The sequence below is a fragment of the Heteronotia binoei genome, chromosome 6, assembly GCF_032191835.1.
Source record: "Heteronotia binoei isolate CCM8104 ecotype False Entrance Well chromosome 6, APGP_CSIRO_Hbin_v1, whole genome shotgun sequence".
NCBI lineage: Eukaryota > Metazoa > Chordata > Lepidosauria > Squamata > Gekkonidae > Heteronotia > Heteronotia binoei.
Window position 1 is genome coordinate 88,040,036 of NC_083228.1, and position 72,089 is coordinate 88,112,124.

At 41.3% G+C, this 72,089-nt stretch overlaps 1 protein-coding gene across 4 annotated transcripts; it reads left to right on the forward strand.

Annotated features, from left to right (window-relative positions):
* The first annotated feature begins 8,121 nt into the window (after nucleotides 1–8,121).
* RYK (receptor like tyrosine kinase) lies at nucleotides 8,122–51,937 on the forward strand. Of its 4 annotated transcripts, none has more exons than XM_060242115.1 (15): nucleotides 8,122–8,535; nucleotides 19,823–19,944; nucleotides 23,565–23,664; nucleotides 25,047–25,181; nucleotides 26,671–26,727; nucleotides 30,935–31,079; nucleotides 33,852–33,952; nucleotides 34,977–35,111; nucleotides 35,945–36,031; nucleotides 40,391–40,460; nucleotides 42,565–42,697; nucleotides 44,956–45,065; nucleotides 47,919–48,078; nucleotides 49,450–49,586; nucleotides 50,882–51,937. In XM_060242115.1, exons 1-15 carry the CDS (start codon nucleotides 8,301–8,303, stop codon nucleotides 50,991–50,993), a joined length of 1,839 nt encoding a protein of 612 aa, XP_060098098.1. In that variant the 5' UTR covers nucleotides 8,122–8,300; the 3' UTR covers nucleotides 50,994–51,937. The 4 variants fall into 4 exon arrangements, with proteins under 4 accessions (XP_060098098.1, XP_060098100.1, XP_060098097.1 ...); XM_060242117.1 differs by having other exon boundaries at nucleotides 34,986–35,111; XM_060242114.1 differs by having other exon boundaries at nucleotides 8,167–8,535; nucleotides 33,849–33,952.
* The last annotated feature ends 20,152 nt before the right edge of the window (nucleotides 51,938–72,089 follow it).

Consider the following 72,089-nt stretch of genomic DNA (forward strand, 5'->3'; position numbering starts at 1 on the left):
GTGTTGTATAAAGTTGGCCCAGCAGGCCCCATTTGCCAGTTCAGTTAGTGCAGTCACCACCATGCTGTACTCAATAAAGAGCTTATTATCACTACCACCTAGACTCTTCAATGCCTAATAACCCACTATATTATAGGCCCCTTCTCCACCTTCCTTGTCTTGGGTTATACTCCAGCTGTAGATTGTGTTGTTGCCACAGATGCAGGCATGCTTGGGGGTGGGAGAGCTGGGATAGAGTAGATCTGCTTCATTCTCCTTGCCACACTAAGTGTGCTTCTGGATAAACTTGCTACCTTTCTTCTAGAAGAGCTGCTGTAGCATACAAAAGCTGAAAATATAGCAGATGCAGTTTTTCCATCTCACTCTCTCCATACTTTAAAAAAAAAAGCTGTCCCTGCTTAATTTCTGCATCTTATGCAAATTTCAAAGCCAAAGGAATCCAGCCAAGGTGGTAAAACCATAGCAGCCTTACTGCTGGAAGATGCCTGCCCACAGAGTGATTCATTCATTATAGATAACACAGGTTGGGAAATAGTTTTACATCCTGTGTAATAATCAGACACAAGTCAGTGGTTCTCCTTAACTCTCATACACATAGTGCACACTTTTGATTGGGGCTTCAGTCCCCCCCACCACCCCCGCTTCCATTTCAGGTTAGGAAAAATTGCATGAGATAGAAGACCAAAGTTCTTCTACTCACATTGTGGCTGCAATCCCAACTGAGGAAATGAGAACCTGTACCTACCATCGACAGTGTGGATCCAGTCTGCGTAATCCATAACATAACTAAACAAGGATGAATGAGAGGGAACACAAAGATTATCCTGCATGGAGCAGGGGGTTGGGCTAGACAGTCTGTATGGCCCCTTCCAACTCTATGATTGTATGAGCTGGATACAATTATAGTATATTCACTGTCTCTTTGGTAAGGCATTTTTACCTTAGAAGGTAACAGAGGTAAAGGAAGGAGTGCAACTCTGTTGCAAAAAGGGAGGCAGAATATCACGTGATCCCTCCCCATTCATTTTGCGGAAAGGAAAGGAAGAGAAGTATTATCTGCTCCACAGTATTATGCTGTAGTTTGCTAAACACAAAACAGAATCCTGGGTAATTGGAAATGTAATGCTCAGCTTGCAGCCAGGACAAGAAATGGCTTTGTCATATACTTACCATGACAACTTTCCAGAAATGTAGAATAAATTAATATTCAGCCTACACTGAAGTCTGGCCAAGATTCCAGACTCTTACAGAAACAGGCACACAGGCAATGGCCAACTGTAAAATCCTGGAGAAAAATCATTTCATGCTTAGCACCATTGCCCCATACACCACTCCCCTTATAAGGCAAACAAAAGAATGGTATGTAGGCTCCCAACCACAGGCTGTAATAATGTGCAGATGCTCTGCTCTTTTCCAGCCTCGGCCCACATGTGTCTGCTTATTTCATTCAATCATAGCTACAGTTAATTTCCTAGGCTAATGTTCCTAGAATGCTTTGTCTGTGATCTGTTAGATGTTAACAGTCCAAACTGCATTTCAGCTCTTCTGCCCCACATCTTGGCTACATTTGAGGGAAATAAATTAGCTCACTGAAAATAAAAGCACTTCTGCCCCAAGGGTCTCTGGCTCCTGAGCATTAATGTCTTCTAATGCACAGTCTTATAAACAAAACCTCAGAGTTTTCTTCCAATGAGAAGGATCAAAGTAGAGCTTTAATGCATTACTAAATCACTTACCTGTGGAGAGAAGATGGCATGGTATAGCTGCCAGCCTCCAGGTGGGGCCAGATCTCCCACTTTTACAAATGATCTCCAGCTGGCAGAGATCAGCTCCCCTGGAGAAAATGGCTGCTTTGAAGGGTGGACTCTATGGCATTGCACCATGCTGAGGCCCCTCCCCTCCCCAAGCCCTGCCTTCTCCTGGATCCACCCCCAAAGTCTCCAGTTATTTTCCAACACAGACCTGGCAACTCCAGTATAGCCCAATCTTGTCAGATCTCAGAAGCTAAACTGTGTCTGCACTGGTTAGTTTTTGACTGGAGACCTCCAGGTGAAATGGCAGAGGGAGACAATGGCAAATCATCTCTGTTTCTTACTTGCTTTGAAAGCACCTTGCATGGGGTTGCTATAAGTCGGCTGTAACTTGATGGCACTTTACATACACAAATTACTTTCTACAATAAACTGAGTGTCATGCCTGATTAAGGTATACAAACTGTCCCACGGTAGTTCTTGACATTACAGTGTGCCCTGTGTGTGAGCAACCACTCATTAACACAGGAAACCCCACTGACCCAATACATCAAAGGTTCACCCAAATACATCAGAAGTGTTGGGGGGGGGAGAAGCCAAATGCCCCCATGACGACATCTACAGCTTCTCTCCCTGAATTCAGAGGAGTATGGGGGAGTTGGCACTTTTCCAGTCTGTTACATCCAGCCAGCCAGCCATGTTAAATGGCCAGTCTGTGTCTGAGACTCCAAAAATGCATGAATCGCTAAGGAACAGAGAACTTCGTATTTGGTGACCCTGCTGAATGAAGGAATATGGGAGATCTGTAGTGGTGCAAGAAAGTGGAAGAAGCATGAGCTACTGCAGCAGCCCAGCCTTGACAGCTAGTGTGGTGCAGTGGCAAGAGCAGGTGTATCAAACATGCAGCCTGAGGGCTGGATCAGGCCCATAAGCAACTCACTGTCATATGCTTCCTTCTCTCTCTCTTGCTTCCTTCTGCATCAGGCTTGCTCAATCGCACAGAAGAAGAAGAAAAAGATATTGGATTTATATCCCGCCCTCCACTCCGAAGAGTCTGAGAGCGGCTCACAATCTCCTTTACCTTCCTCCCCCACAACAGACACCCTGTGAGGTGGGTGGGGCTGGAGAGGGCTCTCACAGCAGCTGCCCTTTCAAGGACAACCTCTGCAAGAGCTATGGCTGACCCAAGGCCATGCTAGCAGGTGCAAGTGGAGGAGTAGGGAATCAAACCCAGTTCTGCCAGATAAGAGTCTGCACACTTAACCACTACACCAAATTGGCTCTCCAGGAGCTTCAGAGCAAAGCCTCTGTCTTCTTCATTGGCTGACCAGCACATGAAGCAACTTATGTTCAAAAGCTCACAATTCCCAGCCACGTCATGTTTTCCCCTGGGACTTCGGCTCAAAGCATTGACCATGAGATTTCTGTAATGAATATCAATAAATCAAAAGTAGTTTTGTAATTTACAGACACATACCTGAACAACATCTAAATAGCACACTCAAGATTGCTCTAACACAGATATTGTGTCCAGATTTGGGGAGGAAAGTGGGGTATAAATGAAGTAAATAATTTAAAAAAAAACCTTTCCAGATCTGGGAACCAACTTTAACTTCCAGATGACATCAGGAAATCTACTTAGCAGCAAGCTTGTATTGGGAAGTCATAGAAACATAAAATCATAGAATTGGAAGGAACATCCAGGGTCATCACAAATACCTCCCCCTAAATTCACAGGATTTTCATTGCTGTTAGATGGCTATCTTTAGCCTCTGTTTAAAAACCTCCAAGAGCCCACCACCTCCTGAGGAAGGCTGTTCCACTGAGGAACTGCTCTAATGGTCAGGAAGTTCTTCCTAATGTTGAGCCGGAAACTCTTTTGATTTAATTTCAACCCATTGGTTCGGGTCCTACCTTCTGGGGCCACAGTAAACAATTCAACACCATTCTCTATATGACAGCCCTTCAAGTACTTGAAGATGGTGATCATATCACCTCTCAGCCACCTCCTCTCCAGGCTAAACATGCCCAGCTCCTTCAACCTTTCTTCATAGGACCTCTTCTCCGGACCCCTCACAATTTTCGTTGCCCTCTGGACTGGTTCCAGCTTGTCTATATCCTTAAAATGTGGTGCCCAAAACTGAACACAATAGTCCAGGTGAGATCTTACCAGAGCATTAGACATTCATTTAATGTCTAATGTGACATTAGAGGCATGTGACAGGAGGAGGAGGAGCTAGAGTGATAAGCAAGGCCAGGATAGTGAACAGGGGACTAAGAGCCAGAAAATCTGAGCAACAGTCAAGGACAGGCTGGTTTAGAGACATCCCCCCAGCTCTTCCTTCCTGTTCTCATGATCTTCAAAAGACCAGCTTTCTTCAGGAGATTTGGCAGTTTTAATATAAGCATTTGTCTGATTCCTGGGAGCAAGGATGAGTAGAGCAGGTAGGGAGAAGAGAAAGAAGAGATGTTGTTGTTGGGGAGAATGGGAACTCCATGCTCCAAGCCCATGTACTGGTGTAAAGAACAAGAGGGGAGGGGGGGGGAGATCAGTTTTCCAAATATCCTCAGGATGCCAAGGTTTACCTAGATTCTGAACTGGGTATGGATCAAACCCATAGGCTCTCTTGTGAGATAATCTCCACATTTTGCCATGACTTGAAATCAGCTAAATCTGCAAATAGACTGTGGACCCCTCCAGCAGAGTGTTCCTTACCACCCCACCTCTGAATACTGACAAGAATACTGAATACTGTAAGGGAAGATCTTGCCTCACTAACCTGTTACATTTCTTTGAGGGGGTGAACAAACATACGGACAAAGGAGACCCAATAGATATTGTTTACCTTGACTTCCAGAAAGCTTTTGATAAAGTTCCTCATCAAAGGCTCCTTAGTAAGCTCGAGAGTCATGGAGTAAAAGAACAGGTCCTCTTATGGATCAAAAACTGGCTAATTAATAGGAAGCAGAGAGTGAGTATAAATGGGCAGTCTTCGCAGTGCAGGACAGTAAGCAGTGGAGTGCCACAGGGCTCAGTACTGGGTCCCATGCTCTTTAACTTGTTCATAAATGATTTGGAGTTGAGAGTAGGCAGTGAAGTGGCCCAGTTTGCAGATGACACTAAATTGTTCATGGTGGTAAGAACCAGAGATGATTGTGAGGAACTCCAAAGGGATCTGTTGAGGCTGGGTGAGTGGGCGTCAACGTGGCAGATGAGGTTCAATGTGGCCAAGTGCAAAATAATGCATATTGGGGCCAAGAATCCCAGCTACAAATACAAGTTGATGGGGTGTGAACTGACAGAGACTGATCAAGAGAGAGATCTTGGGGTCGTGGTAGATAACTCACAGAAAATGACAAGACAGTGTGCGATTGCAATAAAAAAGGCCAACGCTATGCTGGGAATTATTAGGAAGGGAAATGAAAACAAATCAGCCAGTATCATAATGCCCCTGTATAAATCGATGGTGCGGTCTCATTTGGAATACTGTGTACAATTCTGGTCACCGCACCTCAAAAAGGATATTATAGCATTGGAAAAAGTGCAGAAAAGGGCAACTAGAATGATTAAAGGTTTGGAACACTTTCCCTATGAAGAAAGGTTAAAATGCTTGGGGCTCTTTAGCTTGGAGAAACGTCAACTGCGAGGTGACATGATAGAGGTTTGCAAGATTATGCATGGGATGGAGAAGGTAGAGAAAGAAGTACTTTTCTCCCTTTCTCACAATACAAGAACTCGTGGGCATTCAATGAAATTGCTGAGCAGTCGGGTTAGAATGGATAAAAGAAGGTACTTCTTCACCCAAAGGGTGATTAACATGTGGAATTCACTGCCACAGGAGGTGGTAGCGGCTACAAGCATAGCCAGCTTCAAGAGGGGGTTAGATAAAAAATATGGAGCAGAGGTCCATCAGTGGCTATTAGCCACAGTGTGTATATATATTTTTGGCTACTGTGTGATACAGAGTGTTGGACTGGATGGGCCATTGGCCTGATCCAACATGGCTTCTCTTATGTTCTTATATTCTTAAGACAAAGATGATGCTGAATGGGGATCATAGTGATTCAAGAAAGGTAGTATTCTTACACACTGATCAGATCTACAACATGAAGATGCAACTAGAACATCTTTTACCTTTTACCTTTGAAATGCTGGCAGCACTTTTGAAATGCAGAGATCTGACCATCATCACACATGCTCCATTGAATGCAGAATGCCACACAGCCTGGCTTGTTCTGGAAAGGAGGGAGACTTGAAAATGAAAAACTGAGGCTGCAACAGCTGCTGTAGCTCTTTATTAGTTTCAGGGGACAGTTTAAGTTGCTCACTTTGATACATTGAGATCCCCAAAGCAAAATTAAACTGCAGTTATAAAATGAATTTTTACATGTGAGGACGTTTAAGTCTAACATTAAACTGAATACCTTGTAGAGTTCTTCGGTTTGAAAAACTTCAACTTCATACAGATCCTATGCCCATTCACACATAAAGTATGTAGCTGTGAGGAGATGGAAACTGGAAAGGCATAATTTTAAAAAGAAAGCAGTAATAAAAGTAAGGCTTGTGATAAGAAGTAAACAATTTGGGTTATCAAAGCCCCACCCCCTAAGCTCACAAAGCCTCTGCCCCATCAAGCTTCCCTTCCTCCCCTGTTCTGACCCCTTGCTCATTGCCCCCTTTCAAGGCTAAGCTGAAATCAAAATAATAAAGCTCCAGTCTGGAACTGGAATTGAGATGGGGTCTGAATCAGTGACAGAAATCATGGGGAAAATTGCACGTTGGCTCCTTTGATGACTCTGACCCCTTAAGCAGTTTTCAGAATTCAGAAATACTTTAAACCTGAAATAAGCCCCATCCATCAGGAAATATGGGTCATCTTATACTTTTATAAGACATAGCTGAGGTATTTTAGATTCCTACCAATCCTTGGAAATTAGTTAGCCTCCTTTTCTCTGCAGTCTCCTCAGACATGGAACATTTCAGAATCTTTTAGTTGTTGCATGGGTCATGAACTTATCTTTGCTAAAGATAAGTAGGTAGTGATTGAAGAGCAAGCTTCAAGTCCAGTAGCACCTCAAAGACCAACAATTTCCAGGATATAAGCTTTTGAGAGTATTTGATGAAAGTAGCTTTGACACGCAGAAGCTTGTAGCTTCTTGGAAATTTTGCTGGTCTTCAAACTGTTCTGGATTCAAATTTCCCTCTTGTACTGCAGTCCGATATGACTGCTTGTCTGAAACTAAGTAGTGGTTGGGTGAATGCTTGGATGGAATACCTCCTGGGAATCTATGTATAGTGCCCAGTTCTATGACAGAAAAAGGAAATGAAAATGCAATAGATAAAACTGTGATGCTTGCTACTGCAAACTTTGCAAAGAATGCCATATGGAGACAGTACCATCCTAAGCAGAGATTGTTGTTGTTCAGCCGCACAATCAAGTCCGACTCCTTGTGACCCCATGGGCCAAGTCACACCAGGCCCTCCTGTCTTCCACCATCCTCTGAAGTCTGCTCAAATTTGTGTTGGTTATATCAGTAACGCTGTCCAGCCATCTCATCTTTTGCTGTCCCCTTCTTCTTTTGCCTTCTGTCTTTCCCAGCATCAAGATCTTCTCCAGTGAGTGCTCCCTTCTCATTTGGTAGCCAAAGTATTTGAGCTTCAGCATCTGACCTTCTAGGGAACAGTCAGAGTAGATTTCCCTAGGGACTGACTGATTTGATCTTCTTGCAGTCCAAGGGACTCTCAAGATTCTTCTCCAGCACCACAGAGATACACCCCTTCTAAATCCATTGACGTCCAGTGGGTTTAGAAAGGTGTAACTCTGCTTAGATGGCACTGCCTATGGGACAAACACTGGGCAATTTTCACTACAGATGAAAAATTTAATTCTCTCCTGGTGTTCCCCTGAAATTTATTCCCAGCATCTTCTAGTGTCTTTTCGGAATTTTGTAGGGTCTTTTTTTATTTCTTTGCTTGCTTCATTTATAGTCCAACTTTCTCTTTGAGTCGTAAAGCAGATCTCAGAATTAGCAAATGAAATAAAAACAGTATAATACATCCTATTAACAACTGCAATGTGTAAAAAAAAATGCTTAACATTTTCAGAATGCCCGGATCCCGCTGCAAAATGGGGTTGCGAGACTCTCTTCCCAGCCAACAAAGACAGAAGGTGAGAGAGAGAGACAGAGAGGGGCCACAAGCAGGGCCGCCGGCTTTGAAACAGGAGGGGCAACATGACGTTTCACAGCATTGAGAAAATCTCAGGTTTAGCAAAGCAGTCGAGTTATTGTTGGGCTCATTTGCGCAGGCGCAGGATAAGGGGAACGGATGCGCATGCGTATTCGACTCAGGGGAGGCGGGGATTGTTTCAGTCGGCGCGATTCGGCCTTGCTCACTTCTTGACTGGAGGGGCGGGCGGGGGGGCCCGCTCCGTGATCCCGGCCCAACTGGCGCGAATGCGCGCGGCCGGAGCATGAACGGCTGCTGAGACTGAGGGCGCGGGAGGGAGGGCCACGTCCCCTCCCCAGTAGGGGAGCCGGGAGCGAGCGATGGTGCTGGGCGGCCGGGGGAGTGGAAGCTGCGATGCCTCTGAAAGGAGGCAGTCCCGGCACGGTCGCCGCTGCAGCCTGGTCCTCGCGCTACTCTCCGCGCTGTTGTTGCTGCCGCCTGCGGGCTCCGAAAGTCTGAGGGGGCCGAGCTTAGGTCCCTCTGGGGCGCCCCTTCCCGCCGCCGGGCCCGGCCTGAGTGTCTACATGAGCCAGGAGGAGGTGCGACGTCTCATCGGTGAGTGGAAGGAGGGGGGAGAGATGGGGACCGAAGTTGCCACTCCCTCGCAGTGCCCAGAGACAGGCTGTTGCTGGGCGTCTGTAAGGGGCGGCTTTTCAGAGAGGGAGGGTGCGGAGCTAATGGGCGCCAGCTGGAGGATCGCAGGCAAGGCCGGGGCTCGGTCGTAGGTTCGGGGGGAGAGGGCGCGGTGTCCTCGAGTCCCCGTCCCTGTATGGCCTGGTTTGGTTGCCCTTCTTCACAGTCTTTCAGCCCGGAGCCCACCGGATTGGATTGCGGATGGGAAGACATGTAGCACCTGTGAGGTTGTTGGTGGGGGTGTGGAGGACTGTGTTTGCTTTTGCAATGGTATTTCTTTTTGTGGTTCTTTAAATGGGCAAGTGACTTAACCGTCTACTTTCCAGATTTGCACTTATAACAACCCAGTGAACGTTATTCTATATGGAAAAGTGAGACCAGCAGAGTCACTTGCCTAAGCCCACCCAGCAAGGTGAAGGTGGGAACAGAAGTATACCAGAGCAAAGTCCGACAAGCTGTTGGTCTACTTTAGTTTTTATCTAGGGGATTTTGTTTTGGCAACAGTTACAGTTTTGCTGTCATACAGTTTTGCCCTCTAAAACGGAGCTAATTTTAAAACTAATCCAATTTGTATAATACATGCAAATGATATTTTGTAGAATTCAGTTTTAGGAGTACATTCTTACAGTGGAGATATTTTTACAGGTAGGTAACCCATTGGCTTGTTGCTGTAGGTGTGTCAAATTGTAGATGCTTTGGCGTATGTATTTAAATGTAAACAGCATCAAAAGGATTGTGTTAGAGTGGAGGTGTCAAAATGCCGTTAATTTTTCGTTTGGAAATCTTCTCATGTGGCAGTCTGATTATAAAATGTATCTTGCAAAACTACATTCTTACTGTTTTTTTGTAGAATTGTAGTAGAAAAAATGAGTGTCATGTCTGCTTACATATTTCTAAAATTGCTGGTTGTAAAGTATTGTGAAGCATTATTACAATAACTGCTGCAAGAGTGTGTGCTAGGAAACTGCATCAGTTGCTACTTCACATACCTTATTTGCATAGATAATTTAAATATCAGAATTTAGATATCAGAATGAGAGCCAGTTTGGTGTAGTGGTTAAGTGTGCGGACTCTTATCTGGGAGAACAGGGTTTGACTCCCCTCTCCTCCACTTGCCCCTGCTGGAATGGCCTTGGGTCAGCCATAGCTCTCACCAGAGTTGTCCTTGAAAGGGCAGCTGCTGTAAAAGCTCTCTCAGCCCCACCTACCTCACAGGGTGTCTGTTGTGGGGGTTGGGGGAAGGTAGAGGAGATTGTGACCGCTCTGAGATTCTGGGATTCAGAGTATAGGGCGGAATATGAATCCAATATTATCATCAGAATATGTTCTGTTTATGATTAAGCACTTTTAAATATCACTAGCTTTCCAAAAATGTTTACCAGTCCATCTGTGTGTGCATATAGTCTACCAATTTGTGGTATGTCAGTTGCTTAAACAAAACCCCTTCTCTGTACAAAAGTTTTTTTTTAACCTGGTGAGCAGGTGAGTGGCCATTTATTGTTGCTTCCTAAAGATGTCTGGGACACAGCAAAGAGGAATGATAATTTGGGGGGGGGGGGGTAGGGTGGTAATTTACTGTTGCCCTGATCTGGATAGCCCAGACTACCCAGATCTCCCCAGATCTTTGAAGCTAAACAAGGTGGATCCTGGTTAGTATTTGAATGGGAGTCTTCCAAGGAATACCAGGACTGTGACACAGAGACAAGTAATGGCAAAGCAGCTCTGAACTCTTGCCTTGAAAACCCTATGAGGTGTGCCATAAGTTAGCTGTGATTTGATGGCACTCTCCGCCAATTTACTAGCAGGAGCTTGTGTGTTAAACTGCTGTAAATATCTCTGTGCAAGCCATTTCCACAGTGTAAAATTTTACAATGAATCATTGCTCCTTTCAAATATATTTAGTTAAGTACCTTAAACTTAGTAAGTTTGTCAGATCACGGTGTATTTTAATTTCAAGGCAGTATAGTTGACTAGATAGATACATTGAAACACAACTAAAGAAGGCCAGCTTGGAAATATGAGATTGGGATCCAGTTCTGTAAAAAAGATGAAAATGACAGAATGCTGAGTCCATGTGATTTTTTTTTCTTTCTGGATGGTAGGAGAGACAGATTGTGTCCTTGCATTTGCAGGATGTGAACGTTAAATCTGTTTAATGGGTTTGTGTTTATGTGATACTAGGGATGGGCCTGAACCAGTTCACAAGCCAAAATTCGGCACAAATGTGGCACAATTTGGAACCCCTGAACATGTACCAGATATTTACCAGATTTTTGTCCAGTTTGGCTATTAAGGCCATTAACCCCAACAGCTGAGTGGCACCAACCCGAAACTGACCTGTTAGGTTTAAATGGCTATCAGCCATTTCACTGGTTTGTTTCACCACCATCACCACCACCCCGCGCCCGACCTGGAAGCAAAATGGAACTGCTGAAATGGCTACTAGCTGCTAGGTTTTAAAAAGCCTGTTTTTCTTTTGACTCCAGTTCATAGATATTTTGGAGTTGTGCCCTGTACTTGTACCTTTTGCAAATAAAGCACAATTTTATTATATTAAAATCTAAATTGGAATCTTTTGGTTGTGAAGCAGCAATTGGGGGGGGGGACATCATGATGGCAATTTGTGGTGACTATGTAGTGTTTTCCAAGGCAAGAGACATTCGGGAATGGTTTGCCATCCCCTGGCTCTGGATAGCAACCCTGGCATTGCTTGATCTCCCATCCAAAAAATAGCCTGCTTAGTTTTTGAGATCTGATGGGCTTGGGCTACACTGGGCTATCCAGGTCAGGGCATTGATTCATACTGGTCCACTTTTCTTGCACATAACATAAGGTCACCTTGACAGTAGCATTCTGCAGTACAGTTTTGAAAGACTGAATGCTGAAGGAAGCACAGAAAGCAGTACTGAAGAAAAGTGTGGAGACCTGGTGCAGTAATTCTGACTGTGGTGTTCAGCTGCTGAACGCGCCATCACTTTTTAGATTTCTGAATACCAGAACTGGATAGGTCTGGCTAAACTGAGCTAGAAGCTAGTCTTTGTAGCAGATGGAATTGTTCCTGAATATTAATATTTATTATCTAGTGACCATTCTTTAAGGAAGGGGAGAAACCAGACCTTAATAGGACTCAATTAAAAGCAAAGGAGTAATATTAATTGACAGAATGTGTTAAATTAAAAAAAGCATAAATTACTGTCCTGAGCCAGAACATCATCATGTAGGAGAAGGAAGGAGGGGATTAATGTAGCTTCCTGCCTTGTCATTCTTTGTAGAGATTGGGATGAAAAACAGAACCAAGAATCTTGGGTATCAGTAGAAGTTAGGAGATAGTAGGACTAAGAAGTGAGCTGTAGCACAATTTAGAGTTTAGTGGCTTGCAGACACTGGGTATCATGCCTGTTGGGGTCCACTTCAAAGGAAGGAATGTTCTATAGTAAACTTGATCTTAATATATCCAAGCAGGCAGCCGTGTTGGTCTGAAGCAGTTGAACAAAGCAGGAGTCAAGAATCACCTTTAAGACCAACCAATTTTTATTTAGAACGTAAGCTTTCGTGTGCTCTTAAGCACACTTCATCAAACAAGGAATCCACCACAGTGAGCAAAGCCATACAGCTTTGTATTGCTTTGCTCACTGTGCTGAATTCCTCGTCTGATGAAGTGTGCTTAAGAGCACACGAAAGCTTACGTTCTAAATAAAAATTGGTTGGTCTTAAAGGTGCAATTTGACTCCTGCTTTGTTGATCTTAATATGTGTTTTGAAAGGATGTGCATCCTGTTAAATGTTAAACATGAAAATGTTTATTTCCCATTTCCATGTTATAACCCATAAATGGAAGCTGCTTCACAAAAGTCATTTCAGAAATATTAAGCAATATTTTCCTGGAGTAATATGCCTAACTTATAAAATTTAACCCAGTTGCTAACACAATGAGAACCAAATGAATACACAAGGTGGTCTTAATTTATAGGAGGTTCTTAAGAATATACATAAAATATTTCATTTTCATTTTATTCGATTTATATCCCGCCCTCCCCACCGAGGCGGCATAAAGATGAAAATAACACTAGAGTTGCCCAGAATTCTTTGAAATCTATTAAATGCTTGGAAAACAAAACACAGCTTTTCATTTTTTGTGTGCCTCTCAAAGAGAAGTTTTGATTGCCCTATTAAATAAACAAAAAACCACTGCCCCATGCTAATTGAGAACTTTTTTCTGTTTTGCGAAACTCTCTGTAGTAGGGGTGTCAAACATATAGCCTGAGGTCGGATCAGGGCTCCAGTTGGGCCTACTAGCAACTCAGTGTCATCTGCTTTCTTCTCTCTCTCTCTTGCTTCCTTCTGCAACACAGCTTGTTTTACCAGGCTTGCTCAAAGCCTCTGTTTTCTCCATTGGCTGAGCCAAACAAACCAAAGGGGGGAAAGAACCCAACCACTTAAACAGGTGGGTATTTAAAGGTTGAGTTCAGCAATTAAAAAGTATTAGAGGTTACACTATACGACAATTGCAAATATAAAAAATACATAAAAAAATAAAATGCAATTGTTACAGTAATACTTAGCTATAGACCAAAAGGGTTTGTAAATAAAACCAACAGGCCAAATGCGTTTTAGTTTGATGTGCCATCTTTGGTGGCCTACAGTCATAGAGCACACACTTGAAACCCTTTTAAACATATAAAAATATAAACATCTATAAAAGAGAAGGCAGGTTTATAATATTCCAATTTTAGATTGACTTCTCATAAAAAAATTGTATGTTTTTAAGTCAACTTTCAAAATATGCAGTTTCTCTCAGCAATTGTTTAGCCTTTACCCCCGTGTGGAGTACATGCAGAGAGGCTAAATACTGGGGCAAAGCCCAAACAATTGTTGAGAGAAACTCCACTTTTTGAGAGTTGACTGAAAAACATACAGTGGTTTTTTAATGAGAAGTCAACCTCAATTTGGAATATTGTAAACCTGCCTCCCCTTTTATAGATGTTTATATGTTTAAAAGGGTTTCAAATGTGTGGTCTTTGACTATGAATATAGGACACTGAAGAAGGCACATCAATCAAAAATGCGTTCTGCCCGTTAGCTTCATGTACAAAATCCTTTTGGTCTGTAGCTAAGCCTTGATGAGCTAATATTACTGTTGAAGAATTGCCTTTTATTAAGTATTTTCTATATTCTCCATTGGCAGCCCAGCATGTGAAGCAATTTATGTTCAAAAGCTCGCAATGCCTGGCCATTTCATGTCTTAGGCTCAAAGCATTGACCAAGAAGCTTCTATAATTAATGTCAATAAATCAAAAGTAGGTTTGCAACTTACAGATACATACCTGAAGAACACCTGAACAACATACTCAAGACTGTTACAGCACAGACTTTGTCTCCAGATTTTGATGCAGTAATTCAGAGCAAGAGGTGTTAGTTATCAGAAACTATTAAATAAACAAAATATTGCAAAAGTGCTAATCCTTTAAGTTTCTTTAAAAAAATCTTTAATTGTGTTTGCCTGTATCTTTTATAAAGTTTGTATTTCCACCACTTGGCATGACATTTTATGATACATGTGGCCTGGCCTGACAAGGTCTCATTTATGTCATATCCAGCCCTCATAACAAATGAGTTTGACACCCCTGCTCAATAGCATTAAAGCTAGGCTACTTTTAGTCAAAGACCACGTGAAAAAGCCCTATTTTGTTGGACTTCTGAAGTGTCATGATCAAGTTTTGTCATGAATAGGGATTGATACAACCTGGGAAAACATGGTTTGGTTTGTGGTGTGCCCAGATTGCAATCTGCAGGCTATAGCAAACTTTCTGGCACTAAACCAGGGTACCCCAACCCCCAGTCCGCAGCCTGTTTCCAACCAGGCCACACAGCCTCACTGTCCTGCTCCCCCCCCCCCCGCCGTGCAGTCTCACCCCCCGCGCAGCCGCCTCCTCCCCCTGTTTTCACCATTTTAAGGCCGGGGAAGGGGCTGTGAAGCACCTCCCAGGCCAAAAACCCTCACCTTGCTGCCCACCCCTCTGTGTTGTGGGCAGATTACATTTCTGGGAACCCTCTAGCTAAGCCCCTCAGCGTGATGTGAGCTGATAGATGGGGTCGCTCAGAGCCGTAAGTCCACCTAACACCCCCAAACCTCAGCAGGGGAGAGGAATTCAAAATTAGGAGACAATGTGCTCTGCTAATCTGCTTTTAACAAATTACTTGCCTCTCTGTGTAACTGCAAATAGCTAGCAGGAAAGGTGTGGAGCTGAGCTTAGCCAATATATAGCATTCTGATACCATACAGCAAAATGAGAACTCTGTACACGTTTAAGCTTTGGAGAGCTCCTGTTGGCGTTTCCAAAGCTGGAGAATTCCATCCCCTCATTGCCTTGGAGTTTTGTAAACAGTTTAATTGAGCAGAGATTGTCTGGAAACATTCGCAAACCACCACAAAGAGCATCAAGGTTTGTGAAATATTCCTGCTGAGCTCCCCTCCATGAAAATTGCTTCAGAAACCATAAACCAGCCAAAGCCTGTGAAAAACTTTATTTCATGAGCTGGTTCGTGCCCATCCCTAGTAATGGACACAAGGGTCCCCCAGTATCCTTAATGATGAACAATAAATTCCTGCCTGTCCTTCCTGTCTGTGCTTCAGAATGTGTTATCTTTAAAGAATGACTTTTAGTTTTTATGGTATGGTGGAAGTCTACCTTTTTGTTCTATACTTGATTTAATTTATTCTCTCAGGTTTATACCCAGATGCAGAGCACAAAGATATATGTTAATATGATTTAGGGCTTGCTTGAGCAAAACAGTGTGTTTCCTCTTAAAATATAAAGCAAAAAAAGGAAGCCTTGTCACGTGGTTTGGTGTAAGTTAAATAAGATTCAGTAAGGAAAAGCTAGATCTCTGACCTTACGTTTTCTGCATATGAGCTTGTTTAATGGGGACTGCAAGTCAAAAGTATTTTAAATACCGTAGATTGTTGAGTTGATTTCCAGTGCAAGTTATTTAAACCAATTTCATGAATACCACCTTCCTCATCTGTAATAGATTCTTGATAATTCTAAATTAACTTCTTAAATGTGTTCATACAATTTATTTTACTATGTTTTTTGTTGTACAGTTACTGTTTGGTTTTTTTTTCAGATAGTGCCTTCCTAACAATAAGGACAGATTTGAGATATTTAGAATATTTGTAGCATGTATGTATGTGTGTGTCCTGGCATGGCATGCTTATACTGTTTCTGTTACAGAGGAAGAAGAAATAGGTGATAGAGTGGGAGACCTGTCCCATGTCTTCTCTTGCTCCTGTAGAAAATGACTGCTATAATTTCTAAGAATTTGGTGAGAATTTTGTTGGAAGTCAGGATCTGTGACTGTTCTGAGATGTACTCACTCTAGAGCAAGGGTGTCAGACATCTGGCCCACAGGCCTAATCCAGTCCCCAGAGGGCTCCAATCAGGCCCACCAGAAACTGGCCATCGCCTGCTTCCTTCTCCCTTGCCTGCTTCCTTTGGTTTCCATTCTTTATTTCTCCCCTGTGATGAAGCATTCGAGCACAGCAGCCTCTTGCTGTTTCCTTCTTTCCCCCTCCCTCTTCCCAAAGGGAGGAGGAGCCTCAGCCAGTGGAGGAGCTCGGCCGTGTGTGTAGCTCTGCTGTGTGATTGGAAGTGCCTAGATTGCCAGGCTCTTTCAATCACACTTCAGAGCTACTGAGTGACACCTTTCTTCCTTCTGTTAACTAAGGCTCCTCCCCCTCCTCGTACCTGGGGGAGGGAGGGAAAGAGCCAGAGCTTCCTTTGTCCAGTTCCCTCCATCAATTGCATAGAAGAGATACAAAGAAAGCATTTTTAAGACCAACAACATTTTATTCAAAGTATGAGCTTTTTGTCTTGCTACACAGAGAGAGAGAGAGAGAGAAAGTGTGTGTGTGTTTTGTTGGCTCATTATGCCAGAGCTCTCCTGGGTGCAACTGGAGGTGCTTCCCTCTTTTCACTGTATTCATGCCTTCATGATCCAGAAGAAAAATAATAACCAGGATTAGGCTGAAAGTGTGTCCAGACCAAGTTCACCCAGCACATTTCCTTTGATTGTTCTTTTAACTTTTCCTTTGATTGGTTGGGAATTCTGAACTTAGACCTCCCAGATAGTAGGCTGATACTGACCACTATACGTGGCCATCTCTCTATTCTTGCACTGCCACATAGGATTTGTAGTTATTTTTCTGGAGAAGACTAGTTTTGTAGCCAACACATAACCCTCACTCTGTGTCATAGTACCTTCACATGTTCTTGACCAGTACATGAAGCAATTTATGTACAAAAGCTCACAATTCCCAGCCATTTCATGTTTTCCTCTGGGTCTTTGACTCAAAGCATTGACCATGAGATTTCTGTAATGAATGTTGATTAATCAAATGTAGGTTTGCAACTTACAGGTGCACACCTGAACAAGACCTGAACAGTATACTCAAGATTGCTACAGCACAAGTATTGTTTCCAGTTTTTGAAGCAATAATTCAGAACAAGAGGTGTTAGTTATCAGAGACTGTCAAACAAAATATTGCAAACATGCTAATGTTTTAAGCGTGTTTTTAAATTTTTTAAATTTTTAATTGTGTTGGTCTGTGCTCTTTATAAAATTCTGAGACTGTTAAACAAAATATTGCAAATCTTTCATTGTGTTTGTGCCCTCTATGAAGTTTATATCTGTGCTACCTGGCATTACATTTTATGGCACACGTAGCCCAGCAAAACAAAGTCTCATTTATGTGAAATCCAGTCCTCATAACAAATGAGTTTGACATCCTTGCCTCTAGAGTATCTTGATAAAATATGAAGGTTTTTTCCCATGATGTGAACCCTTCAGGAAATCTCTGTAGGAGACTCTAACAACATCTGAAATTGCAGTTCTTTGAATTATCCCTAAGAGCTTTAATGTTAGAATTTATAGAATTTATAATACTATTCCATCCCCAGCTGGGTGCACCAGTAAAAACTACCTGATTCCTTGGTATGGGGTTGTAACATAAGGCATAGAAGCATTATTGCCTGTGGCATGCCTACAACATTCTGCACAAATTGAACCAGGTGATCCAAACTCCAAAATAATGTCCTTTCTAGGGCAAATGTTTGCTGCTAACTGCAAGTATTGGCATCTCCCACTTTCTTTTTAACTTGTCTTTAAGTCGTGAAAGAGCACGGTGGCTTAGAGTAGAGGGTGACGTTCATAATTTTCCAGCCTGTACAGCTAAGGAGGTGGGGTATGGTATGCACATTGATGGTCTGTTGAGGTGTTAGGGATATTTAGACTGGGAGAATGGATGCAGAGAGGATTGTGGGTGGAGGAACAGTTGTGTACAGGAAGGGGTTTTAGATGTAAAAGTGTCTTTTTATACGCTAATTGTAGGAGAAGTAGCACCTTGGGTTCTGATAATGAGGAATATTTCTAAAAGTTAATCCCCCATCACTGATGCTTTCAATGAAAAATTACGGAGATGGCTGTCAAGCGTATGGCAGGTCAGAGTTTGGTGTTCCAACACATACACACACTTTCTGGTCCAGCCTTGTGCCAGCAGTTTAGAACTTGGGATGTGATGACATTTCAACCTTGGTATTTGGGGCAGTTGGAGACCTATGTTAGAGTAACTCTGGATAAAATAGTGGCACTGGCGTCACCGTTCACATGACTGAGCCCGTTCTGTGTTAGATTGGTTCAGTTATATAGAACAACCCCCTCCACCCTGCTATTCCTCCGACTTCAGGCTGTTTATCAGCCCCAAGGATATGCCAAGTTGATTGTCAGCATAGTGCTCCCTGAGTCACAGACCCCTTTAGTTCTTGCTCTGAGCACGCTCGAGCATTAAATTACCCACAGAAATGGAGGTACAAAAGGTGTACATTTAGCTGGCTTAGATATTAACACCTCTTTCCTTCCTTCCCAGTTCTTAGTGGGGAGTAAAATAGATACAACAAAACTTTGTCATTACTCAAGTATTTGGGCTCTGAAAAAGCTATCTCCTGTAGAAAATAAAATTGTACTAGATGGAGTGACTCAAGATTAGTAGCAGCAAAGCAGGTTTAACTAGCTGCATCTCAGGGTCATTTTTTATCCTTTTCTATTGTTTTAACATAACATTCAAGTATCGAATGGATTCATTTTGACCAAACGCGTACAAACTAATTATAACCTTAAGACCTAGTCATTGAAAAATTCATTGCAACTGAAATTTACATGCAGGTTTTGGCATCATGTTGCAAATGTCACTTTGCAAGAGAAGCACTCAAGTACACCATAGTCTCTTTAACCATTACAAGATTCATTTTATTTTCCTTCAAGCAATCCAAGTGTTTGCAAGAACTCCAGCATGATTAATGCATGTGATTTTAACAGGCACTAAATTAAGACAGTCCCTGCTTTGAAAGTAAGCTTCTGAACTGCTGAACTTTGTACTCCAGGCTAATGGATTCAACATTCAGACACATCTTTACTGTGGCCATAGATGCTCTGATTATATCCAACTTGGATTAAATACTATAATGCAATTAATATGAGGCAGCCTTTGAAAATGGCCCAGAAATTTCAGTTGGTCAAAAAACCTGTTGTTGAGGGCTGTATATGGGGATTGTACTAAAAGATCTGCACTGGCTGCCAGTCTTTTTCTGAGCAAAAGTTCTTACCTTTACAACCTCATCTCCCCATACTATCCAGATTGCTGGGGAAGGTTTTCCCAAGCCTTGTTCTCTTTGGTTCTGACCTATAGAGAAGATGGGAATGGTAACCTGGCACCCTATTTTTGAAATAATGCCCTCACTGAGAGACATTTGGTTTCTTGCTCTTGAGATACTAGGTTTAAACATTTCTTTTTACTCACGCCTTTTACTGAGGGCCCCCCCCCCAAAAAAAGTGTTTTTGTCTTCCTCTAATCTGAGAACTGTTGTATGATTATCATTTAAGGCTGCCAAATGGTTTTTTTTTACTGTTTTATGTATCTGGTATATTTTTGTGACTTGTTTTATTTTTATAATGTTGCTGTGTTTATGATTTTATGGTTTTCTTTTTTTCTTTTTGCTCAAACATGTTTCTGAAGTGGCACATATTCCTTTTATTAAAAATAATATTCTTAAGCCCAACCATTGGGGGAGGGGGGTGTAATGAAAGTCCCCTGTGACTGTATATGAGTGTTTCACCTGGTTTTTTTTTTCTTTCTCATTTTTAAAACACTGTAGGTATTGATGCAGAACTCTATTATGTGAGGAATGATCTTATCAATCACTATGCCTTGTCATTCAATCTTTTAATACCCAGTGAGACAAACAGCCTCCATTTCAGTTGGCATGCTAAGACAAAGGTAAGCATCAACTATCTTTTATTTAATGTAAGTTAGCTAAGCCACAAAATTCCACTGTGTGCCAGAGTTTCTATAGGATGGGAAAGCTATAGGTAAAACTGTCCCATGGACCAAAAACAGTTTTATTCAATTTAATAAACATTAAAAAACTGGACTTACATTACAAACCTGGAAACTCTTTGATTATTATCAAAGATTTCAGGTTTTCACGGCTGGTAACATCATTAGGGTTTGTAGAATCTTTCGGGATCAAGTGCCGTGTTCTACTGGAGAAAGTTTTCCTTCCAGACGTTTCGTTCTCAGCTGCGGAGAACATCCTCAGTGGCATTGCAGCCGGAGCAGGCGCTCAGACCTTCTTGGCTGCTGTGCATTGATTATCTTTGATTATTGCCAGTTGTACTCTAGATCTGCTACCTGTTCCTTATAGTGCAGTAATAGCTACCATGAATAAAGAAGTAGTTTTGATTGTTTTAATTTACTTTATTTGATTTATATCCCGCCCTCCCTGCCGAAGCAGGCTCAGGGCAGCTCACAGCAGAGGAATGTTGGTTCATCACTCCATTTTACATGGATTTTTCTCAAATTAAAAAGATGCTCTTATCTAAGGCAATGTAGTAACAAGAAATGTAGTCAGTCTCTGAATGAATAAAAATATCTGGAATATTTGGCATCCTGACCATCCTGCCAGCATCTTATGTTGGTTGCATTTTTAATGCCGTGGGTATGTCTTATGGTGATTACTACCACAGTGGTTAAAGTAGACTTATAAGGGCATAGGCAGCCCTCACAAACCTAAGATCCACTTACATCCAGCCGAAAACAATTGCTGATCATAACCCATTATTGGTAGCATGGTATAGGGAGCAGGCAAGTCCTTCCAGTATGTTGGTCACAAATCAAACTTTGTGCTTTGGTCCCCCGGCCTTCTGATATAGAGTTGATGGCAAACTGGGTGAAAGCCTTCTCCCTTGTGGCCCTAAAACTCTGGAATTGTATCCCCATGGAGACTCAACCCCTTCTGTTGCCAAATTCCACCAGTGGGTGAAGTCTTTTGTTTCATTTGGCATCCCTCAGCAATCTCTCCATTCTCCCTAATATATTAATTGTTGTTTTAATGTTTTGTATGTATATTTTAGCTCTGATTTTAATTTTATTAATTAATTTTAATGATGTGTTTTTGTTTTTAAGATGTACATTTTTGTTAGCTGCTTTGGTGGCCTCATGAAAGCAGGAAGGCTCAGTATAAATTTTGTAAAATCCAAATATAAGTGCTAACCATACCTATTAGCCATTGATGGACCTATCCTCCATGAATCTATCTAACCCTTTTTTAAAGCCATAAATGTTCATGGTGATCACTGGCAGAGGATTCTGCAATATGATGACTTGTTGAGTAAAGAAGTGTTTCCTTTTGTTTGTTCTGTATTGCCCATTAACTTCATTGGGTGTTATTATGGGAGAGGGCTAAAAAGCTAGAGTAATCCATGCAGAAAAATAATTTCCCCTTTATCAGTGTTGGATGATGTCATTGGAGGCAGCTGTAACATATCTCTGAGCTGCTTATTGTGAGCTAATAGTATCTAGAAATGAGAAAATTGCATCTGTTTAAAGAGTGGTAAACTCTCCTTCTAATTGGACATGTTACACACACACATCTAGAAGTGAGAAAATCACAGATGGAATTTTGTTGATTAGCCATAAAGAGACATTGTTTTGTGTGGATATGTGTTCTTTTTGAACTCAAGTTAATTTCCCCCCCATTAACTGGGGCTGATGGGAGTTGTAGGCAAAAAACATCTGGAGAGCTACCGTTGGCCACCCCTGGCATATAGGAAATATAAAATATTTAAGTAGGCTTGTTTGCCACACTTAAATTTTTCCCATTGTCCCAGTGATTTAAAAAAAGACAATAGCTTATTAATTACTGTGACATGCCTTTTCTATCAACTCAGGGAACCCATGCAACCTCCTGCAATATGGGGAACCAGGTTTGTTTTAAACTGCAAATCTTCCCCTAAGTTGCAAGATGTTCTTAGGGTAGCAAGTATAAGGGCTTCGGTTTATCTGCTATGAGATGAGTTTTGTGGTGAGCAAGTGGAACATGGGAGATCAACAAGACAAGAGTTGTATGTAAATAACAAATAAGATTTATTTATTTATTTACTGGCTGGTTTTAAAGAACAGATCAGCACAGATCACCATGTAGTCAAAGGAGAAACCTAGCTGAAGCACATGCACTTGAGCCTGTTAGGGCATTAGAGGGTGGTTTGAATTCTCTTTAATGCTTTCAGGCTTTTACTGACTAGTCACTAGGTCAGATCCTTTCCCCACATCAGCCTGCCCTTTCCCAAGAGTCAGGTACAAAGTTTGTTTATCACCAGTGGCAGGCCTAGCTTATGGGTACTCTCTGAGAGGTAGAGTCACGGCTGGGGCGTCCATTAGGCAGCTGCCTGGAGCACGGCCTAGGGGAGAGGGCACCGGTTTTGGTCCTCCCTCCCACCCTTGCCCCTGGCAAGGGAAATTTACAAGCTTGGAGGCAGCAGCACAGTTCACACAGTGCACCCAACTGTCGTAGCTCTGCCTCCCGTGCTGCATCTGTGCTTGAAGTTTGAAGCACAGATGCAGCATGGGAAGCAGAGCTATGGCAGTCAGTGGTGGGGCGCACTGTGCAAACCAGGCTGCCTCTGGCCAAGCTCGCCCTCACTGGGGGTGAGGGTGCGGGGGGGGGGGGAGAAGTGCACCGGGGAGGGGAGGGGCGCTGTGCCTGGGGCTAGGTAGAGCTAATCCACTCTGCCACATTACTAGGCAGAGCTACCCTTTAAACTATCTGCTGGTTTACTGAGGCAGACCCAGAACTATCATTACACTCTCCCTGAGGTAGACCTGAATGAACTCCTGCTGTGATCCCCTCCAACATTTCATCTCCCCTTTAAAAGATGATTGAATGCTGGAGCAGCACTCTCACAGGCTCAGCTGTTTTTCTCTTTAGGGACAGGACAGTCTCCTGTCTGTCCCTGTTACCAGGAGATGTTAGGCATGAAGTCAGCAGGGCATACCCAGCACATAGAAGGACATGTGCTGCTAATGCTGGGGCTGTGAAAGGAAACAAATACTGTGGGGCAGCTGTGCTGTAAGCAATCTGAACCCATACCATGTTAAATAAAGGTATAATTGTAGTACTGGAGTACAGTCTCTGGAAACATGAATTTATGAAGTAGTTGGACATCTTAAAATGTGGCTTACCAAATGCTCCTTGTACAGCCACACCGTTGGTTTTCATCTAGGGTTGTTTCCTCATTCCTAGGCTGGGAAGTACTTAATATCTTTGTCAAAGTAAATATGAAATATCCTACACAATGCATGAAATTAAAAAATACGTCCTCCCCCCCCCCCCCCATACACACACACATGTCCCCAGTGACCCCTGTTCCATGCCCAGATAATGGCAAAAACTTCCAGGACCCCTTGTGGAACTGGCCTGGAGAAAAATTTCTTCCTGACCCAGAAGTGGCAATCAGCATTTCCCTGGGCGCATAAGAAAGCGCCACAAGAACTAAAATTAGGAAACCACCATCACTAAACATATTGCTTTTTGCTTTATTGTCCCTCCTTTTTTGCAGATTGAATATAAACTGGGGTTTCAAGTTGATAACCTGCTGGCTATGGATATGCCACAGGTAAATATTTCTCTACACGGAGAAGTCCCTCGTACTCTATCAGGTAAGCAGTGCTTCTTTAGCAGTTATATTTTCTTATACTTGAAAGCACTTCAGTTGGCCCTGCTTCTGGGATGGTGAGTACTGATATAGGGAAGATCTGTAAAATGGGCTACTCCTATATGGGCCCAAGAATTTTCCGATATGGGAAAGCCAGGCTGTAGCTGCTCCCACTCTTTAATGGCTGATAATTTTTATTTACATGTTTGTTAATTACCTCAAACAATTCTGAATGATTGGTTAAGTGGGACTTGTGTTCGTCATCAAAATTATAGCAGCCATGGCATTCAAAGAAAGCTGCTTCCTGAAGAACATCTAGATATGAATAGGAAGAGCAGATGAGACCAGTGGGCAGTTCTTACTAAAAAGAACAGTAGAATCATTGTTGATCTGTGCTGGTCTTCTGTGATACTCATCAAGACAGTGATATGCACCAAATTTATTTATATATTTAATCTTTGCATTTATATCCCGCCCTCCCCACCAAAGCAGGCTCAGGGCGGCTAACAATTAAACACCAAACAATAAAACAGTAAGCAAACAATTAAAATTAACAATCAATTACCAGTTAAACAAAACAATTTAAAACAGTTTAAATTAATTAAAACAATTTTTGGTGCTAGAAGTTGGTACCATACATTCAGCAATGTTCAGCAATGTTGGGCATCTACTTATACTCTAGTTCAACTAAAGGCAAGTCGAAATAGAGCTGTTTTGCAGGCCTTGCAGAACTGAGCAAGGTCCTGCAAGGCCCTTACATCTTCTGGGAGTTGGTTCCACTAGTGGAGGGCAGCAATTGAGAAGGCTCTTTCTCTGGTAGCCTTCAGTCTTGCAAATGCAAGACAAATGCTTTTTTTCTGAAGTAATTGCAGCTAGGCATTACAGTGACTGAAGAAATTCTGACATGTTTGAACTTATACTGTGCTTTGGATTCAAAATAAGGATTTCTTAAAGGTTTGAGAAGTGCTGTACACACACACATGTTATGGTATATCAGGAAGGCTATAGTTAACATATATTATGTGTCTATATCCCTGGAGAACTGAAAATACTGAGGATTGAAGAATCCTACTTCCCCCCCCCCCCCCCCCCGAGCTAGTATGGTGTAGTTGTTAAGAGCGTCACTGGAGTCTGGGAGATCCAGCTTCAAATCCCAGATCTATCATGGAGACTTTCTGAGTGACCCTGGTCTAGTCACACACTCCTAGCCTTACCTTCTTCACAGGGTTGTTGTGTAGATAAAATGGAGAAGGGAGTAGAGATCTCTATTGGGGACAAAGGTGGAACTGAAATGAAGTAAAATAACTTGTAGCAAAGAAAATACTACTGTGAAAGTAGAGAGTAAAAATGCATGTTTTTAAAGACACATGGCTTTTTTATTTACAGTTTTCCGGGTAGAACTCTCTTGCACTGGCAGGCTTGATTCTGAAGTTACGGTACTTATGCAGCTCAACATGACAGTGAATGCTTCCAAAAACATCACAGTTTTGAATTTCAAACGTAGGAAAATGTGTTACAAAAGTAAGTAATGTGTTTTATTTTATCCTTTTTAAATGCAGTGCATGCTTGCAAATCACTCTAGGCACCTAGCCATCTGCTGGAATCCTGTTTCCCCATTCCTCTTAAGAACCAGATAAAGTGCTGCATTTCCCTAGTGACAAACAGAAGTATTGTCACTCTTATATGCAATCACCCAGAAAGCTAGGGTGTTTTGTTTTTTTTAAGAATTCATAATACACTCCTTTGGAATCTGGTGACTACATTGCGGATTCTAGTTGCTTCTAAATGGCATACTTAGATTCATCCATCTATTAAGAAATGGCTCTTTGTCGTGTGGGAATTTGTTGAAAAGGCAAAATATACAGTGTGTCTAATTAAGAAAAAATACAAATGTTTGAAATAATCTGCTGTTCATTAGTTTTTGGAAGTATAGATACAAGGTAGATAGAAATTATAAGTTAAAGCCATTATTTATACTGGGATGTTAGAAAGAGTTCCACAGTCACTTTTATCACTGGAGTAATGGTGAAACGTTTTTTGAACAAAGATGAATGAAAACAAGTGAAGCTTGATAGTAATAACCTATTTCCTTCAGACTGCAATAGAGAAGCAGGTTTTCCTGGAAACATTTTATATGCTTATTCAGTGTGTGAAGTCAAAGAAACTTATAAAAATGGAATTTAACATTATTGAATTTATCATGAGGGAAAACTACCATTTTAATGGTAGTCTTCATGTTGAATTAAGATAGCAAATAGATTTTCATTTTCAGACAAAAGAAGAAATGCCAAAGGCACTGTTTTGGTCAATTTGATCAGTAGTGCTTAGTGACTTTGTTTTTTTAAGTGCAGCCTCCTTTTTGATTTCTATATGTTTGATTCATAAGTTTATGCATAGAATATTGTTAGTAGTAATGCTTTTATTAAACACGCTGCATGCTTAATATTTGTGTAAGGAACACTTTTGTATTTAGTGGAACAGAATTTCTCACAGTTCCTTACCTTCATAGCATAATCTTGTAGGTATATGTGAATTCAGTAATTTGTGAGATTTTCAGGAAGGCCCCAAATTTAGAAAAGGGTGTGTTTTGCATGAGATACTCAGGATATTATATTAATGCATGCAAGAATTCAGCTTTCATCCCTTGTTTGGAGCTTTGTAAATCTAATACTTAAATTTAGCTTAACTGGGGGTTTTCAGCCCTAAATTCCCATGTTTAGGCATTGCTATCTTTGGAAGTTAGCACTGAATTAAGTTTGAAGGCATCTGTAAAGACTGTACCTGGAGTTAGTAGTATCACACTGATTTTTTTTTTCCTTTGCATACCAACACTGGTCTGTTTCTCCATTGTCATTCTTATAATGACTTTTTGTTGAATAAAATAGTTGTGTAGCAGATGGCCATCCTTCAGTAGAACCTTAGTAACCTAAACTGCTTTTTAAATTTGCAGTTACGTCACATTTTTACAAGAAAAGTGATTTAAAAGACTGTTTTCTCCTTTTGTCTTTAGAGCTAGAACTAGAAGTAAAACCACCAGTATCTGACAAAAATAGCAGCAAACCTATTTGTAAGTAAATGTGCTTTTCATGTAAATATGTAATTGTCGAAATTTTCTTGAATTTTGTATAATGGGGAGGGGGGGAATTCTTGAAAGCTTCAATGATGCTACACGTTGCATTTTTGTATGGGAATGGGAATCATTTGATGAGTAAAGTGAGTAGAGGATGAAGTAGACATCTTGCTTATTGCTGAAGGCCACTTCAAAATAATCTGTGTTGGAGTAAATTTAATTTAAAAAATTGAGTAAATTTAATAAAAATTAATTTAAAAATTATCTGTGGACCTTTCAAACTATACCAGGTTGTAAATTTGGTTGTAATAATTTGCTTTTTTAATATATTGGTTGTGTTTCTAGGGGTGGGGGGTTGGAACCGGGCATTTGGCAGTAGAAGTCAGGAACAAGTCTAACTAAATTTGGGTATGCCAAATACAAAAATGTTGGTTCCCATGCTGTATTTTTTCAGTTTTGACCTAATTCAAGGATGAAAATTGCTGATATAGGACTTTAAAGTTTCAAATGGAGCTGTGGTCTTGCCACTGGGCACTTGGTCAGTGAACCATATTTCATCAGATTTGTCAGTTATAAGATGGTGCGGGTTTTCAGTGGCAGGAGTTTAAAATTTGAAGGGTGCATTCCCCTTCCTTATCCCCACTCTCCATATGCTTTGGGAATGTTGGGATAGCTGTGCAGTCCTGCATGTGAGCCTCTACCCATCCTACCTGGATGCCTGAGCACAATGGCAGGCCATGATGCTTGTGTGAACTTAGGCAGATCATGAGAGGGAGGGCAGGAAGGGTTGTATTAGTGTTTAGTTCTCATGGCCCTTTCTTACATGCCCAGAGAAATGCTGATCACCACCTTGGGTTCAGAAAGTTTTCTCCAGGCCAGTTTGGCCAGATATCCTGGAGGGTTTTTTATTATTATTTTGCCATCATCTGGGCAGGGAGCAGGGGTCACTTTGTGTGTGTGTGAGGGTGGTAGTTGTGAACTTCTTGCATTGTGCAGAGGGTTGGACTACATGACCTTGAAGGTCCCTTCCAACTCTTATGATTCTGTGAATGAGCTGCCGGTCTGGACAGATCCCAGCTCCTTCCCCTGTCCCTTCATCTCCATAGAGGTGGGGATGGGCCAACCAATGAACTAGACACCTTACCTGCCTCCAGAAGGAGTCAGGGCATTTCCAGAGAACCTGCCTGTTGAGGGGATTGCTGCCAGTGCTTCTTGACCGATTTACTAAAAACATTTAAAAGTTTCCCATGTTAATTTTATGTCCCAGTAACAACAAAAACTTCAAACAGAATATTTGAATGGGGGAGAAACCAAGTCCAAACAATGTCCAAATGAATTGGAGACTTTGGCAATTTTTATTGAAATAGTACTTATAAAATATAGATGCAGCATAGCATATTCCTGCCCAACATTATGTAAAGTTGAACTAAAAAATGAGGGCACTGAAAACACACAAATCAACAAATTAATTTTATCGCACCCAAAGAACTGTGCGTGATATGCAATGGATGTGGTTGCCCACTCACCTATTTCAGGAAAATTTAACTCTGTTCTACAGAGGCCACAAACACCTTTCATTCATGGTCACTTTCTGTAGTGTCATTTGCTAGTTTCATCTCAGATTGCAGTATCCCACCATGAGAGAAGAGACCTGTACTTTAGAATTTCGGCTCTGCAGGTCAAATCAAGACCAAAGCTAATCAAGTGCATTTATAACTTTTGTTTGGGTTTTTATATGTATGGTTTGATCTTCCCCTCCTTATTTACAGATCAGTAAAACGTGTATGCATTCTTTCACAAGGTTATAATTACCTGAAAGAGGCTTGTACTTAATATTGTACTGGCAATGGCACCCATTCATTGTTTATTTTATGAAATAATGTATGTTTAGAAATGGAAATTTTTCCACCCCACATCTCTTATTGTTGGCTATGGAATCTTCCACTGTTGTTTTAAATGCTTATTACAATAGAACATTCAAGCAGAAGCTTCAAGCTCAGTTTGGTGACCCATTTTTTTTCCAGCTTCTTGAAAGATGCTCCCTCAGTGAGAAATTCCATTGATTCCAGCAAAGTATGAGTATAGAGCAGGGGTGGCCAACGGTAGCTCTCCAGATGTTTTTTGTCTGCAACTCCCATCAACCCCAGCCATTGGCCATGCTGGCTGGGGCTGATGGCAGTTGTAGCCAAAAAACATCTGGAGAGTTACCGTTGGCCACCCCTGGTATAGAGCAATGAAGCACTTGTCACTTGAAAGCCAGGAAACTGTAGCTATTCTTTGATGTTGTTCTGTCCTAGGCAATACATGGGTTGGCTTTTGTGGAGAATTACTACTGATGGAGGGGTAATATTTGCCAATTCTCATCCCACATCTGACCTCAGTCTTTCCTCTCATGATATTCTGTGCAGGTTACCTGTCCTCTGGAGCAGCAGCTCTTGGAATTTATTAGGGCAACTAGGCTCTTCTAGAGCATGACAATGGTGAAGCTGAACAATATGATATAGGGAGTAAAGTACTAAGCGTTGCTCAGCTTTTTGTCTATAGTATCAATAGAGAGAAAAAGTGATGGCAAAGCACATTGGACTAGGCTGCACTGTTTACCAGATTTCATAGTCAAACGTTTAGTATGCGAATTCCACAAGGCAGGCCACTGATAAGATGGAAAGAGTTGCTGCTGAACCTAATCAGATAGCAGAATTGACATACTTGATCAAACATCACTTTAAGAAGCTGTTGCCAGAATATATGGTGAAGAAATCAGAAGAAAACATGTATTTAGATGGTAGCAATATATCATGATTATCAGCTGATTTGTGCCCTGTCTGATGGTCTACATTATGAACTAATTGAGTCATGTTAACATATGGCATGAGGTACAGTGGGTACAGTTATGCCAAGTGAGGTCCTGTGTACCTAGCTGCAATGTACCAACCCAAATGTATCAATTTGAAAAGATCATTTTGTTGTCAAACGTGCACTGCATAAATTCGGCCAAGTAGACTCAAGATAACAGCATAGGCAAAAGGTGTGGTGATGTGGGCACATTATAAAGAAAGCATTAACTCTAACCAGATGGCCCATTTTCTACAATCTGATTTACATTCCGACACAAATATAATAATTGGTCATTAAAATACAGAACCCTGAAGGATGAAAATGGAGTCTGGCTCCTAAATTTTGGGCTGTCTCTTAAAGCCTAAGAAAATTTGTCAAGGCTCACTATGGAGGATGCCAGGAATGTCGTAGAAACTGTTTTTATATACTTATAGTAGTCGAAGAGACGAGTCGTTAATAGTTTATTCAAGTAACTTTGTTAGGGTACAGTGCTTCCCTATTGATTGCATAGAAAAAGCCTTCTTGAATAATTGAGTTTTGCATAGTTTGTGGAAAGCCAGTAGAGTGGAAGCCTCCCTGACCTCCTTAGGCAGGCCATTCCATAAGATGGGGGCTACAGCACAGAGGCATGTATACGGGCAGTTGATTTTGTCCATTTGCAGTATTAGTGTTTGGAAGTTTTACAGTTACATTCTGGATTTATGTATTTTTAATTTCAGGTTTTCTTCACTAAATCCAGTTGCTGTATATAGCAGTGGTTGTTTTACAAGTTAAATTTACATGTTCAAGAAATATGCAATTAAACTTTTTTTGGGGGGGGGGGAGTATATAGGCAGTATGTGAATTACTTACATGGAACATCAAAATAATATATTATAGTTACTATGCTTTTCAAATTAAAAGGTCAAGAACTAAAATTTCAGCTTGAGAGCCAACATTTCTGGAATTGCATACCCCCAAGTATATGTGAATCTTGTTCCCAGCTTTTACCCCCCCCCCCCCCCCGAGTTCCCTTGATGCATTTCCAGGATTTCTTTTACCCCAAATGCACTTCTAGACATGTCTTTCAATTCTTCATATTTAGTATCAAAACATGAAGGGGGGAGAAATCTAGGCTTAACTTGTATCTAGATACTACAGTATGTTTTGTCTCTAGATTTACTAGTAATTGGGTTCAGAATATCTTGAAAGATCTTATCACTGGTTTTTTCTTATGCTGTAGTTTTCCTATGTTATGCATTAAAATAAAATGCTAACATGAAAAGGGGAGGGAAAAAAATCTTCCTTCCACAGTTGTATATGAAATTCATTGAAACTCGCAAATGTTATTTCCATTTTGTTTCAGTAATACTTTACACTTCAATTTCAGTTGATCCTGTAAATGCAGCTCCCACCACTTCTACTCGTGTGTTTTATATCAGTGTAGGAGTTTGCTGTGCAGTCATATTCCTGGTAGCAATAATACTAGCTGTTTTGCATCTTCACAGTATGAAGAGAATAGAATTGGAAGACAGGTAAAGAATGAAACATGGATCTTTATTTTCTTACATTAGATTTATTGGCTTTGCTGTATGCCTCACAAGATGGTTGTGGCAATGTGGGCACTGAGAACTTAAAATGCTTCCATTGCCTATCTTGTTTTTCTTAAGGCTCCTAGATAATGTCATGCAATGCTTCTTTAGTTACCTAATTTGACAGGTTATTTTGACTCACACTGAAGAAGCGTACATTCCTTTATAAGGAGAGCTAGTACTTCTTGGTATCCTCCCCAGGATCATTCACTTCTGTGAATATTTTCTTAATCACCTCACTAACAATCAGGTTAGGAGCCTCCATAGCCTAATAGTTTCCCTGAAGGTGGAATTATACTGAGCAAGGAATGTATGCTAAGTAGAAAGCTGTTCTCTTTTCATAGATAGGTACTTATAAATCATAATTTTGAGTATGTAGTTCTTTGATACTTCAAGCATTCCTTTACTGTGTTCCATCATGTCAAGTGACAGCCGATGCTTGATGGAATTCCTCACTGAGAGTTTGCATCTCTTACCTTATTGAAATTCTGCCATAGTTAAACCGTGTTCATTGTTTAACAACACATTCATCTTTGATGGTGACAATGTAAAAAATAAATCTTTGGGTTTATTTGGACATTTCTGGAGGTTAAGAGTTTTGATGTGTCAAAGAAATATGTATTCAGTTTATATAAAGTCTTGGAACTAGGAGATATCTTGTGCAAGATCACATATTCTCCAAAGTAGTTATGGGATCTATGTAGAATCCCAACAGGTTTTTGTCTGTTTGTGGGGGGTTTGATATTTGTGTGTGTGCACGCGCTCATGCACGTGTACCTGGAAGTCATGTTGACCTCTGGTGACTGATCCCTACTTGGTGGCCTGGAGGCTATTCAGAGAGGTGCCTGAGTAGAGCCTGCCCCCAGACCTCCTGACTGGATATTTCAAGGAAATCTCCTATCCAAATACTAACCACAGTCAACCCTGCTTAGCTTCTGAGATCTGATGAGAGCAGGCTTGCCTGGGCTATCCAGGTCAAAGCTTAATCCCACCAGTTTTAATGGGAAAGGATCAAAAAGTCTGCTGTTCTCTTTCACTTAAGTGAATCTAAGATAGTGCTTCACCTGTGCCATTTCAAACTGGCTTAAAATGCATAAAGCTGAGTTAGATGTTTTGCTCTTTATAAAGCCTGGGTTGTGAGATTTATTTGTTTGTATTTGTGATTCTTCTGAGATATAAATTTCAGAAATCTTTACAAAATGTTACAGAGATACTTTAATAGAGTTGAAAGCTTGATTTTGCAGGCCTAAGGAATGTTCAGCTTTGTAGGAAATCTGTAATGTTTGTTCCTTAGCTTCATAAGTATCATTCAGTCAATAACAGTAACACTTTCTCAGGAGCACTTCCATCTCTGAAAAGATATGAAAAACATAATAATAATAATAATAATAATAATAATAATAATAATAATAATAATAATAATAATAATAATAATAATAATAATAATAATAATAATAATAATAATAATAATAACAACAACAACAACAACTTTATTTTTATATCCCGCCCTCCCCCGCCAAAGGCAGGCTCAGGGCGGCTCACAGACATGGAATTTCATGATTCAATAAAACAATGTGAACTACAATTTTAAATACAATCAATTACATAAATAAATTAGTTAAAAATAGATAAAATAGGTGCTATAAAATACTATACATCGCCCAATCCATTATGCCCAATCCAGTGCCTGTTATTTATTTATTTGTCAGATTTATATCCCGCCCTCCCCTGACAGGCTCAGGGCAGCTGTACTGGAAACACCAGTGGTGGAAAGTGCCATCAAGTCACAGCCAAATTATGATGACCCCATAGGGTTTTCAAGGCAAGAGACATCCAGAGGTGGTTTGTCATTGCCTGCCTGTGTGCAGTGACCCAGGACTTCCGTAGTGGTCTCCCTTCTAAGTACTAACCAGGTCTGGCCCTGCTTAGCTTTTGATGAGATCAGACTAGCCTGGCCCATCCAAGTCACGAAACTGGGAATGCTACAAAAATAATAAAAGCTATCCAGACCAACGAAAATATCACAACCCAAGTATAGTTGTGTTCTAAAGATCTCTTCATCAGACTGGTTGTTTAAAACACATACACACAAAAAGGGGGACTTCTTTTCAACATCCACCCTGATGAAAAGTTTTGGATAGCTCTGAAATTTGCAGAGTATTGTGTGATTTTGGTTAGCCTTAAACACATAGCATTTGTGTTGGCATTTTCAGTGGATCAATGTTGCTGCGCTAGCAAAAAAATTATGCAAGATTATAGTCTTGCATTGTACATATCACCAGCTGAACTCAGACATACTTGATGAAACATGTTTTCCTTTTTACAAGACAAAGGTCTTAATAGTCTATAGATTGATGTTCAGGATTTTATGATAGCTTTCTTCCTTCTTCTAACAACTTTAAATATTGTGCAAAGTTAAATACTTTCAACTGCACATTGTTTGATAAACTGTAGTGCCCAAAAGTGCTGTTGGATGACTTTATTGTGTGCTGGCATTTTTTAAGAATACCAGTTTTTCTTTCAATTAAATTTTTGAGACAGTTCTTTAATTAAATTTTCTTTCAATTACATTTTTGAGACAGTATTCTGCTTAGTATCATTGCAGCTAAAGTAGTGTTCTGTCACCAGCACAGGTTAAATGTTGGGGTTTTGAACAGGAAATTAAAGCAATTACAGAAGCAGCTACAAACATTGTCTTCTTTTCCTCTAAAACAGCATTAGTGACAGCAGCAGTTCTCAAGGCTTATCTCAGCCTTCCACTCAAACAACACAGTATCTGAGGGCTGACACACCCAACAATGCAACACCAATTACTAGTAAGTATTCATCTAATAATACAGCAGAGTGGTTTCTGTTAATGAAGACATCTGTTCTAAAAAATCAAACTGATATTGGCCAGCTGCTTACAGTTGAAAAGTTTGGGTTTGAGATCTGTATGGCCTATGTTTCTCTGGCCTGCCAAAGTGAGGAATTGCATATTAGAGGAAGAGCATGAGATTCCCAGCTCATGATTCCCAGCTCATGTTCCTAAGGCAGGGGAGTGCAAATGGAGGAGAACTGATTGGTAAAGAGTTCTCCCCAACAAATTACACACATACTATGTCTAGTATGCATGAGTACAGCTAGCCAGTCTCACATCAGCAAGAGATGGTTTGAGAATGCTTTTTGTCTGTGAATTGAGACAGGGATGTTTCTTCCTTTTGCATAGCTTTCCTTTAGTGTGTTTTACCTGCTGAAGTCAATAGAATCTCTTAACTTAAGAACTTGAAAGGCCTTTCTCAGGGCTTTTTTTCTGGAAAAAGAGGTTCCAGAACTCTCCAATGGGAAATGAATGAAAAACACATGGGTGCCCCTCATGAACTTTTAATTTTTTTCCCCAAGAAATTTGTTTCCATGAAGAGGTTCTAGAACTACATTCCACCAAGAAAAAAAGCTCTGGTCTTACTAGAAACTGAAATTATTCCAAATATGTATGGTTCATAATTTTAGTATGTTCATAAAAAGAGGAGCCACTTTCCATATAGCAATATCATTTACAGCCCAGAAGAGGGCAATGATGTGTTGATATATTTGTCAAAATATTTCATGATGTTACTACAATGTGCGTATTTTGTTGAGTAGTAGCAGTTTGGTAGTTCGTACTGCATATATTTTGCAAATATGACCAAAACAATAAATATTTGTCTTATGCTATCCAGTGGTATGGGATTCCCCCCCTTGCTCGCCCCATGTTATATGTCCTATTTTAATTGTTGTGTGTTACCTGTCAAATATTCAACTGGATTTTGTGGTAAGGGTATTTACGTTTGGTATTTATATTGGTATTGTTTGGGTTTGCTGGCTCCTCAGGTTATCCTACTTTACGGATAGAGAAGAATGACCTTAAAAGTGTAACCTTGTTGGAGGCAAAAGCTAAAGTAAAGGACATAGCAATCTCCAGAGAGAGAATAACACTAAAAGATGTTCTTCAAGAAGGTATTAGGAAAAATTTTCTCACTTGATTTGATATGTGTACACTGTGTTTATCATGCTTCTTGACCTTTTACTTAGGAATTCTCAAAAGAAATTTCAGATGGCTGGTGATAGTTTTGGGGCCATGCTGTACATGTTCCCTAGAAACATGTACCCTCAAGACAAATTCTTGCTGGTGTGTTCTGTGTTCCATGTTTAAAAAATAATTGATCAGTCTCTTCACTAAGGAAAAGGAAGGAAAGATCCCCTGTGCAAGCACCAGTAATTTTCGACTCTGAGGTGATGTTGCTTTCACGTTTTCATGGCAGACTTTTTCAGGGTGGTTTGCCATTGCCTTCCCTAATCAACTACACTTTCCCCCCAGCAAGTTGGGTACTCATTTTACCGACCTTGAAAGGATGGAAGGCTGAGTCAGCTTGGAGCTGGCTACCTGAAAACCCAGCTTCTGCCGGGAATTGAACTCAGGTCGTGAGCAGAGCTTAGGACTGCAGTACTGCAGCTTTAACACTCTGTGCCATGGGGCTCTTTATCTCTCCACTACGCTATTGGCTAAATAGTTGAAAGTGTGGATATAGCTGATATTCCACATAATACGTGACAAAGAGGACTTCACTAAAACTCCATATTGAAAGGCTGTTTTTTAAAAAATATCCAAATTTGACATTGCCAAAGAGTTTGTAGGAGCTACAATGTGATTGATTGAACAAAAAAAATGTCATGATACAAGTTTCATAAGAGAAAGGTCCATTGCTACCTTTGGGTTTTTTTCATCACTGAGTTATTAGGAGTGTACAAAAATGTGTGTCAGCTTCATTTTCTTTCTTCATCATGCTTAGGCACATTTGGGAGGATTTTCCATGGAACTCTAATAGAAGAAAAAGACCCTAGTAAAGAAAAGCAAGTGTTTGTCAAAACAGTAAAAGGTAGGCTTTCATTGTGAGTTTTATTCATTGTCAGTATTTAAACAGACTGTGACCTGATGAAAGCGTAGGGTTGTTAGACACTCTTTGATAAAAAAAATAATAATAACTTGATGAAATCTACCCTCCAATTTGTGACAAGTCAGTGTTCTGATTTGAAAGACCATAGAGATTGTGGTATTCTGTTAGTACAGTTTTGGGAGACAGCCGATTCCCAGCAAGCCTTAAGTGCAATGCAGCTATCAGTGGGCAATGTACCTCCACATAATTTTAGTAGGGGGTCAGCTGCACAGCACAGGTGAAGTGGAGAAAAGGGACATATCTGAATGGTAAAGGAATGCAGCAGTAGCTAAAACTGATCTACTGTATATTAAATATTTATAATGATCTTTCCACAATATAATTTTAATAGATGGTGATCTATCGTTTGCTTGTATTTTCAGATGTCATGAGCACAGTCATAAACATAAGACAGTCATTGCAGAATAAATTCAGAATAGTCAACAAAAGCTTCACAAAACAGAAGTTTTTAGCTGTTGCCAAAAAGTGGACTGGGGAGGGGACATATGGACTTCCAATAGGAGGCCATTTCATAGATGGGAAACGACAGTGGAAGTGGTATGCACTTTCATGGAAACTCTGTTCATTTCATTCACAGAAGTGACACAATGGAGAGTCTACAGTCACTATCTCATTGTCCAGTAGAACCGTATGGGAGGATGTGGTCCCCTAAGTACTATGTTCCCAGACCATATATGAGCATGTACACCTTCAGCCCCAGCATCTTAAAAGGACATGTGTTTTGCCACTCAGTTAATAGTTAGGATTTATGTTTTTCTTTAAGATTGAAGCCTGCCCAGCCCCCCTCTAAGGTTTGGGTGGCATCAGGAAAGAGTTCCTTTAGTGCAAACCAGCTTAATATTACTGAATGGCTTTAGATATGTGTCTGGGGCCCATTCCCAGCTTATTGGAAGAGGTTGAACAGAGTCTGATGAACAAGGAGCTACAACAACCCACCAGTTGTTCCTTGGGTCTTCCTGCACTGTCTGCAATTTTTGCAGGTTTTAATTTGCTAAATATACTCCAATCAAAGTGAGAATGAACTGTTATTCTTCTGAATCCTCTAGTTTATAATACTTCCACAGTATTGATCTAATTCTCCCTATCTGTTGTGCCTTAGTTCTCCCTGTCTGTTGTGCCTTACAAGAATTTTTGTAGTGTAATTCATTACAGATGGAGTTACACAATCTACCCTTCTGAGTATAGGTTAAACTTACATAATGTGTTTTGCTGAAGGAACAGGTTGACTTATAAGAAACAAGGAAATTATTTTGATAAGAAAACACAATGCAAGTGCTGGAACTGTTTTATGAGATAAGATTTGAATTTCCGTATATACTTGAATTCAGGTCAATCATTTTTTCGATGTTTAGCAATTAATTGCTGAGAACTCCGTCATACAGGGAGCAGGTTTACCAAAACAAATCCAGATTGTTCAGATCAACTATGAGGCACATTAGCAGTTTAAAATCCAGTCAGGGGACCTTTTTGAGGATTGTAGTTTGTCGCATGCATTCTTAGAGATTCCCAGTGAGGAATAAGGGTTAGAGTGTCAGACTTATGCCACCAGGAAGACCTGAGCTTGTGTCCCTCTCTGCCATCACTCCCATTCACTGTCCTTGGAGCAGTCACATGCTCTCAGCCTAACCTGTGTCACAGAGTGATTGTGAAAAGGAAAAAAAAATCAGGGGAGGGGATCCATGTATGCCTCCTTGAGATCATAGGGGGAAGGGCAGGATAAAATTCCATAATCAAAATAAATAATACATTGGATGCAGTTGCAGATAACTTTTTTAAAATACTCCAGCTTGCTTTCCCTGATAAATTCTTGGGAGGAGAAGGGGGTGAGGCATCAAAATGTTCACCGTACAAATGGGAGTGACTTTCTGGTGTAAAGGGGAGAGTAAGACTAATCTGTTGTCCTAACCTGTATGTGTAGGAAGAACTGAATTTTTGTCAACCCCTCTATAAAACAAAACTTACAGCTAAAGAGTGCTGAGTTGCCTGAACATAAAACGTAATTAGCCCATTAAATAGGCATGCTTTGGAGATGTAATGCCTATAAAGTGACTACAAATGAGAATGAAATTTACAATACCTAGGTTTGTATCCCACCTAGATTTCTGCAGTCACAGGGGCTGATTTTTGCCCATTCCTCGCTTCCACAGCTCCTCAAAGCATTCCCACAATACTGATCCTGGAGGGCAGGAGACCTCTAGGAATAGCTGGGAAGAATTGCAGGTCTGCCCTGAGAGGGGGAAATATTAATTTTAAAAATCACTTCCCTGCTTTAAAGGTATGTTGTGGTGTGGCAACCAACTGATGGTTGTCAAGGTAAGAAATGAGCATAAGTGGTTTGCTGTCATCGTCCCCTTTAATAGCAATCCTAGTATTCCTTGGTGGTCATCCACCAAGTACTAACTGTGGCCAGCCCTAATTATCTTCAAGGTTAGTCCATGCTAATAGGCTGCTTTCCTCCTTGCACCCATGGAAATCTTGGTAGGATCCAAGAACTAAATTTTAATTTGTATTTGTAATGGAATCTTTTAAAACTGTTTTATCATGTAAACCTGCTAGGGATGACAGTAAAATGGTACAACCCTTAGTGCTTAAATGGGAAACTTATATTCAGTATTGTGCTTCTGAATCCTTTGGTAACTTAACCAAAATCTGCTTAACCAGAATTGAAGACGTACTTAGTCCCCCCCCCCCAAAAAAATCATGTTCAGTTTCCCCCTGCATTTAAATGGTGCTCTGAGATTTAAAGATACTTTTTAAATGCAGCCACCCACTCCCCCCCCACCCCGCAGAAATCTGGCCACATAGAACATAACATAAGAGAAGCCATGTTGGATCAGGCCAATGGCCCATCCAGTCCAACACTCTGTGTCACACAGTGGTCAAAAAAATTATATATACACACACACACACACTGTGGCTAATAGCCACTGATGGACCTCTGCTCCATATTTTTATCTAAACCCCTCTTGAAGGTGGCCATGCTTGTGGCCACCGCCACCTCCTGTGGCAGTGAATTCCACATGTTAATCACCCTTTGGGTGAAGAAGTACTTCCTTTTATCCATTTTAACCTGTCTGCTCAGCAATTTCATCGAATGCCCACGAGTTCTTGTATTGTGAGAAAGGGAGAAAAGTACCTCTTTCTCTACTTTCTCCATCCCATGCATTATCTTGTAAACCTCTATCATGTCACCCCGCAGTCGACGTTTCTCCAAGCTAAAGAGTCCCAAGCGTTTCAACCTTTCTTCATAGGGAAAGTGTTCCAGCCCTTTAATCATTCTAGTTGCCCTTTTCTGGACTTTCTCCAATGCTATAATATCCTTTTTGAGGTGCGGCGACCAGAACTGCACACAGTACTCCAAATGAGACCACACCATCGATTTATACAGGGGCATTATGATACTGGCTGATTTGTTTTCAATTCCCTTCTTAATAATTCCCAGCATGGCGTTGGCCTTTTTTATTGCAAACGCACACTGTCTTGACATTTTCAGTGATTTATCTACCACGACCCCAAGATCTTTCTCTTGGTCAGTCTCTGCCAGTTCACACCCCATCAACTTGTATTTGTAGCTGGGATTCTTGGCCCCAATGTTCATTTGCACTTGGCCACACTGAACTGCATCTGCCACGTTGACGCCCACTCACTCAGCCTCAACAGGTCCCTTTGGAGTTCCTCACAATCCTCTCTGGTTCTCACTACCCTGAACAATTTAGTGTCGTCCGCAAACTTGGCCACTTCACTGCTCACTCCCAACTCTAAATCACTTAGGATTCATTGTCCTGGCATCTTCCCTTTGTTCTTGGTTTTTGCTTGAAGTAACTAGAAGTGTGGGTAAATTGTATGAGGAAAAGAATGTAGTTTCATACACATCTTAATGTCCTACATATAACCCAGGACTCCATATCAGGCATATGGACAAAAAAGGATCTGGGAGGGAGAGCGCAGGCTTGGCATATTGCTGTGAGGTGTTTGGACCTTGGATAGTAACTTTATAGTATTCTTAAGGCCCAGAGAACTAAGAGTGCCCTTAGAAGGAGAAGTTATGCAGTGGTTTTGAACTGTAGTTGTTTGGTTAAAGTAGTATCTAAATAACTGGCAGATGTAGGTCACTGTATAGCCCACCCATTTTTACATTCTCTGTGTTAAGAAGCCTCAGTAAATGATAGTGTACTTAAAGACTTAAGTCATTGTCTAGGATTCATTTTACATGTTCAGTTTATTCATTTGCTTTTCTGTGGTTGTGGCAAAATTGCTTTTAAAAAACATTTGACTTTTTAGATCAAGCCTCAGAGGTTCAAGTGACAATGATGTTGACAGAAAGCTGTAAACTCAGAGGCCTTCATCACAGGTTAGCACTGTTACTGTATTAAGTTGAAAATGAAGCATTTTGGTTTATTTTGGGAATGTGGGACAGCAATCGTTAGAAGAAAGCAAGATTTGCTTTCACTATAAAAATGTCTCTCAGAATTAGTACTTTGCCACAAAGGATGGTGGTGGTAGCTACTGGTTTTACCAGCTTCCAAAGAGGATTTGATAAATTCATAAAAGATCTATTGGTTATTAGCAGTAACTCTGTACTCAGCATCAACATGCCTCTGAAAGCAGTTGCTGTAGAGCAACAAAAGGGATGGGACATTGCCTTCTCGTCCTAACTGTAGGCTTCCTGTTGTCTGATTCCACTGGATTACTCTGGTGTTATGTTCATTAGGCCACGGAACGGGTAGAATATCAAGCTGTGAATTCTTGTTGCCTTTTCACTTGCTTACATCAGGCTTGTATTTGGAGGATAGGGGTGGTGATTGGGTACTCTTACTGTTGAACCAAGATGTATCAAAGTTTACAGAATGCAAGTTTCAGTCATTAGTCTTACATGAAATGACAAGTAGCTGTCCTAAATAGCTGTCCTAAATAGACCAGGAAAAGTGAGGCAGATTCAATTAAGCCAAAATCATCCTTGAAAACCCTGACCATTGTAACTATCTTAAGCAGCTACTGTATATATTCAAATACAAGACTAGGTATTTTTCCAGTTATGTCATTTAAAAAGGGTGTCTTAAAGTTGCGTATAAGTTGTTTATATTCAGTATTTAAAACCTTTCTGTGTAACATATTTGTGGATTTCCTCTTACCTTCAGGGTTGTCTTCCATTTGAGTAAATATGATACTATTGGCAGAGATTCTCTTGTTTGTAACTTGTTAGCTGACAATCTGAATGCCTGAGGTCTTTTAGCTAGTTGACAAGGAGAATGTTCAGAAATCCTTTCACTTCTATGGCATGCTGTCTTGGATAAAGAGCACATGAGTTTTTCACTTACCTCATTGTAAATATTTATAAAATGAGCTAGAAAAATAGCATACTTTGAATTTAAAATGTAAGTAATAAGTTATTAAATATACTGCCACTGCATTTTATTATTGATGTGTGTTTTAATTTGAAAACATGTAATAAATTAAAGCATTTGTTCCCTGATCTATTTATTCAGTTATTTGTTTTAATGGAATCAAAAAATATTTGCCAGTCCTCTGAGGGTCCCCACCACTCCACTCTGTAACCTTATTAAACACTTGGATCAAGCCTTTTATTTTCAAAAAAGAAACAGAAAATCACCATATTGCCTCCTGTACTATTTGATACACTTGACTTTTAGAATACATAGGAAAGCAGTGTGATACAGTTTGGGACTTAAATGAGAGCAAATCCGTGTTCAGTCACCAAGCTTGCTGGGTAGCATTGAACTAGTTAACCTAAATCTCCCCACAGAGTGGTTGTGAATTTTAAAAAAAAAATCCATCAAATCAACTAACCATATTCCAGAGGAATACATAACCAAGATGCTTATGCAGGGTACTTTAAAATGGTTAGATCCAAGAAAAGGTAATTATGAGGTATCTCGTGTAATATGGATATTACAACCTTTTTAAAGGCATAGCACTGTTGACTGAAGAGATAATGGAATAACAATAATTTTGCATGATGCATTGGATGTGTCTTCATTGACAGCATGGTGTAGTAGTGAGAGTGTCTGACTGGCACCTGACACAGAGTTCCAAATCCCCACTCAGCCATGAAACTTGTTGGGTGATCTTAGAAAAGCCAGTTTCTTATCTAGCAAGGATCCAACAGGTTTGTGAGGATAAAACTGTAGTGGGGAAACAACCAGGCTGCCTTGAGCTCCTTGAAGGAAGGGTAGAATAAAAACGTACCAAGTAAGTAAATACACAGTTGTCCTGATTAATATTTCACTGAAGTGACTGACCATTTTCATACTAAGAAAAAAAGATCTGTAGATGTAAAAAGCATAGGAAACATTTGCAATTTGGATAGGGGGAATTTACTGACCAGGCAGTGGTACAGGACATCCTAGAAATGTATATAAAGTGAGGTTATCAGTTTTTGTCTGTGTGTGATTGTATTTAGTAAAGCAACCAACTAGGACTCTTACTTCTTTCAGAAATCTCCTTCCTATCACTCATGTTTGTATAGAAGAAGGAGAAAAGCCAATGGTGCTGTTGCCTTACATGAACTGGGGGAACCTCAAGCTGTTTTTGCGGCAGTGCAAACTGGTAGAAGCCAACAATCCTCAGGTAAGAGGCTGCAAACTTAAAATAGTTTGGCACTGCCATTAATATTGAAACTGTCAAGCAATATGGTGACTTTGCAAGGGATTAATCATTATGAAGAATTTATTATGCAGTAGAGACTTTTGCAAAGGAAATAGGCTTCTTTTGTTTTTAGATAGTTGCTAGCATTAGTAATTAAGTATAGGCTTGTTATGATTTGAAGAATTGGATTTGGATCGTGTGTAGCGTGAGCAAACCTGTGCTGTGTTAAATGGGTGTTTCTCCCCACTGAATTTCTGACTCAGAAGGTAAGTGGACACTCCCTCCCAAACATCATAGGGTCATATTGAGGCAAGAAATCCTGCTCATAAAGGTAGGGTAATTTTAAAAGAACAGTCTATTTTATACATTATGTATGTATACTCTGTCAAGTGTCCTCAGACTTTTATCATGTTAAACTTGAGTGGGTTCCACATGGTCGCTTAGCAGACTACAGCTGCAGCCTATGTAGAACAGCTTTCTAAAGAATATCTCACCTGTCCACTAAAACTGTATTCTAAGCAACTTATGGTCATGATTAAAACCAGGCTTTTTTGGTAGAAGAAGCTTCTTTGCATATTAGGCCATACACCCCTGATGTAGCCAATCCTCCAGGAGTTTACAGGGTTCTCAGTAGGGCCTATTGTAAGCTCCAGGAGGATTGGTTACATCGGGGGGGGGGTGGCCTAATATGCAAAGGAGCTCCTGCTACAAAAAAAGCCCTGATTAAAACTTTTATTTTACTGTCTAGTTGCAGCTAACATGTGGCAATCCTCTAGAGTTTTCAAAGCAAGAGATTTTCAAAGGTGGTCTGCCCCCCCCCCCCCCACAAAAAAAGTGGTTTGCCATTGTTTCATCTACATATATGGGTGGTCTCCCATCCAATCAGGCTGACCCTGCTTAGCTTTTGAGATCTAGTGTGATCAGGCTAGCCTAGGCTGTCCAGGTCTGGGCAGTTAAAACAATATTCAGTGAAATATGCTGGGGTCTCTGGACTATTACTTTTTCAGATAAAAGTTGTGCAATATAGACAGCTGCAGTTCGTTGTAGGTCCCCCATCTCTTTTTTGTCCATATGTCCCCCCAGCCTGCAGTGTCTCTACAATCCAGAGAGGGGATGCTATAGGGAAGGGGAAGCAAGAAAAGGTTTTCTTCAGTGAGCACCTTGCACTCATTTGTCATAATGTGCTCTTGTTTAACTTGAAGTCTCATAAGCTGTATCGTAATTATGCACCACTTTAAGCCTTGTGTGTTCTAGTAGCTTTTGTCCTAAAACATGATAGTGTTTCCTTTGGAAAAGCCACATGTGTTCTGTACTTGGGGTGCTAATCTCTGAAGTACATAACTAGTTCCTGCATTCTCTTCCTCCCAAAAGCTGGTTCTTTAGCAGTAAGTTCTCTGTCTTCCCAGAGAAACAGTTTCTAACCCCAAATTTAAAAACCTATGCCAAGTACTGATTTACTGTATCATATTGTAGGAGAGTTTCAACTCTTAGAGTCAACGTTCTTTCCAGTTTCTCTCAGAGCAGATGCTGTTCTTTTTTTGACATTGACCCACTAAACTTAGCAAAGAATGTTCAGCGCAAGATAGTTTATGTCATCTGATATTAATGTATTTCAATGCAGACTGTTAAATGTGAACTGGAATGTTACCTCTGTCTAGACAAGATGCTGTATGCCTAGGAACAGTGAAGTTCTGCATCAGAAACAGCAGAAATATGGCAGCTATAGAATTTTACAAATGTGCATTTTTAATAATGCAATGCAAGGTCACTAAAGCCCATCCCTTTGTTTTACTTTTGAGGCTACCAGATATTTTCCCATGTTTTCAAGTCTGTGTCCTCAGCATGGGAACTAGAAATTTGGCTTGGCAGTCAACAAAGATTAGTAGTATCCTGAAAGCGTAAATTCTGCACCTAGCACATGTTGCCTGTTCCTTGCCAAAAGTTGGAGCTGCAAGTCCTTCAGTTATTTGTACTGAAAGAGCAAATGTTTCTAGTATCCTCCCACTGAAAAGCAGCAGGCAAGAAGACAAATTTAAATCTTTCATCTTTGTCACTAAAACAGCTAATACACACCAAGATTTTGGAGCATGTGGGGTTCAAGGAGCCCTGTGTTTTAGTACAAGCACCAACAGCTTGTCATTGTACATGAAAAAACACTACTGTGTACTTTGGATAGGTAGAGAATATTGATCAAATAATGGGTTTCTAACACTTTTATAATTGTAACCAACTTTCTGTAGGCAATTTCACAGCAAGATCTTGTACATATGGCTATTCAGATTGCCTGTGGAATGAGCTACTTGGCTAGAAGGGAGGTCATTCACAAAGACCTGGCTGCTAGAAACTGTGTGTAAGTACTGCCATACGCTCTGTGTCCATTAAAGGTGTACTGTAAAGTGTCTTCCTGTTTAGTCTGTGTTCAAACCACTCTCTTCCATAACAAGCTTGTAGCTGCACCCATCTTAAACAGCAGCTTGGCAAAGGGATGCTTACAGAGAATACTTTGACTTGCAGTATCAGTACTTCAGCCATTAAGATGTCTTGAAGAATCAGCTGATGAGATAGATGTCGGCCACCATCAATAAATAGCATGCAGTTCTCCAAATGGTAACAAGATAAAATGTGTATTTCCCTCCTACTTTATCATAAAATTTTAGCTATTGCCTTTGTGTTACTGAGGGACCTGCAAGCAGCCTGATGATGGCAACAAAAATTAAGCTACCTCCCTTCCCCTTTGACACAGTAGCTCAATACTGCTGAGCTCTGGGGCTATACTGGGTATCTTCCTACTCATCTAGGACTGAACTTCAACTCTAGAGTTCTCTTGAGTACTGTTACACAATTGCACTGACATTTCAGGCTTGGAACCTGTTCATGTAGTCTGAAACATGGTAGTATAATACAGGATGTGAGAGTGCTCAGGGATGGAGAGATAAATACTGTAAGAAAGAATGTAGGAAGTGAAATTAAGGCTGGGGGATGCACATCTCACGGCAAGCAACCACTAGCTCTAATTCTATTCCTCATTCAGTTCTGTCTCTGGTCCTAATAATGGAGTGCATGTGAGGTTAGGAGTTCTATCCCCTCTACAGCTTTCAGCATTCTCGGGTGTCCACATGCATACCATTAATTAGGACTGGGGTCGCATTCTTCTGATTCTAATTAATCCAGCTACAAGATGAATTTAATGAAGCTACAAGAGTATTTAGGGAGAAAAAATAATAGTCAAACAATCCTCCAGAATGCTGAAAGCTATTTAAACAAGGCTGTCTGTCTCTCCCTCAGTATTCCATAGCTCCTGTAGGGAAATTAGCATATATGGTACTCAATTGGATCATGTAGAGGATTTATATATTTTTATTATTCCAATGTTATATCTTGCCTTTCTGCCCTTACAAGGGCCCCGAGGTGACTAACAAAACATAATAAAATCACATTTGAAAACTAAAATCAACTCAAGAAACCACACAAATAATTAAAATGATTAAAAGCAGAGAAAAATATATGCATAGACATAAAAAAATTAAAACATTTGGACAGGAAGGAGAGATCTCTGAGGAAATGCCAAAGAAAAGAAAAGACTTTCTCCCACCAATTAAACTTCCATCTTTTGGGGGTTAAACGGCAGTGTCTTAGCCTTCATCCATTCCAAAGCTGCTTTCAGGCCCCAGTTTAGGGTTTCTACAGCCTTCCTTTGATCAGCTGCAAGTGTGAGATAGAGCTGCATGTCATCTGGATATCTAAAGATACCGTCTGGAGCAGGGTGTCAAACATGTGGCCAAGGGGCCAGATCAGGCCCCGAGAGGGCTCCTATCAGGTCTCCGAGGAACTGGCTGTCATCTGCTTCTTTCTCCCTCTCTCTTGCTTCCTTTTGCATCACAGCTTGCTTTGCCAGGCTTGATCAATAGCAGAGGAGCTACAGAGCAAAACCTGTATTTTCTCCGTTGGCTGAGGCTCCTCCCTTGGGGAGAAAGGGGGGAGGAAGAGCTTGCTTTGCCAGGCACAGCAGAGCTACTGAGCCAAGCCTCTCTTCCTTCTATTGGCTGAGGCGCCTTTCCCTCCTGGGAAGGAAGGACGCAGAGCTTCCTTTGCCCAGTTCCCTGGGCCCCATGGGAGAAATACAAAGAAATCACTTTAAGACCAAGTGTTAATATTTTAAGGATGTTTTAAGGGTTTTAAAAAAATCTTTGTGTTTGTCTGTGTCCTTTATAAAGTTTATATCTCTGTCACCTAATCATAAATAGGTACACACATGGCCCAGCCCAACCTGACATGGCTTGGCCCAACAAGATCTCATTTATGTCAGATTTGGCCCTCATAAGAAATGAGTTTGACAACCCTGGTCTGGAAAGTCTACTGATAGGCACAGGATAGTCAAATTTGCTACTTACAGTGATGATGGTGATGGTAAAGCAAGTTCCCAACATTGTACCTTATTCTATTGTGACAAAGAAACAGAATGCAGACTGCTATGCTGATACCGGCAGGCTTGATGTGTGGCTTGGTTCACCAAGAGCAGAGAACAGGCTTAATCTCTACCCCTTTGTTGAGGCAGGGTGAGGGGGGGAATAAGTATAGAAGTGGGGTATATGTTTTTTTAACAGTGTCAGTGAGGGCTGGGCCACCTTGTAGTGTTGCCCCCAAGTACAGCACCAGCATTCCACAGGAGGATTCCTTCAGGAGTCCTTGCAATATATGAGCTTTTCTTCTGCACATATCTCATCCATGATAATAGTGAGCTTTTTGCTAATTCTGAATGCTTGCCAATGTTTCTCAAGGGGAATATCTCAAATTCAGCTGTTCAACCTGTATTGTACCTAAAATTCATTGTGATTTGCTTGAGGGTTACATAAGCAGCACTTCAAAGCAAGACTTTATATCTACATATGTAAGTGCCATCAAGTCATAGTCAACTTATAGTGACCCCTGCAAGGAGCTTTCAAGGCAAGTGAGAAGCAGAGGTGGTTTCCCTTTGCCTTCCTCTACAGAGTATTCTTCAGTATTATACCATGCCAGACTATACCATGCCACCTTCCCTCCATATGACTTAATTAAAAAAAAAAAAAGGTAAAGGTAATCCCCTGTGCAAGCACCAGTCGTTTTCGACTCTGGAGTGATGTTGCTTTCACAACGTTTTCACAGCAGACTTTTTACCTGTATGTAAATAGTTTTATGACCTGTCTGTATTTATTTTAATATGCAGCATTGATGATGCACTTCAGGTAAAGATTACAGATAATGCCCTGTCCAGAGATCTATTTCCGATGGATTACCATTGCCTTGGAGACAATGAAAATAGACCAGTGCGATGGATGGCTCTTGAAAGTTTGGTTAACAACGAGTTTTCTGGTGCTAGTGATGTGGTATGTTATTGACAAAACTGAATGTTATGCCTCTTCCTGTTTTTCTCACCATGTATTTCCTGGGAGTTGTCACGACTACTCTTAAGTCCTGTCTTAAGGAGTTGCACATACTTACACAACATCCAGGCATAAGGCAGTTCTCTTGTTAGCTGAGCTTTTAAATGTATCATTTATGAATGATGATAAAGTGATTTCAAAGCAAATCCTTAAAGGAATCGAACTGGAAGTTGTATTTTAGAAGTGTAAACTAAATCTAACAGATTTTTTAAAAACTTCAGACCTGTACAAGCAAAAACTGGTCAGAGGAAGCTAGAGCATTCTGCCATTTGTAATTGCCCTGGTTTTAAGCTAATGATGAATGGTCAAACTCAAAGCAGTGTAGCAAATCAAAAAGAAAACGAAGACATTTCCAACTTCTTAAACTTTAACTGAATAACACATACTGTTTCTTAAATCCATATGCCCAGTTATTTTAAATCCCACTTCTGGATGGAAGAAAACATTGACTATGTGTATAGAAGATGCTCCTTTTCCTAATGGCTTTGTAGAGTCATTGCCAGAGTAGACAATGCAGAACTTAAGGTAGATCAAAGCTATGGTTTGGTATAAAGCTGCTTTATATATTTTCTATTTCAGAAGCAATCTGACTAGCATTTAAGTAAAACTGTAACAAATCAGTTTTAAATTAATATCTCTAGTAATTTTGATACCATTGTCATTGTTTCTTGGATCATGCTCTCTAGGCATTCAGGTTAAATCAGTGGGAGGTTCTTCTGTTAAGCTAATACATATTGTGGTGATTATCGCACTGTTAGTATCAGAATTGTTCAGCAGCATTTGTTTATATGGAGAGAACTTAGTTCTGTTTAGAAAAACAATTGTTCAATGTGGCTACTTAAAGAGCAAACTGATTCACACAAAGTATTATATCTGCTGTCATTCTAGTGTTTAATAAAGTGAGATGAATAGATTATACTTCTTCTGAATGTATATTTTGGAGCTATAAATTATGCCATAAAGTTCACCTGGTAGTCTTACAAAATATGTACTCCGCAAATATCACCTGGTATGTATTTATACACTTCAAATTAAGAGAAAGCTTGTGTATTTGCTGCTTGGGAGATAATAATACCTGCATACATAACATTATTTGAAGTGAACTCTTGTAGTAGTTAAGTAATCCTAGTCATTAGGGGACTGACAGGGCTGTTTATATCACAGCAGTTGTAAAGTTGTATTCTCAATATTTATATGAATAATGTATGAAAAGAGACACTGCATTTTAAAATAGTTGTATATTGACACTTCTGGAAAAGTATGGAAACAACACTTCTAAATACAACCCATTATTGTTTGGAATATTCTTTCCAGTGGTCTTTTGGAGTGACCTTGTGGGAATTGATGACATTAGGACAAACTCCATATGTTGATATCGACCCCTTTGAGATGGCTGCATATCTAAAAGATGGATACAGAATAGCACAGCCTATCAACTGTCCTGATGAACTGTAAGTGATGTCTGATAAGATTGGAGTCACAAGACTACTGCTGTTTCCCATTACACTGAAGTAGTATTAAGATAAAAAGGTAAAGGTAGTTCCCCGTGTAAGCACCGAGTCGTTACTGACTCATGGGGTGATGTCACGTCACAGCGTTTTCTTGGTAGACTTTTTGTTAGGAGGTGGTTTGCCATTGCCTTTGCCAGTCATCTACACTTTACCCCAGCAAGCTGGGTACTTATTTTACGATCTTGGAAGGATGGAAGACTGAGTCAACCTCAAGCTGGCTACCTGAACCCAGCTTCTGCTGGGATCGAACTTAGGTCATGAGCAGAGCTTGGACTGCAGCTTACCACTCTGCACCACGGGGCAAGAAGAATTTCTTAAGATTATGTTTTGAAAGAATAGTACTACATTCCTATAATCTAAGTTTTTCTCTGTGTTAGGAGTCAGAGTGTAAGATGGAGCAATAGCTGTGGCTAAACTGAAATGTAGTGAGCCTGAGAGCAGACAACTAAATATTGTTAAAGCTCCCTTTGTTTACCTTGCATCACCTTTAAAAAGTTATGCTCAGTTCAGCTGTTTCCCCCCAAAAAGGTACATGTGTCACAGTGTGTATTCTCTCTCTACACACTTTTTTCTTCATTCTGTGTTTCCTGACGGATCTCTGGAAGAAGGATAGGTGGAACAGTGATATATATGGTCAACCATCTGAAGTGTAGAATGGATCTCATGTTTGCCTTTATGATTTGCTTGCTTTCTCCACAATGGCCAGTTGATACAACAAGGGCCATTGCTATTGGTGGGACTTGGTGTGGGGGGCATTTCAGTAGGCAGATGGGTCGTTTCTTTTTTTCTCATAGCAAGAGAGTTGCAGAGATAAGGGAAACAAATTCATTGCTGCTTTATTACTAATGGGTATGACCACAAAGGATGAGATGTGAAGCTTGTAATATTCATGACACCTAAGCATGCTTAAATGTTTGACTTTATTCTTCTCTTAATAACTGAGGAATACTAAAGAAACCCTTTAACGAATTGCAACGAAGGAAGAATCATGGTACATGTATGCACTCAATATAATTGAATCAGTTGTTGCTCTTAGCTAGGAAAGGAAGAACAAAGTAAAATAATGGTGACTGTAATCTGAGAAGCATTGAATTTGTATCAGAAGGGAAGGAGGTCCAGACCTTATAGGATGAATTAGTCATAAATATTGACTTTAGAACTGTCACTGCAGGAAAGAAGCAAAGAGGGCTGAACTTTCGACATGCTTCCTGAGCATTGCTTGCTTTATCTTGTAGATTTGCTGTGATGGCTTGTTGCTGGGCACTAGATCCAGAGGAGAGACCCAAATTCCAGCAGTTGGTGCAGTGCCTCACAGAATTCCATGCAGCATTGGGAGCCTACGTCTGATGCAAACACATGCCATCTCTGCACTACTTACAAGGGGACAGTGGGTTTGCGTAACATCAAAATACATACTTTGGTGGATATATTTATACACTCTGAAACCTCCATCCCAAACTCATTACGTGGAAGTAAGTTCCAGTGAATCAGGAAGCCGGGATATGCTGTAGCAACACTAGAAGAGAAATTGCTTCCAAAATCACTGTGCCTTAAAATAGTCTGGCATTTTTGTAAGACTCGGTTTTATTCTGCATATCACTTGTGTTGGAAGCAGGACATCTTAACTCCCATCAAAATTCCTGAAATGTAGTTACTATAGACAGGATTTGACTAATTTTGGCATTGTTAAAGATGGTGTAAACTTAATTTCAAAACTGTTTGAATTGGCAAGTATGGGGGGTACTTATGTGTAAAACAGAACCAACAAATTGTTTTTTCTTCTATCCCACCCCCAAAATCTTTGTGTTGCCATATCAGAGTATTTAAATTGATTTGACTTTTTTTTGGTGTTCAGGTTTGTAGTGTATCTGGAATAGCCATTTTTTTATCAATTGATTTTCTTTCTGGACGACAGCACAATATGGTTGGAACCACAAGTGGCCTTTTTTCAATGTTTTAACCCCATTCTCAGTAGCAGATCTTAGGGGAAAAACTTGGGTACAATTATCCCCTTTAAAGTAAATAATCATGTAAAACTGGTTCAAGTTTACCTCATACACAGCAGTAGTATACAGAACCTTGCATTGTGCAGACATGATGTTCCAAATGGTAGAAATGCCACCGCAGCCCTTGTACTAGGAGTCTTTCACTTGGGACTGTAGAATTCAGTTTTTCTTGTTTAAAAGGTACTGGTTTGTGTTTAGGATTTTTTATTGATATGAAAAGAATAAAATATATAAATATATATTTGTAAAGACATATTTGAAAAGTAAAACAAATCTGTATATTAAGCGATAATGTGAGAAATTTCATCCCTCATATGGACTGTGATGTGTTAGCTTGTAGATCCTTGAGAATGCATTAACTGGCCCTTAACTCAAATTCTGGGGTTGATTGTGAAGTCATTCCTGCTCACCAAAGAAAGCCGTTGTACAACAATGGGCAGCAGTACAACAATGGGCACAGCTGCTGTTTGGTACCCCCAGGAAGCCAAGCAGAGGATGCTCCTCACAAACATACTATGTGAGTACTGGTTGGAAATCATGTGAATAAGTACATGTGCAGTGCAATCAATACAGAAAAAAGATTAACTCGTGTATATACTTCAGTCATGTATCCACCAAACAAGTCAGTCAATCACATGCACAGATTTAAAGACAATAACCAGTCAATGACTAATAGCAAGAGAAGAGGAGTGTTGGCAAAACTCTTAGTTATAGCAAAGCATTGCAGAGAAGTTTCAAAGATGAAAGAACTAATTCAAAGAAAATTTGGCAGTCAGCATTCAGAGAATCAAGAGCATATTCCCTGTGCTGCTGAATCAGCATTGTAGAAACACCATAGATTGTAAGCTGAATTCCCTTTCATTGCAAGATGTTTTGTCACTCAAAGAGGTGGTCTCTTAATATTTGGGGAAATATTAGCTCTTAAAGGAGACCTTAAGCTTAGCAAGAGGGGGTAACAGCAGTATTTCTGCACCAATTGTATACCAGGACTTCTTCCTAGAGAATTCTCAGAATTAATCAGACTTGCTTAACCAATAGAGGTTGTTTTATTAAGAGAAAATAATGAAATTATATATACATACATAGTGCACACTGGGAAACATACAAGTTGCAGAAATACAGGGCTGAGGGATTTTAGGAGGGTTTTGGGGAAAATATATTTACTATTCAGAGGTTCAGAAGTCCATGGAACAGAGACAGTGAAGATGGAAAATGATCAAATGAATTTAGAGGTGTGATGCCACTAGGTGCCTGAGACAAGAAACACCCGTAATGTGGAAGTGCTAGTCCAGATACAGGCAGTTCACAACTAAAACCATAAAAATGTAAGTAAGTATAAGAACAATAATGTGCCATCAAGTCACAATCAGATCATGGTGACCCCTCATTGAGTTTTCAAGGGTAGAGACATTCAGAGGTGATTTGCCATTGCCCGCCTCTGCACAGTGACCAATTTCAGAATTGCAGTTGACACCTATCCTAAGAACCTTTACAAAGAAAACACCCCAGGCCCTTCAAGGGCTTCTGCTTATTTTGGAAAGGGGGGAGGGGCTAAACAGGAAGGTGATGGTGGAGACTGAGCTTACCTAATGGCTATGCCTGGGCCAAGCCCCTTGCAAAGCAAAAGTAATAAAGTAATGATACTCATAACCTTTTTGCAAGCAGAAGCAACATCATGGCTATATCAGCAACAGAGAATGCTTAGCATAAAATATAGCTGCCACTAGCCATTCAATGATGGAAAACAATGTGACAATCTTGTGCTATTCCTTTAAACTAAAATTGTACAGAACTGTTAATCTTGAGGAAACAAGAAAAGGGAGTCACAAGGATATGAGAGTTATATAGGAAAAAGGCAGCCTTCTTAGCCACATCTGTCTTGCTGAATTGGCAAGTTATCAGCATCTCTGGGTCATAATATGATGCAAATATTAAGATAATATGCTGCATAGGACAGAAGGGTTTTTTAAATTAATTGTGTGAGGGACAGAATCCCTGTGTCAGCTAGTGCTTAGTAAAGTGTGATGAAAGCCCAGCATCCTAGCATTCTGTTTGGATTGTCATTGTCCTGTGTTTGTCAATTTCTATTAGATTTGCAAAGGAACAAAATACACAAGGTTTCTTTTCCTCTGAAGCAAATTATCTGCTCGAGAGTCACAGAGGCTTTCATTTCCTTCTTGAGACTTTGCTATCTGCGGATCATGACATGCTGACTTGCCAGCAATTTTGCCAACAATAATGATTCTACTTCTTGCTTCCATGACTTGTCCTAGTTGTATTCTATTTTAAAGCAGCAGAATCAGCATTGTATGTCTTGTCCTTTGTGTGTTGTGCTCCCTGTTCAGTTACAGAACTTCAGCTTTGGATGAATGTGATAAATCTTGAATATTTCTATACAGAGGTGCATTCACAAGAAATATTCAAATGTGATGGTTACAGCCCAAATCACACAGTGGGTATTTCATGTCTTAAGGGATCTGAAGATGGGGTAATCGTGTAACAGACTTGGAATCTGAAGAACATGTCTCTGTATCAGCAGTGTTCTTTGTGTTTAAAGAGCCAGTTTGGTGTAGTGGTTAAGTGTGCGGACTCTTATCTGGGAGAACTGTGTTTTATTCCCCACTCCTCCACTTGCACCTGCTAGCATGGCCTTGGGTCAGCCATAGCTCTGGCAGAGGTTGTCCTTGAAAGGGCAGCTGCTGTGAGAGCCCTCTCCAGGCCCCCCCCCTCACAGGGTGTCTGTTGTGGCGGAGGAAGGTAAAGGAGATTGTGAGCCGCTCTGAGACTCTTCGGAGTGAAGGGCGGGATATAAATCCAATATCTTCTTCTAAACAACTACACATTTGAAATTGTTCCTTAAGATGTCTGGGTGAATGCTACCCATATTTTTAGTATGCCAATTAGCAACAAAACATCATCCTTGGCCACCACTGGCAGGCATAAATCTTCAAATGTACTGCCAGAAAATTTTAACTGTAGGCACAGTTCCCCTATAGTCTCAATCTTTCCTTCAATATTGCCCGTTTCAGAGACATAAGGAATCTTAAAGCATAAGAAAGAGGCATGTATTTCCCCCAAAGGAGTCAAGAAGAAAAAATATGCCAGGAAACACACTGGTAGGTGCCATGGCCCTCACAGGTATGACCCTGGGAATCAGTGCTGTATAACATAATCCTTGCAAAGAAAAAACAGCACCAAAATGTCTTTAAATAAGGAAATATTGGCTATAAATAGATATGAAAAAGGATGGAAATTTTTGGTAGTAAAGTGCTTATTTATTTGTTAGATTTTTATCCCGTCCTTCCCTGCAAGCAGGGCTCAGGGCAGCTCACAAAGATTAAAAATGCAATTAAAACCATAGATAAAACCTTCCATAATTATACACTGAATAATAATCAGATCCAGATGGCCCGTTAACATAGGGGATAATGCTCCTATGAGACTATAATATGCCCAGAATTGAAAAATGGGCAGTGGGCAGTCCCCCATTCCCCCAAAAAAGGCTCTGGCCAAGGCTAAACATCCTCTTTGGACTGGGGACCATCAGTAGCTGTTGATGAGAGTAGAACTCTCTGAGGGACACAGCAGGAGAGTTGGTCCTGTAGATATGTAGGTCCTAGGCTACTCCAGCTTTGAAGGTTTGGGGGAAAATACTTTCAGAAGTATTGTTTTCATCTTAAAACAATGTGAACACCAGGAGCAGCCCTACCCTTGCATATGACTTCTACTTCTTAAAGAATTAATCTTGTCTTCCTGAAAGAATCTGACCTTTTACCTCTACTTCCATCTTTCTTTTTGTAAAAATCTCTTTTCTGAACTTTAATATGACTGATGAACTTTTTGATGGTGGGGTGGAATTCCACTCCCATAGTGTTATGGTCAGTTTTCCTAGTCTTGTCCCAGGTTCTCCACATTTCTTAGTAAAGAGTCACTCTCCTTTTGATTCCCAAGGTACAATCTATTACAAGTAGATTAAATAAAACTTTTTCTTAAGACCTAAAATAACATTTCTACACTCATTCTGGGGATAGTGAAAGTCAACTGTCCTTACTGTATTTTCTAGATTTGCTGCTTCTCTCACTCCTTTTTTCTCTTCGAGGAGGGGAGCAGTAGAGCACATGCTTTGCCTTCAAAAGGCTCCAAATTCAGTCCATCATATCTCTCATTTAACTGACACAGCAGGGCTGAACAAAGCCTTTATTTAAAATATTAGATACTCAACTGAGTCAGATGGTCCAAGAGATGGTCCACTGGATGGCCCAGGAATCAATATTACCATAAGGGTATCTTCCATTTTCTCAAATAAACAGAGCAGCTCATGCTACAGTTACTCTCTATAGCATCATGGCATTCTGGGCAATGCATACAAAAGTCGAATCCCATTCTTAATGTCACTGGTAACAATGCGCTTCATAGTCTTCTTGCTGGATCTCTAATAACACTACTAGAGAATGCTAATAGTGAAAGCAATGTCAAATATTTCCAGGCAGATAAAGAAGAAAGAGGAACAGCAAGAAACAAAGAATGCAGGAAGCATTTCTGGTTGCCAGACAACTGGGGATGAGCAAAGAAGAGAGGCCGTCAAATAAATGACAAAACTTACAATTATCAGAACACTGACCATTCAGAATAAGATGTAATATAGCAGGACATGGTGAGTTGTAAATTTTTGAAGAGTAGTTGGTGGCTAGAGTTTACTTTCTGATAAATCTATTTTAATCTTTCTGGCCCCCAAAGAGTGATAGCTGTGTGTGTACATCATTTGTATGTTGAAACATGGAAGGCTGAATGGCTTAGCATCAGATCAGCAGAAAAATGGTGGCAACAGTAATTTGGATATATTTGGTTTATGTGCGCAAGAAAGAAAATGATCATATAAAGATGAACTAGGCAAAAGGACTTCTTATTGCAGGCAAAAGCACAAAGGTCAGATTTGGAGTACAGGAAATTTTTCACTGATATATGAAGGGGGAAGTCAAAATTTGGCAGCAACAAGCAACATGACTTGGATATGCTGTCAGCAACAGACACTGGGACCAAAATGAATGCCTGGATTTAGTCACTCTTAGTTTCTTCACGTAGTCTCTGTTCTTTCTGAAGATTACAGCGTGCAGACATCAAGTGAACAAGTTTCACTATTGTGTGTTCATCAAGGAACAGCCATAGTTCCTGAAAAAAAATATTGTGCAATTTAATTGTTCATTGAATATTCCTTTGTTTGCCCGTCAAGATAACAGAGTCACTTGTCATCTTAGAAATAGGAGTGTCATACATGCCATATGGGCTGAATGCGCCATCCCTGAAGAAAGGAAAAGAAAGCCCTCCCCCCTCCCCATTCTTTTCAGGGACACTTGGAAAAGCAGGAAGCAAAACAGGGGTTTTTTACCATGTATACCACTGTGGGTACAAGCTTATCAGGCTGATCTTTTCTATGGCTGGGCTTGAATGTCTGATTGCAGTTCTGGGAAGGACATTTCTCAAGGCCATAATGTGGCATCATTTCAAGAAGATCAGTGTTTCCAAGGATGCAGAAAGTTGATTTCTATTAATTTTACTCAACAGATGATGCTGGAAGGAAAATGTGACCACAAAGCTTGCAGCTGCCACTCCAGACAGGTTAGATTCAGCTGTCACAAACCACAAGTTGTCACATAAATCTCAAATTGTTGGAGATGTGTGCTCACAATCTCCTCTCCTTGTGCAGAGTCAACATTTTAATAAGTTCTAGTTTAGGCAAACTTACTTAATCAGAGTTGGTTAGGATGTCTGAATTGGGATATTTTAAAGCATTTGAATCTTTTCTACAAAGAGACTGCAGTTTAGTGCAATACTTTTTGCAGTAATTTATCATGAGATGTCTGTTGTGAAGCAGAATAATTGAGGGATATGACTGAACAGTCTCTACTTAGAGTATTTCCTTATGTTCAAAAAAGATTTAAAAGGTGCAGTTGATTAGGGCTTGTTTAACTTGATGCTCATTTGATGCATGTGAGGCTGCTCCGCTCAAGGGATGTGCAGATCCAGCTTGGGAATCTGATCTCTCTTGCCAAATTAGACTCTGGTGAAATCTTCTAGATTCTCTGTCTGATCCTTTTGTAGATATCTTTAATGTAAATTCTAATGCCATATGAAAATAGAGATTTAAATTAAGAAAAGTCACACTACTAATTAAACAAAAGTCTAGAAACTGCTTCTAGATCTTTTTTTTTGTAAAACAATTTTTATTATTCTGCAACATATTATATTAATATTCAGTTGTTATTAAAAATTTAGTACCAATACATTGCATCACATTTTCCACCTCCCCCCCCCCTTTTCGTGACTTCCACCGGTGCATTTTGCTTAAAATACCAAAAAAAAAAAGTTTTAACATTTTAAGAATCTTCATTAAAAATCTTATATCTATAGTAAACATAAGGAAAGAACCATTTACTACATTTATTATCCATCTTTGTTATAGTCCTTTAGTCCCCAAGCCTTATAAAAATAAAATAAAATTGAAGAAATATATATTCCCATAGTCTCACTTTAACTATAATCCTTATCAAAATAGGTTGGAAAAAAGGATATATTCACATTTTTTAACTATAGTCCATTTATCCCTCCCCTAACATTTAACTATTATCAAAGATCACCAAATGTCCTTTCACCTTCCATTGTTTTTCAACATACTTCTGAAATTTTCCTCACTCATTATTAAACTTTTTTATATCATGTTCTTTTAAGATTCTTGTAAGCTTGTCCATTTCACTCCAATGCATAATTTTCATAATCCAGTCCCACTTTTCTGGTATTTTATCCTGCTTCACATCTGTGCATACAATGTCTGTGCAGCTGAAAGCATGTACCAAAGTAGCGTTCTATCTTGTTTAGGAAAATTTTCCATTTGTAATCCCAACAAAAAGATTTCTGGTGTCTTCTTTATGTTTAACCCAAAATCTTTGAAATCTCTTGCTGAATCATTTGCCAAAATTGTGTTGCCTTTTCACAAGTCCACCACATGTGATAGAAAGATTCTTCATGTTTTTTACATTTCCAACATCTATCAGATACCTGATTATTCATTTTCAACAGTTTCTTAGGAGTCATGTACCACCTGTACAACATTTTAAAACAGTTTTCTTTAATATTATTACGTGTCGATATCTTCATAGAGTTCTTCGATAAATATTCCCATTGCTCCATCTGTATTATTTATATTGACCGCCCATTTTATCATTTGAGATTTAACCACTTCATTCTCTGTAGACCATTTCAATAATAGTTTGTAAATTATTGAAATCAATTTTTCATTATCGCTGAACAGCATTCTTTCCAGCTCTGTTTGTTCTTGTCTTATTCTATCATTTCTAATATCTTGTTATAGCAGCGCGCCTCGCGGTCTCACTGGATTGCTTCTATATGCGGCTTATGGCTACCCCAGCCCCTCTTCAGCCTCAGTTCTTCCTCTTGAATTTTACCTCACGGCTATGGAACTCAAGGGGTGGGTGTAATATGGATTTCTCAATACTAGTCTCTTCGGGGGTTTTGTTTTGCTTTCAGATGGATATAAACTCAGTTTGTAGGGCGGGGACCACAGCAGCTTTGATAGCTTTCCCAATATACTGGCACCAGAGAACTTTAAGTAAACCACAGAAATTTATTAACATACACACACCGTCTTCAACTGGGGAATGGGAATTATATACATGGGCTATATTGTATCTCAAGTAGTTAACAGTTTCTTCGTAGTTCAGGCTATATAATATTAAATTCACTTAGGTCTCAGGTTTCACAGATCATACAGCTTTCACTCTCCAACACTATTCTGGGTTGGCCTCTTGGGTATAATGTGCCAAGTCCCTTAAGTCGACTGGTGTCTTTCCCTCAACCACCTCTTTAGCTCTTAAGAGAAGTGTCTCTGTGTCTGTGACCTCTCAGGTCTTTTACTGTGACTCTTCTCTAGTCACACACAGCCCCGTGGCTGTCTAAATAGAGTGAACAGTGAGCTTTGCTTCTCTTGAAGACTCTCCTCAGCTCCTGTCTCAGCTCCTTCTCAGACCAACTGCTCTCTTCAGCCGTCTCCCTCAGACTCCGTCTGACACTAACTGCCCTCAGCCGTTAGCTGTCAATCACCTCAGAATTCCGAGCACTCTGGCCCCCACCCTCAGGTCACCTGACGCAGGCTCTATGCGTCCTTAGTTTTCTTGTTAACCCATTCATCACCGTCACACTTGTTCAAGCAAACTTTTAATTTGTTGCAACTGAAACCAGTTATGCTTATAATCCAATTCTTCCACCGATTTTAATTCCACCTTACCGCCTTGTATTTTTAACAGTTGTTTATATGATAACCATTTCTTTTCATTAATATCTGAATATAGCTTTATTACTTCTGTTGGCACAATCCAAAGCGGTTTCCTGTCATCCCCATATTTTTTGTATTTGCTTCTAGATCTTCTTCGTGGTCTCTGTGCTTCACATTCATGGGATAGAGCGCCTGCGCCGATCCCCGAATCGGTACCTAAAAAGCCTGGGATTTTTTCACGCTCAGCACCAGTGGGCATGCACAGGCGTCCCAGAACACATGCTCACCAGAGCCAGCGCGAGGATCCTGCCAGTTCCTTCTTGACCGCCGCGTTGAAAGAATCTTTCCTGGACTTCTCCGGTCGGTGCTTGGTAATCCTTCTGGATTTTCCCTTATTGCCCGGGTTTTTTTGTTTTCCCTATTTCTGGTTAGTAGTTTAAAAAAAAAAAGAACTTTGTGTTGGACTTTGCCCCTCAGGGCTTTATTTTTCCCCCTTGTGGGTTCCAGTGCATATGGAAAGGCGTTGGGGGTTTTTCAAACGCTGCCTGAAGTGTGGTAGCAAAATCGCACCCCCTGACAGTCACTCCCTCTGCTTGTTGTGCCTGGGCGAGGGACACCGTGTCGACTCGTGATCGCATTGCTCGAGGTTTTCGAGGCAAACATGGAAAAATTGGGCTTCAAGGCTATTGGCAGCCTTAGTCAAATCAGCTCTTTGTCCGCCGAAAATGGCAACAGGCCCGTCGGCATCAATGGGGGACGCTACGCAGCCTATGGCTTCAACATCGATCGATCCATCGTCGCCAGCACAGACGGGTATGCCGACTGAGCGGGGTCGATCCACAAAACGACCCTCTGAAGGGTCAGTGGAGCCCACGCCAACTAAGAAACGTTGGGACGATTCAGGGACCCAATCGTCCCTCCCGAAGAAGTCGAAATTGAAGGATAAGCGGACGAACAGACTTTCCCGCGCTCCTTCCCCTTCTAGGGATGTTTCAATGGAATTGGTGTCGGCACAAGCTGCTCCACCTCGGAGAATTCTGGCCATCTCCCAGTCCCCAAAGTCTATCGCTATCGGGAAGACGCAGTTCTCAGCCAACCCATTTTTCAGGATTGGAGCAAGAAATCGACTTAACCCAGCAGACTCATTCGTCCAGGTCGGGGTCGCGTCGTCAGAGCGACAGTGGTTCGGTATCGGAGGTCGAGGCTTCGGCGCCGAGAACCACTTCTGCCTAATACAGGACGGAGAGAGATCAAGTCAAGTGCTGTGATTCAACAGTCAGTGGCCTTGCTCATTTGGGCCTTACTCATATCTTTGGTACCCTCCACATGAGTTACCGGACTGGGACCAAGGTTCAGAAGCTTCGCACTTCTCAAGGGTTTCGCATCACTCGGCCACTCGTCGTGCACCTTCGGCATCGGTGTCAATTCCTCCTGAGAGACGCAGAGAGCGGTCTGGAGACCCACAGGCTCATCCATCGGTATCGCTCCGGTCACCTGAATGTGCTTCAACCCCAATGTTATCGGAACACTCTGTGAGGAGAGATTCTTCGACATCGGATTCCAAGGTCAGTACCGATGATCCAGATTAGATAGCGGAACCTTCTCCAGACTCGCATATAGCTGAGGACCTTCCGATATCCCCCTCGGAGGATCTCAAGTCATACGGGGATCTGGTGAAGTGTATGGCACAGTCTCTCTCCCTCTCGGTGGTCCAACCGCAGTCAGTCATCGATGATACTGTATTCGATATAATGCAAAGAGACACATCAATGGCTGTGGCCCTTCCAGTGACCAAGGTCATTCTGCAGGCAGTGAAGGCATTTTGGGCAAAGCCGGCATCCACACCAATTTCTTCACAACGCCTGGACCACATGTATCGTGTCCAGGAGGCTGGTGCTGAGTTTTTGTTTTCCCACCCCAAACCCAATTCGGTGGTGGTTTCTTCAACCTCAAAGACACGCAAGACCCACTCTTCCCCACCTGACAACGAGGGCAAGAAGATAGATAATGCTGGCAGACGGTTCTACTCAGCGGGAGCTTTGGGAGTAAAAATCTCCCAACTACACTGCATGTATGGCACGCTACCAGTACTCAGTTTGGGAACAGCTCACACCGTTGATGTCATCCATGAGTGAGGAGAAGCGGGCTTCGCTGAAGGAGCTGCAAAGAGAGGGATTTGCTGTGGCTAAACAATAGCTGGCAGCATCAAAACACATGGTGGATGTCTCTGCCAAGACCCTCACTTCCGCCATCTCCCTGCGCTGTCACTCTTGGTTACGGTCTACGGCCCTTCAGCCTGACACCAGGGCCTATGTTGAAGACCTTCCCTTTGAAGGTGGTCTGTTCAGTTCCCCAACTGATAGTGTCCTACGGGAGATGGACAAAAGTATCAAGACCTTGAGGAGCCTTGGCGTCCCTGCATCTACTTGGGCCGGCAAGCCTAAGCAGTGGCACAAACCTTGGCCTAAGAGGCCTTATCAGAAATTCTCCCCTGAACAAGCCTGGAGACCTCGCTCTTCACAGACGGAGAATTATTTCTCCTTATAGGGGAAATAACAAGTCCTGTTTTGCCTCAGCATCTGCGGCTACTAACAAATCCAAAGGCTCCCGCCCTCAGAAGCAGGTCCTTTGACTTCTCTGCCGCACACATCACGGTCCCTTCTTCTCACATCCGCCTCCATCACCATCTACCGGCTTGGGAGTCCATCTCCACAGACAGATGGGTCCTCTCCATCGTATCAGAAGGTTACAAGATAGACTTTGTTCAGGTTCCGACTCAGTCAGTATTTGTCACTACACCTCCTTCCCTCCCTCTGCTAGAGGAGGTGAGCAACCTCTTGCAGAAACAAGCCATAGAACCAGTCCCTGTAGCTGCCAGAACGGGGGGATTCTATTCTCGTTATTTCCTGATCCCCAAATGGACCTTCAAAATCTGAACAGGTTTATCGTGTACCAGAAATTCCGGATGTCTACTCTGCAAACAATCCTTCCCCTCATCATCCAAGGGGACTGGATGGCAACTTTGGATCTGAAGGATGCCTACTTCCATGTCAGCATCCATCCATCTTACAGGCATTCCTGCAGTTTATGATAGGCTCCAACCATTTTCAATTCAAAGCCCTTTCATTTGGCCTGTGTACTGCACCGCGTGTGTTTACCAAGATGATGAGTGTTGTAGCTGCACATCTTTGGCTTGAAGGCATAGTCGTTTTTCCGTATATAGATGACTAGCTCCTTCTGGCGGATTCGGAAGAACGTCTCTCCGGCCATATTGCAACCACTCTTCGTCGTCTTCACACCTTAGGTCTCTCAAACTGTTGGCAATTCATTTCGTCCTTCTGTCCCTTGGTGGCGGGGAAGGCTGTGGCCCTGTTGACGGACAATACTTACAGCCCTTTGTTATGTCAACAGGCAGGGCGGGACAGTCTCCCAACGGCTCTGTGCGCAAGCAATAGAACTGTGGCTGGAGTGTCTGAAGCACGGCATCTATGTGAAGGCTGCACACCTTGCAAGAGTCCTCAATCTCCAGGCGGATTCATTGAGCAGAGGAGCAGCATCTCCACACAAATGGGAGATGCAGTGGCGCTTCCTTCAACCTGTGTTCCAGCTCTGGGGGTATCCTCAGGTGGGTGTTTTTGCCATAGCCCTGAATTGGAAGTGTCCCCTGTTCTGCACCAAGGGAGGAATGGATCCGGCGTTCTTGGGAGACGGTCTAATGTTCCAGTGGATGGGTTGGTTCCTGTATCTGTTTCCACATCTTCTGCTGCTGACAAAAGTTGTCAACAAGATAGCGAGAGAGAAACCAAGGTGCATACTAATCACGCCGTGGTGACCTCGGCAAAACTGGTTTCCAATTTTGCTCCATTTGGTGAGGGGAGTTTTCCATCATTTCCCGGTGGAACCAGACCTTCTTTCGGCCCAGGAAGGGCAAGTGTTTCACCACAACATTCCTCACTTGAAGTTGACAGCATGGCTCATCGACCCTGTGAATTTTCGAGCAGAGTCAAGCACGTCTTTCTGAACAGTAGAAAGTTGTCTATCCGTGTTTCCTATGACAGGAAATGGGGAAGTTTCTTAGGTTTTTGGCTAATTCTGCAGTCTCACCTCAACGGGTGGGTCTACCGGCAATTTTTGACTTTCTGTTGTCTTTGGTGAATGCTGGACTTTCCTTTTTTTCTGTTAAAGTTTATTTATCAGCAATATCAGCTCACCATGAGCCTGTTGAGGAGCATTTGGTGTTTGCTCATCCTCATTCGAAGCAATTCTTGAAAGGATTGGTCAGGTTGCATCCTCCGTCCAGATCACCTCCACAGTTGTGGGATTTGCCATTAGTATTGGACAGGTTGACCCAGCATCCCTTTGAACCAAATGCAACCTGTTCCCTACAGCTTCTATCCTGGAAGACTGCAACTTTGGTGGCAATCACGTCGGCACGCTGTGTAGGGGAGCTCATGGCTATGCGTTGTGACCACCCATATTTAGTGTTCCATGAGTTCGGAGTTTCGTTGGCTTCTGATGTTTCGTTTCTCCCTAAGGTGGTTTCCCAGTTTCACCTTAAGTTGGACATTTGGTTACCTACCTTTTACCCCATGCCTTCCTCAGACGAGGAATGTCGGTGGCACGCTTTGGATGTCAAGCGTGTGTTACTTTTTTACTTGAGTCGTTCTAAGAATTTTCGTCAGGACCAGCATCTTTTTGTTTCCTGTGCTGCTCCTAGATTGGGTTCAAAAATTTCATCTCAACGGCTTTCGAAGTGGCTTACTGAGACTATTAAGCTGTGCTACTTGCTGGCGAAGAAGCCGTTGCCTGGACCCATTCGTGGACACTCTTCTAGAGCGATGGCGACATCGGTGGCGTTCCTGAAGTGTGTTTCCTTGTTGGACTTATGCAAGGTCGCCACTTGGTCCTCTCCTCATGCTTTCATGAAGCATTGCGCTCTGGATGTGCATGCTCAGCAGAGGACTCGTCTGGGAGCTGTGGTGCTGCAAGCTGTCTCTTCTGGTTGACCGTCTTCCCACCTCCAGGTATGTCTTGCTTGCTAATCTCCCATGAGTGTGAAGCACAGAGACCACAAAGAAGATAGACAGGTTGCTTACCTATAACTGTAGATCTTCGAGTGGTCATCTGTGCATTCACACTACCCGCCCTCCTTCCCCACTGCTGACGGTCTCCCTATGTTAGGGGCTTTCAGCGGTCAGGAAAAAACTGGCGGGATCCTCGTGCTGGCTCCGGTGAGCATGCGTACTGGGACGCCTGCGCATGCCCACTGGTGCCGAGCATGAAAAAATCCTGGGCTTTTTAGGTACCGATTCGGGGATCGGCGCAGGCGCTCTATCCCATGAGTGTGAATGCACAGATGACCACTCATGAGGCATAGTATCCATCCTAAATACTTCTCTGCTATTTTCTTAAAGCTAATAAATCTCTGATGTTTCAATTTCGTAGACTATTTTTTTGCCTGTCCAGAGTACACCATCTTTGAATTAAGGAAGGCAAACAGAAGGTGTATGTGCATGTCTCTCTTTATGAGTCAATTATTCATTGAGCTATATAATTTATCACATCTAAAATCTTTACTAGTTCCTAGTACACAGTCTTAAGTAGGTATTGGACTTTGATAACACTGTTCATCATCGTTTCCAGTTTCACAGAGATTTGCTACACAGCAGCCCTTTCATTTTCACATCTTGCTGAGAGATAGGCATCTTCACTAACAAAAACAAGTAAAATCCAGTGGCATTTGTAAAACTAGGAATACGCTTTGACGTGCCGTAAGACACACATAGTTTTTTCATTGTCTCTCACAAGCACTTGCTATGTAGAGCCAGTTGCAATAATTAATGGAGCTCTTTTAGACACGTGTCAGAACTTGCACACACATACACTAAGAGCTTTTCATACTACCCTCCTAATTAGTGGCATCATAGCTATGGTTGCTAAGTCCAATTCAAAAAATATCTTGGGACTTTGGCGTGGAGCCAGGAGACATTGGGGGTGGAGTCATGAGCAAGGTTGGAACAAGTAGAATTGAACTCCAAAGGGAGTTCTGGCCATCACATTGAAAGGGACTGCACACCTTTTCAATGCCTTCCCTCCATTAGTAATAATGAAGGATAGGGGTACCTTCTTTGGGAGTTCATAGAATTGGCCCCCCTCGTCCAATCCTTCTGAAACTTGGAGGGTGTTTTGAGGAAAGGCATCAGATGCTATGCTGCAAATTTGGTGCCTCTACCTCAAAGAACACCCCCCCCCCCGAGCCCCGGATACCCACGGATCAATTCCCCATCATTCCCTATGAGAATCATTCTTCACAGGGAATAATAGAGTGCCCAGTAGACATTTCCCTTCACACACCTCCAAACCGGGGGATCCCCTGCCCCTCGTCTCTCTCTCACACACACACTTACTGGGTCTGGTTCCTCCACAACTTTACTTGCTCTGAAAATGAAAGCAAAAGAAACGGAGGGTCTGTGCTCTGACGAAATTGCTGGTGACCCTTCCCCATGAAGCTCTTCTGTTTCCTGTTCAACTTTAAAGGCACACATTTTTAAAACGGACCTGTTTGCAGATTTCTACACCTGCCGGAGCTCTAGAAGTACATGGTGGCTTCCCCTCACCGGCCAGCTGGCTGGGGGCAGGGAGAAGCCTGTAAAACTGGGGGATCCCCCGCTGGGACCTGGGGATTGGGAAGCCTGATCATAGCAGCATTTCCCATGGAATCAACAGCTGCCTTTGAAGCTCCCTCAAGTTTTGAGGGCACCTTATCAGGTAGCAGAGGAATGGTTTTGTAAAAGTGGAAAGTCACAGATCACTGTAAATAACTGATGATTGGGGGCCACTTGAGAGATATTAGGGTTGCCAATCCCCAGTTTGGGGCAGGGGATCCCCTGGTTTGGAGGCTCCCCCCCTGCTCCAGTGTTATCAGAAAGCAGGGAGGGATGGAAATGTTTGCTAAGCACCCATTATACTTTATGAAGACTTGTAGGGTGTAATGGAGAATTAATCTGGGGCTCGGGGAGGAGGGTTGAAGGAAGTAATTAAAAAAAAAATGCGGTCCCTTTAAATGTGATGGCTAGAACGCCAGAGTTTGATCGTGCTTGTCACAACTTTGCTCTTAGCTCCACCCCCAAAGTCCCCAGATATTTCCTGAGTCAGACCTGGCAACCCTAAGAAATGTCCATCTTTTTATTATCTGAATGCGCCAGGCCACATAAATATACATGTGTTTTCCAACAATTTTCTTTTGATGTGAAATTTTTTCCCAAAAAAGAAAAAATTCACAAGAAACAAAACTAAAAGGAGGCTGAGACTCTCATCCTAACAGGCAAATGTTAAATGTGGTGCCTTAGCCTAATGATTCCAAGAGGAGTAGCCATATTAGTCCATTGTAGCAAAGTCATACAGAAGGGAGGTAGTATATTTTATTTCAGTAAGAGGTACTGGACTCTTATGTATTTTAGCCTGTTTTTTATCTCAGTTATGACTATGTGATATTATAGGTCATATAGTTTCCATCTCAGTGTTGATTATTATTAGATATAAAGGATATAAAGATATAAAAAATCTCATTGTCTCTCTAAGTTGCAACAACTATACTAATCTCTTCTGCTAAGCTCCATTTCCTGCTTTAAACAAGTCCAGAAGAAGAAACTCATCACCTGCTTTAAGCAATGGAAAAAGAATACTCCTGGAGTAGATAGGGATGTTTAAATATCACACTGATTCCCCAGCTATGTTAGTAGACACACTGAACAGTCCTTACTTTTTTCAAAGGCAGCATAGGGAGGGGCTGAGAGCATTCCGAATGGGTGCGGTGGAGTGGGGCCCCAAAAAGGAACCTTGAGATGGCCTTCCTTTTATGATCCAATAGTCTGCTTAAGCACAAGATATCACCTTTGTGATCATCAACATCACTTCTAAAAGAAGTAACAAAGGAGGGCCTGAAATGCTGAAAAAAGTGCCCAGACGATTTCATGGGAAACGTTTTAAAAAATGTGATAGTGTAGCAACAACCTTAGCTGCTGGTGGTCAGGCAGAAACGAGGCCACAGGCAAAATCAGGAAGAAACGGCCATTTATTTAACGTGTACATGGACCCTAGATCAGACTCATGTCTAAACAAATCTGGGAGCCCCGATTTCAGGAAGGTCTACAGTTTTATAGTCACAATCATTTCTAGTAAACACTCGCACAATTACAGGAAAGGACCACCCCATATCCCATACATCATTACATATCCCATACATCATACATGGCATTGATGTTGCTAACAATTTTGCAGCAATATGCTTTATCAAAACCACATTTGCACCTTTGACCTGCTCCTGAGACATTTTCCAAGGTATATTTACTCAATGCTTATTCCAGCCAGTTTCTAATTCCTCTTTTCAGCAGTTGCGGCCAAGCTGGTGGGTAAAGGATTAACTTCTTCTTTTGCTGCCTTATGTTTCTACAAGCCGAACACACTGCTAACTTCCCTTTCCTTACTTTCACAATCTAGGAGGATTATTTCACTAGCGTCTAGCAAGCACTTTTAAAATCTCTTTGACCTTTTGTTTTCTTGCCCTTGTGCCTAGTTGATGGCTTTCAATTTACCTTATTATCTTTTTATTTCAGCCCTGCTTCAATCCCCCCTTCCAAGCTCGCATAAGTACTTACTGCGCAGCTTGGCTTTTCATATACCTTTGCCGGTTGGCTAGCATCACCTCATACACAGGATCTTGGGCCACCGGTTCTTCCTTTAAGGCCCTGAGGGATCCAAGATGTTCCATACATGCAGGAAGACAATGAATGCAACAACATAGCAAGATGTATAACACTATTAAAACCATGATTACAACATAACCCTCTCGCAGCCAGCTAAGCTAGGAAGCCAGCTTGTTAACCACTTGAATAAATTTCCACCAGAGTTAAACTCAGCTCTCTTCACCAGACTTCTCAGCGTTTTTACTCCAGTCAAAATCTGACCAGACTCATCTGGAATCTACGGTCTCTCTTATACAGTCTCCCACACAGAGTAGTATAGCAAATATCAAACAACCGATTGCTCCTCCAGCCAGCCACATACACAACAACACCTACAGCAGACATCTATTGGTTAATTCTACACCTCCAGCACAAGTTATTCCATTGAGGGGGCCTGCCACACATTATCCACGTCTGGGCAGGGCAACCTTCTCTTAAAACCCACCAGAGTTTCCACTTGTTTCTTGTACCTATATCGCGGATACTTTTGGCTATATAACAGAAGCACAGCTATGGCAGATGCTCTATAACCCCAAACCTGCACACAATAATGTGGACAAAGTTGTTCCTGACTTTCTAAAACCAAAAGGTCTGTATTTGGCGAGGCCCTAGGTGTATTTAGCCAAAGCCTACTTAGAGTATTGAATCCGGTTTCATGATCCCATTCCTCATCTTTTATGAAATGCTTATAAGACAATGACATTTCCCATTCACTCCGGTTCGCGGGGGTCTAACTTAGCCAATGGGCTTTCCAAATCCTGATTAGTTAGACCCCTGATTGCTAAAATACTTTTCCTTAATCTCTAACCACAATTCCAACTATTCGAATTTGGGACAGCAATATTTACAGAAAAATCCTCTGTTTTCCCAAAACTCTTAGCTTTCGCTTAAGTGTGGTCAAATCGCAGAATCCAGCTCCGGTATCTGCTTAAACACAAGTAAAGAATAAAAAACCCACAAAACATTGACTAGGGCTTGGTATAGGTCTTCTACTTGATCAGCCGCTCCTTTGTTGACTTTTTTTCCCGAGCATTGAGCATATCTCACCCTTCGTGACGGCAGCTAGGGGTTGTCTATTTGTCTGTGAACCCCACTGTTGCTGGTAAGTGGGGTCCAAAGGTCGGTGGTTGGGTAAGTTTTAGGCCCAGAAACAGACTGTATCAGGTTTAAGATGAGTCCAGGTTGGAATTTATGCATGGGATGATGCACCTGGAGAGGGAGAATTTCTAACACATATTTAGACACATCATTCATAGCTCTTCCTAACGACTGAATCTCTTGAAACTACACAAGAGTCCCTACTTGGGCTGGGTCTCCCTTACTCCCTGTTACACAAGGAGGGGTGTGAGGAAAAGCCCCCTACTTTTCATACATGTGGACATCGTGATCGCCAGTGTGGTTGCCAGGGTGCCTGGAGATTTGACTCTCACACATCTGCTCTAAGAAGTGGACTTTGCTTACAGTTTCTAAGGCTTATATGGCAGCTTTGCATTCTACATCTCTGAAGAGTGTTAGCCAGAACTACAGACATGCTCCAGCTGCTCCTTGTGTGCCCAGTCTTGGCCACTGCAGTGGAAGAAGCCAGGCCACCATGTTTCCAGCCTGGCTCCATGGACCTAAAGCTAACAACAGCAGAATCCATCTTGCTTTCCTGACCCAAGCATACCCCACCAGGCTGAACTCATTCCTTCTTAGTGGGAAAGTCACACGTACACACCCTAGCCTGCAAGCAACTCATTTACCTCATGAATGGATTAATAGCTCCACTGTTGATCCTAATTGCTCAGCAATACCAGAACAATAAATCTTGCCCAGCAGAAGATGAGATAAGAGGAAGGACATCTTCTGTCTTCATCAAGTCTTTTGTCTAACCCGGGTGGTACCTAGGCCAGTATTTGATTCCCTATTGTCACCTTCCCAGCTAATCCCATTTAACCTTAAGTATCCAGCCATTCCCATTCTCACCCCAGTCTAATACCTTGGAGCCGCCCCAGGCAGCATTGCAGCTTGGAAATTTCCAGCTTCACCAGACTAAGGTGAAGTTCATTGGTCAAAACTGGCATCCAATTAGGTGTCAGCAAGGGATGTCCAGCCTTCTTGGTCATCGCAGAGCCTCCCCCTGCTCCTCCCCAAGACCTCCCAGCCCCTGAAGGGTCTGAGGGAGCCTATTTAACCTCTGACCCAACTCCACTCATGTGTGCATCTAACAGTATCCCACTGTCTAGATCCATCCCCAATTCTGGCCACAGTTTTGGGTCCATTTCCCCTGTCCTCTTATGTCGCCATTGGAAACCTTCCCTGAAGACGACGATGGTAAATATGACCCTGTTTGTCTACCCATATATGTTACCCCTATCAATCTATCTGTATTTCCTTAGACCTGTGTGAATGTGTGAGTGTTTTGTATTTTTATCTTGTGTGAAAGAGCTATTATTCTAAATAAATTACAATTGGTTTTTATTAAATTAGAGTCCATTTTATTGAGCATCACTCTCTGAATGGTTGAGCCTGGTATACATTGATAAAAAAGATTCCTATTGGGCCAGCTGTCTCTCAATCTAATTCCCCAAGTTCTTTTTGAGAGCAGTTACCCTAACAGGGGCCTTCCATGAATAAGCTCTTAACTTAATTTCCAACCCTTTCCTGGGCAAGCATCTCAGTTTGAACAAGGCAATGGGCAATGTGTCAGGTTACTTAAAGCTAGTCCTCTGACACATTTTAGCTACTTAATTCTTCCAATGGACTGGTGTGCTCTCTCACCTTCCTCTGGGGCCGATATCTTAGAGGCCTTCTTGGTTCTGATGGGAAAGGCCTTATTCCAATTGGAGTAAGCACACAAAGACTAGTGAGTACTTAGTGACCTAGGCAGCTCAGTGAAATTGACTATCAAAAACTTAAATGGGGTAGTTTCTACATGCTGCATCTCTGGGGCTAATTTAGGCCCTGTCTTGGATTATTTCTGGCACAGGACACACATCCGGTTGCAGCTGTAGCACACAGTCCACAACGCCTGTCTATCTAGCCTTGCTATGGCAGAGTTTCCTATAATGTGTTCTCTTATAAGTTTGCTGCACTAGGGCCAAGCTATAGCTTTGGGGACAAATAAGCATGTTATCAGATAGCTGTCCTTGATCACGATCGGTAGATGCTCCCTGGGCTTTCCCTCCTTCTTCTTCCTGGGTATAATGGTGAAACCACTCAGATAGCTTGATTTGAAACACTGGGCAGACAAGTTTTCTGCTGGTGCTGAATGGCTTTGATGTGCTGTACAGTACAGCTTCCAAAAGTCTCAGGATCTTGGGGCCATATTCGGTAACCTCTTCTGTTGTGTAAATTAATTCCTTCTCATTAGATTGGGCTTCATAGGCATAGAGGGTCAAAACATATATGTTGAATTAGTGCAGAT

What these genes read in the sequence shown, in the direction of transcription:
- RYK (XM_060242114.1), top strand. Translation starts at nt 8,301, where the DNA reads ATGGTGCTGGGCGGCCGGGGGAGTGGAAGCTGCGATGCCTCTGAAAGG. An exon ending in AAATAGCAGCAAACCTATTT is followed by an intron (nt 26,728 to 30,934) that starts GTAAGTAAATGT and finishes CTTCAATTTCAG; the next exon opens with TTGATCCTGTAAATGCAGCT. An exon ending in TTTCTGGTGCTAGTGATGTG is followed by an intron (nt 48,079 to 49,449) that starts GTATGTTATTGA and finishes TATTCTTTCCAG; the next exon opens with TGGTCTTTTGGAGTGACCTT.